At 39.9% G+C, this 66,358-nt stretch overlaps 1 long non-coding RNA gene across 1 annotated transcript; it reads right to left on the bottom strand.

The window, feature by feature from the left end:
• Positions 1–7,553: 7,553 nt before the first annotated feature.
• LOC135459641 (uncharacterized) lies at positions 7,554–47,936 on the bottom strand. Its single transcript, XR_010443070.1, has 3 exons — positions 47,214–47,936; positions 10,366–10,693; positions 7,554–9,352 (listed from the first exon to the last, which is right to left on the bottom strand). It is a non-coding gene; the product is annotated as an uncharacterized LOC135459641 (long non-coding RNA).
• Between the last annotated feature and the right edge of the window lie 18,422 nt (positions 47,937–66,358).

Here is a 66,358-nt window from a genome sequence, read left to right as displayed (position 1 = left end):
GGAGTGAGGAAATGTTAGAGAAGTCATTGAAAATCTTAAGGCTACTAATAGCCTTTCAATTTCAATCAATTTCCAGCTGATTTTTACATTGGAAAAATCAGTTGTGTGTAGTAAAAAAGTTTTAATTCCGTCTCAGTGCAATTGAATGGAAATTGCAATTTCCTTCCACGCAAGCCAGATCAAGCTGCATTTTCTGTGCTCTTCTCTGCTGTCGCTCTAATAACTTAGTCTCAGAAAGTGATCTCTCTAAGGCATCAGCAGCAAAGGGAGAAAAACCCATTCTATCTGTGAGAATGAATTTCAAATTTCCCATTGTATGATACCTGACAGTCTTAAAAAAAAAAGTTTATTCAATGCAAAACTCTACTTAATATCTTTGTAAAAACTACATCATATGTTTAGCCTAAAAGTAAGGATGTCAATTCTGTTGAATATAATTGATATTTTTTATACCTTATATAATTTTTATATATTAGATTATTTTTGTATTTAGATGGACGAATTAAAAATAGGCATTGAAAATGTATGTAGAGGATCCCGAATTCAGCCATCCTGAATTCAGTTGATTTTACTTGATTCCATCCTCAACTGCAAAGTCAGCTTACGATACAGTTAGCCACAGCAGCTCCTTGGTTTCATGCCAGACCACATGTAGGTTCAAAAGAAAACAGTGTTGCCTCCATCATCTTCTTCTCCTCTACCTACTGCTGCACTTCTTTCTCCCTGAAGGTTAAAAACCAGCTCCCATGCTGCTTCATGAGAACTAATTCTCACTCAACACAAGAAATCCCTGCCTGCATCTAAGACACTTGAGAATTGACAGTGATATTCCTGCTGTGCCCAACAGTGCACTTTTCTTTCCCTGCCTGGTCTGGTTGCAACCAGTCTGACTGAAACTGATCAATAAAGTTCAAGCTCCTAACCATCAAGACTCAAAAGGATTTTTCCAGTTACTACAATGAAAAACTCAGTTCATACTTAGGTAAAACATGGAGGAAACCACTTCTCAAAAAAAAAGCACAATGCACATAACAACCTGTGGCATTTTCCTGAAAATTTCAGCTGTTCCCATGCCTGTCATTCTACTAACATGAAAACATACTTCTGGGTCAGAAAAGGACTGCGGCATCATGAGACATAAACCAGCTCATCCCCTACAGTGATTCGCTGTCTTCACCTTCTGTCCATGCCATTTAAAGCTCTGATGTTATCTATGGAACAGGGACCCAGAGTTTCAGAAGCTCCTTAGAAGTGAATACAGAGCAAGTTCCCAATTTGTTCACTCCTCTTCCAAATCACTCCTGAGCTTTCATTCAGAAATAGACTTACAGCTCTGACTACAATGAGGAGGACCCCTCTCAGCTGTTCTGCCCTTCCTTGGGTTTCCCTCCTGGTATAGTTTTATTCTCTACTGAATTCTCTACTTAAAACTACTATAGTTTTATTCTCAAGTAACAGCAGACACAAATAATACATATATGTATAGCACATATGTAATATAATTCAGCCAGATGTTACATTACATTTGCAATGATAGAATTAATTTTTTACAAAAAGTGGGTTTACGGTGCAGAGTTTAAATATTCATATTTAGTATTTCACCAATTCCTTTATCTTTGTGCCATCTACAGCAGTTCATACTTCTAAAAAGCTATCTAAATTATGCCTTGAAATTATGTCCTCTTTTTCATACATCCTAATGATATTTAAATCATCAATCTATTTAAATATTTGAATAGCATTTATATCAAATAGTATGATTTATTTTACATTAATTAGAGGCGTGGTTTAGCTCTGTGAACCAGAAACATGTTCAGTAAATCCTATTTTGTAGCATCTGGTGATAATAGTAGAATTTCTTTCACGAAGACTACTGGAGGAGCAAAAATGTGAATACAAATAATCTTGCATTTAAGCATTTCAAATTTCAGAGCGCTAATTAGTTTCTATGGCAAAGAGTTCTTGAAGAACTGCATTTCATGCTGAAGATGGTGCCTAGAAACATGAAACATTTATGTTTGTTAATGCATACTATCATATAAAGTCCCTTTTTCATTAAGAGTATTTCATGTTTTATATGGGTGGCCAGAAATCTCTTTTGAATTAGTTCAGGCTGTTTTATCACTGAGGATAAAGAAACACTAGAAGAGATTTTCTGGGGAAGCTGTAGCATTTCAATCGCTTGTTGTCTTTAGGACCAAATTACACAAATCTGGATTTTTAACTCAAGGTGGAAGGATGAATGAAGTAAGTTTGTCAGGTACCCTTAAACTATTTTTTTTACTATATAATTTTAATGTCAATCTATCAAATTACAGTGAATACAGATTTCTGATTCCTACATTGTAACTTGCAACAAAATACACAACATTAAGTAAAGGTCATGTGTACATGCTTTTATTTCAGGAGAAGGCAATGCTGTGCGGCATTCTTGCATTTGTTTAACAACATTGACTCTGATTTAATCCTATGGAATGTATTTAATAGTATTAACAATTCGAAAAAAATTTTTTTGTAAAAAACCCAGCTAAAACAATGAATGGCGCTTTGTGAATTTATAAGTACTACTGCTACTTTAATCTTTTGTCATAGCTGACTTCAATGTCCTTCAATATTTTCATTGATGGTTCAAGTAAAGGCACCAGACATCCTACTAGTTGCTTATGACTAATGTGCACAGAACACTTAAACTTACAGAATTGCTCATACAGCCTAAATTTGAATATTTTCTATGCTTCTGATTATCATAATCTATCATACTTTCATCAAGATTTACACCTCTTGAAATATTATCTCTTCTTCTTGTAGCAGAAGTCCAGTATTACATTTTTAGCATTACTGGCATTACAAGTAGCATCACATAAAATACTTCATAATTATATGCAACAGCTTTCCATAGGCAGCAGAATAAAAGATAATGCACTAAGCTGCATTTTTGCATAGTTATTCTACCATATAGGACTCAAGGTTTGGGTTGGTGGATTTTAAATTTGTCATGATATTCAGAGGCACAAAAGCCAGGTCCAAATCCATATTCTCATTCACTTTCCCTGCAGCTTTTGTGACCAGCATGCAGTGGTGACTTAGTCTTTGTAATTGCTTTGCAGAACAAAGACAGGATCAATAGTGAGGAGACAGAATAAACTTATCCAAAATTTTCAGCCATTTCTTTTGTGTGGGTGATAGGAAGAGAGCATACTTTTCTCTAGAATAAATTCCTTAGGAAGTGTTAGAACTAAATCCCAATGAAGCCGTACTCTGTGTTTTACATTCTTTTCTGCAGTAGTGTATTTAGCCAGTGTAGAGATCCCCAGATAAAGCTGCAGTGCAACAGCGAAGAAGGATGTTTAATTTAGGGACATACACTATTGTGTTTATTGCATTGCATACTTCCCTGATCAGTGCATGCTTTTTTACAGTAGGAAAATACAAACCATGTCCATATTCCAAGCAGAATGATCACGCAGATAGGGAACACTTGGAAAGAAGATGTTGTCAGTTGTTACGATCTCCTCCTTACTTTTGTGACATAGGATATTGCAGAAGTCCCACAAACATTGGTTATAAAAATGCTAATTCAAGATGGCTCTCAGCTAATATGCCTTGCAAGAGGGCTAAATCCTCACTACTTTTAATCAAAATGTCTATCACATGCATAGGGACTGTATATCTGAAATTTAATAACGATGAGCTGCAGTACTTCCCATATTGTATTTGAGTGAGGCTCAAGACAGCCTGGTTTTTTTGTAAGTGGGAGGAAGAGAAAAATTAGGGAACAGAGATAAGGGTTAGAGAACACTGGGAAACTAACAGAAGAGAAAGATAGAAGAAGTTGATATGGAAGAAAGGTGAAGATGAAAGGATTAAGGGGTTGGCAACTGGGAGAGAGGGCAACAACTATATCCGATCCAGTAAAAGGAATCAGAGGAAAAGTTCAGAGTTCAGAAAGGGCACAAGAACCTACTTAAATGATGTCTTAGGTTAAAGTGTAAGATGTAACCAAAAGTTTGTATTCTATTACTGTCTTCATAAGATGTTAAAACAGGTGAGGCAGCGTTCTTTATCTCTACCACTAGACAGCCCTAATAACCCCCTTCAGAGGGTTATCTCTGCTAATGGGCCGTCAAGGTCTCACAGAATGACTCACAAAATTACACCATCCCATTGCAAGATGCTCTGCCAAGGCGGGGGGAACCAAACAGTCCAAACTGTATATAATCTGAGGCTTGGAACACCAGACCAGTACCACTGGATTCCCACAGGAAAAGAGCATCATATCCACCACCAGAGTTCCGGAGAAGGACTAGACTTTTCAACAGGATCACTGCTTTGACAGAACCACATCCATCACTCCAACAGGACTATAACCACCATTTAATAGGACTGCTCCCACCACCCTCACCATCAGGGTGTCAGGTTGTATTCTGACTCTGTCAGGTTAAGCTAGTGTTTCTGTCCTATTGTCTTTATTTAAATTTTCCTATGAAATTGTAGTCCTGACTTGGAATCTCCCACTGCTTTACCTTCAAACTAGTGCAAGTGGAGAAGTATGACTAATTCAGGCCTACTGAGTAAACAAGGTAAGAAATGCATATAGCTGTGTCTGTTTTTTGTCTTGATCTGTCCTTCTTGCAAGAACATGCCTCTTGTCTCCCTTACTTAAATGTGCCTGCACCTGTGGTCAAGACCTAAATTCACTTAATTGATCAGATATAATTCTGTTTTGGAGTCCGAATGAAGAATTTCTATTTCTAGAAGATAAAATATGACTTAGCCAGGAGACTGCTTTTTACTTAGGTGTTTCTTTTAAGTCAAATGAAAGAAAGTGAAGTGAATTTCTGGCTATATTTCCATACTTGAAGTTTAACTTGTAAATTGCAAACACATCTAAAATGTAACTGGATAAACATTTACAGCTTCAGAAAGCAATTTGCTTTCTGATAACATCAAACCTCCAATCCTCTTTTCATTAAGGCAACGGGGCAGCTTTTCCTTCTAATTTTGAAACTAGCAAAAATTATTTAAAGTATTTCCAAGTAAGATTTAGGGAATTATAACCTGCATTACTGTCCAGCCCTGCTGAGACATTCCTTATGAGTTAGGGAGTATTCATGAGAGTTGCAAAGGATTCTGTATGCCTCCTTATGCTATTAGTTGAACTGGATATATTGCTGAAGGAGAGAAGATGAAAAATCACAGCTATGTTATCATTAGATTAATCCTAATGTGTTTGTCCTTGGTCATGCCTGCAGTGAAATCTTGTCCAAAGTCTTTCCTCTTAGGTGTTAAGGTTAGGGTTTAGGTTTGGAGTGAGAGATCAGGGTTGAGTTTGGGGTTAGAGTTAAGGTGCCTAGAATTAGGATTATGGTCATTGCTGTGTAGGGTTATGATTAGGGTGGTAGGGTTAGGCGTTAGGGCCTAGGGCTTACAGGTTAAGGTTGAGGATTAAGGGTTATGTTTTGGATGAGGTTTAACTCAGCTGCATTGAGTCTATTCTGGTTTTAGGTGGTCTCAGATCAGTAAATCCTGCAGAGTCCCTTACTCCATCAAACAGTCAGAAAGGTCTGAAACTGTTTGCCCTGTGTACTGGTTCTGACTGTTAAATAGTATCTGATAAGGTAATGTGTTTTGCATTTGTGTTGAATATAGGGTTGATAGTATAAAGATGTTTTTGTTATTGCTTACTAAAGGCCTTTTCTCTTTTCCATACTGACACACTGACAAGGAAGTCAGAGATACGTGGTAAGATGGGAGGAGATGTGACCAGGATGGGTGCCCATAACTTATCAAAAGTAAATGTGATATCATGCTCAGTATACAAGGTGGATGAAGAAGGAGGAGAAGGTGATGTGAGGGGATGTTTGGAGTGATGGTGTTTGATGTTTATCTTCCCAAGTTACCCTTATGCATTATGAGGCCCTGCTCTCCAGGATATATGTCTGAACATCTACCTGTCCACAGGAAGCAGTGAATTAATTCCTTGTTTTGTTTATGTGTGTCACTTCCGGCTTTCCTTATTAAACTGCCTTCATCTCAGCTCCTGAATTCTCTGGTTTTTACCCTTCCAACTATCTTCCCCAGTTCTACTGGTGGGGCAGTGAGTGAGCGGCTGGGCTGCTGGCTGGGGTTTAAGCACAACACCCTGTATTGGTCCTGTCGTGTTTCCAACGGCCCTTCTCAGCTAAGAAGTGAGATGAAACGTTGACAGGTTGTCATCAGCTTTTGCAAACTCTTTTATATGGCACAAAATGTCCAGGTTGGTTTTTTTCTTCTAATATTTAGGCAAGGTTCTAGGGCTGAGAGGCCTGGAATCACAGGCAAGGTGAACTTAGGTTTCCATACAATCCCAAACCCCTGCACAGCAGTGTGATTAGTTGTAGTTAAGAAATGTTGTCACCACACCTGATAGCAATATTCTCTTCAGTTGTTACTGCAAAAATGGAGTTTAGGAATTATCTCATAAAGTCATAAAATAATGCTTGCTTTGCATCTGTTAATGTAGAGTTTGCACGTTGATTTCTTTTTCAGAGTGAGTAACCATGGTTATAAAAGCAAAGCTGACTTTTTCCTTCATTTGGAAGGCTATGCTTTAGTTTAATTTATTTATATCTTTATGTAACACATTAGTGCATGAAGTGAAAATATATTTCCTAAGAACATTTTTGTGCAATTATGAGAGCTTACTTTATGAGTTCCCCATGACTGGTTTACAACATGACCTGGCACTAAAAACAAGAACTCCCAATTCATCTACTCCATTCCAAGAATAAGTAAGTAGTATCCTTTTCAGCTCTCATTGCTCTTAAATGCAAGGATGTCCATTTTTCTCCCCTCTATATTTTATTTCTTTGCAAACTAGGATTTGGTGTTCCATTCACAGATGACTGGGGTTCTAGGTATTTAAATTCCCAAAGGAAAGCCTGCATCAAAATTTTCAGTCTGCAGAGAAGACTCTGGCACCAACCTGGGCAAGATAAATCCACAAGGAAATTACTTTTCCCATATGTCACCCAGGTCAATTGGAAGTCATGTGAAGGAGATCTAACATTGTATTGCTGATCTGCTGATGTTGGTGTTAAATTTTGTTTGACTTCAGCAGTGTTAGGTTATCCCTTCAGCTCACCTAACTTCTAGCTATATAGTCAAGATAGACAGCCACTGAATTTTAAAATTACATATTAAGAAAGATATTTCTTAGTGTTCTTTAGTATTTTTCATTAAATTTCTTGGAGTAAAAGTTTTAAAAATCACAAATAATGCAACTTCATCGCATAAAAATGGAAGTAATAATCTAATCCTGTTACTTGTAGTCCCCTCAAAGACAGTATTGAGGGCAGTTATTTTTTCTGTGACAGTAATTTCGATGACTCAGGAAAAGCATACAAATTCTTAACTAGACACAGTTATAGAAATCCTTTAGAAGATCCTCAATGCTGAGACTGTTTCTTCTGAGGAAGTACAAGCATTGTATCAACTTCAGACCTACTCTTTTGACTTCTATAAATATGATTTGCATTAAATAAAAGGCCGAAGACTTTTTAGTTTGGCTTAGACAACTTTATTTTTTAGTCCTCTTTAAAGAAAATTATGTCACAAAACCCAAAAATAGCTATTTTTGATAGAAACTAAGAACACCGTTATTTTTATAGTTCAGAGAAATACTATGGAAAGTAAATATCACAGACTGTGAACTTTAACATTAGAGCAAAACAAATATTTTGTTTTGAAATCATTCGTTTAGCCCTAAATGAAAGAAGGTAATATGTGAAAGGAAGAAAAAGTATATGTGTAAACAAACATTTGTAAAGTACTGTAAGTCACAAGATGTAAATATTCTCTAATTACAGAATTACAGAGGAAGAGACAAATCTGAGTCTGAAGTGCTTGAACAGGGAATCACCACTTAGCTTGGCAGAATTTTGGGATATTTTCCATATGTTCACATACCTATTTTTTCTGACTGGAAAGTGAGAAAATACGCGTTGGTCTTAGGCTAAAGAAAGATATGATGAACCTAGGTTTGTGTCCAGAAACAAGTACTTAGAAATTCTTTTTCTCAGCTGCTGCAAAATGCTGCAGTCTTGTTTTTGCTCTCAGTGGAGAATTTCCACAATGCAAAACACAGATGTGCCACATCTAGGTCTGTTCTCATTCCATGTCCTTTCCTCAAAATAAAAAAATGCCAAGCAGAGGGAAGAACAGACAGAAGTGTAGTGTACAATGACAATATTCTCTGGCAGTGACTGGAAATTGCTTTGTAGTGAGGCAAGTCCTACCAGCTCAAGCTGTTGGTGTTCAAAACCACATAATCACGGAGGGATTATATGCGGTGCTTTTTATTAAAGAGCTCTGGGTGCCAGGGGTATATTCAACCCAAATCTGACTCCGAGCATACATCCAAAATGATCATGTTTTTATACTCTATTGTTATATAACTTTCATGTTAATTATTAAACTTATGTTGTTCTATTGTATACATAGATTTAGCCCCTCTCTGAATTTCCAACATAGTTTCTCATTATTCTTCTCATGGTTATATAATAATTATATTTAATTACTAAACAATTATCACATCCAACAATTATATAATTTATCATACTGCTTACGCAGGTGCAGTTGATCTGGGAAAGTACAAAGCTTAACATTTTAGATTCTATCTTTAACTTTTTCCAGGGCTCCACTATCAAAGCTGGCACAGAGCACAAAAACATTCTGTTCTCTCAGAATATGAGCTTAGGAAGCCCTTTTTTCCACAGCAGTGTAATATTTATAATGAGTTCCAGGTGACATTTTCTTCCTCCAAATCAATGGCTTTCAGATTTTATAGTATATTATAGGAGTATCACTTAGCAGTTACAGGTACATTGACATTCAGCTTTCAAAAGCGCCTGTGATACCTTAGCCTTGAACCACAACACTGCAAATGGGATTTAGCAGCATCTTTCCCTGAATCTTGAGCTGGGCAAATTAATCCTGGACGCGTCCCACATCCATTAGTCCTAGCATTTCTGTCAGCATCTCAGATTGTCAAGATTTGAGCTGTGCATCCTGCAAAGCAGCATTGTTAGGGCAATGGTTTTAGAATGCAGGCTGATGTTTTTGCAAGAAAAACTCATTTATTTGGAAGGAACTTAGTACATTTTCAGTCTGGGAAAGAAAGCAAGTTGCTAATGAAGGAGCTCAGGCTTGATACCAAAAAATCCTTGTTCTTTGCTAGGTTAACTCTTATCACATGAAGTTCTGTGCTCTTCCTCTGTGAAATTCTTTCAAGAGGGTAAACCAGAAAGCAATTTGATGACATGGACCCTCTTCAGATGAAACGTTCACAGACCTCCTTCTCCACTGGCAGATCCTACAACATACAAATGCTCCTTGATTTTTATCCTCAATAGATAACGCCTTTTTTGACAGGCTACCAATTCTTTGGGTTTGTGAACACAATGTTTTTTTCCTTTGTCTTGATTCCCCATATCTATTCAATTAGCCATGGCATCATATTTGTTTTGCTCTGTCTCCTCTACTGCGTAGGGTGTTTTTAAACTAATTGAATTGTATGTCATTTGCTCAGTTTCATCTCTAGATTTGGCTTAGCTATTGCTTCCTAAAGGCTGGAAGACATACCCAAATTCTGACAAAACTAATTTGATCCTTTACCAATGAAGTGAAAGTAGTTGGTTATAAGTCATCATTTTCATAAGGTGAAACTTTATAACCATGGTGAATAATATTTTCTAACAGTAAAGTCCTGTACTTGACCATAGGTCATTCTTATATTCCACCAGGGCAATGAAAGTAGAACTGAAAACACTACATTAGCATTCTCTGCAGGCCGTTTTCTCAACCCACCCTGTGCATGTTCAGCAGTAATGACCAACCCATGCAAACTCTGACACATGGCTGGCACCGTTGTTTCCATGCACCATGTAATACCCTGGCATCCTGCCTCTCACAGCCTGTATCTCATCATCTCCTTGATATTTACATTTCAAGACCAGAATTTTATTTTTTGAGCCAATTTGAACTCATAGTTGTTGCATCAAAGTACTGTTAATTCTCAAGTTTCTTCTCAGCTTAGTGGGTGTTAGCAAGTTTTAGCTATCTCTCTGTTTTAGTTGCATCTCTGTGTTCCAACTTCTATCATTGCTCTCAAGAAGGATTTATTTAAATCAATTAAGACTGCAAGACTTACTCCTTTGTTATTTTAGTAATTTTTACTTTTCAGTTGAAAACCAGTATGTTCCCTTTCCATATTAAGTAAAGCAGACCTTCAGTTTCTGTCTCAGGTCTCAAGTGAATATTAACTGAAGCTACCATTTCAGTCAGCCCCTCATAACTACCACATTTTAATTCTGCTGCAGCTCTTACCTGTCCTTTTTTTCCAGCCATCACATTTTTATGAGTCCTGTGGGAAGGCTCTTCTGTGGGTTGTCAGTCCATAGCTGCTCTGCCCTTTTTCAGGCACAAGTGAAAGAACTCTGCAAGTCTCCCAAGCTGTAACTTGCCCGTGTGTTGATGATATCCTTTCTTAGAGTTTCTCTATCCGAGAAGTGAAACATTTTAAAATCAGAGGTTCTGATTGAAACAGTACCTACTTTTGCAGTTGGTCTTCTCAGCTGTTCAAATGAGGTTCAAACAGAAGGGAAGGTCTCTCAGCAAAAGCCAAAGTGAATACCTGGGCTTTTCCTTCATTCCTCTAGAAGGAAATGAAAGGTGGAAAAGAAAATTTAGCTCTGTTGATCTTTTGAACTTGTTTTAATTCTTGGTGATCTCCTTCAGTGCCAAAACAATGCAATCTTTTGGATGCTTTTTTCACCAAGTTTCTGGACAGTGTGACTAAGGAGATCTGTAGGAGTAGGTGTTTAATTCAGCAGTTTCCAGCAACAAAGACTCCTTATGCTGTGAAACATTTAACCAGGCCCAGATAATTGAATTTTTTCCTCTCGCTATCACTTCTCTATGCCATATTTCCATTACATGGTTTGAGAAATGAAACAAACACTTAGCAAAAGTGAAATAAAACCTCCACATTCCCTTCTATATCTCAGTCTGACCCTCTGTAAAGTTTGGGGGTTTTTTCCTATTTAAAGCAAATTGCAATGTAAAGAAATTGCATGTGTGAAATCCTACATGTCTAAAAATTCAGGAACCTATGAAGTATTCACCAGATATGGGGAAAAATTGCTAGATTAAGTTACTCAAAATTTAAAGAATTCTTTGATCTGTGCATAAGAGGTTGTTTTGAGGGGAAAATGCAAAGTAGACTGTGAAACTGCAGACACTTCTTTCTAAAAACCTGCAATATAACTGTCATACATATTTGAATATCCCAGACAGAATTTATTCAGTGACCACATTTAGCATGACATGAAAGGCAAGGTACAAAGTTAGTGTCAGAAAAGAGGCTTGATCTGCAAATTTTGACAAATACCTCCAAGGCTAGTGAAAACTGTGCTTCATAAATGCTCTTGTTAGGAAGCAAAAGAAGAAAGAAACTGTAGATAATTAAACACAGGTATTATAACCAGAGTCACAGAAGGGTAAATCACTAACTAGAACAAGGTGTCTCTGCAATAAATGGATCAGTTCTCAAAGAAAAATGCTGAGCAATGCAGGATAAAAGGAAATAAATCACACAGTCCATAACAGCAGCAATAACAAGATAGGCTATCTAAAATTAAAAAAAAAGGCAAAACCAAAAAAACCCCTGCTGATGAAAACTGCAAAGAATTTGGTAGTGATGCTGAAGTATATGTTGGTTAGGATTCATTGTAGATATATAAGGAGATAACCTGCAATTAACTAATTTATTACAGGAGCACAATATAAGTATGAAGTAAAGTTATTACAGAGCATCCTTGGTTGGCTATGGAGATGTTGAAGGGCCTCAAGAAGAAGATATATAAGCATTGGCTGAGGTCGCTTGGCCTGTTCAGCCTGGAGAAGAGGAGACTCTTCAATGAGGGGAGACCTCACTGCAGTCTACAACTGCCTTGTGAGGGAAGAGGAGGGGAAGACACTGATCTCTTCTCTGTGATGCCCAGTGACAGGACTCTAGTAAATGGCATGAAGTTAAGTCAGGAGAGGTTTAGGTTGGATATCAGGAAAAAGTTTTTGACCACCAGGGTAGTTTGGCACTGGAACAGATTCCCTAGGGAAGTGCTCCAAACCCTATTTTTCATGGGGAAAAAAAACTGAGTAAGTTTTTATTTTAGTAAAGTTAAAAGACTATAATTTTGCCAGGAGCATGAGTTCAACAGGCAGATGATTTTCAAATTTGTCAGGGGTTCAATTAGTCCTAACTGTTACAGTAATAAATTCTCAAGGGGCTAAAGATGAAATAAGATTTCTGAGTTGTATTTTGCCTTTCACTTATGTGGAAGTAATTCCAGCTTTTCTGTATTTATTTATGTAAACTTGACAATTTTAAACATGCACTCTCAGGATCAGAAGAAAACGTACACTGTGAATTGGACAGTCTACTGCAGTCAGATAGACTCAGCCTCTAGAGCCTTCTTTTTTCTTGTACATTACCATTTTTACTACTATAAAGTTTTTCTCTAAATGGCCTACACTGACTATAAGGTGACAACAGATTTTAAATACCCAGCCCAGGCAATCAGAATAAATCTCATTTATGCAAAGTAACCTCTAGTATTTCCTTTTAACAATTGCAGCAGGGATCTCACTCCTTTGCCTCCCGTGCTACTTAGGCTAGTCAAAAGCACCCATGAAATGGAAACTCAGCACAAAAAAACCTCTTGCTGGAGGTATGAAAAACTGGAGTGCATGAAAAACAAAAACTAAATCCAACCCCCTTTTGGTGTTCTGCTGCATGTAACTAGCTCCTTTTGAAATAAAGCGGATAGTTACCAGACTGAGGTTTTTTTCCGATCTACTGAGAAATCTGTGTTTGGTGAGAATGATGTGATCAATGAACACACTGAAAAAAATCATCACTATTACTTACCAAGATAACTGTCTAAAATGTGGTACTTTAAACTTCATCGTAAGCCTTTTCATTTATGTTACTCAACTGTCACTTTAAAAGCTGCATTTACTTCCATGTCAAGGAAGTATAAGGGGAGTAAGTGCAGTAGAGTATCTGTTTAAGAATTGCAATTTGAGAGAATACATTCCTGACACAATTTAAATGCTTTACTTTCAAATAAATCCATGTGTTTCAGTTGATGTTTTCCTTACATTTCTATTAAAAGTTACTACCATAGGAGTACAGCATGAATATTGAACATTAAAGATATTAATGTCTGCAGCGGAGAGCCAGATGAGTGCTAAGTGCTGGAGCTAATGAATATATATTTTAGGGCAAAGTTGTGTTCTATGCAAAACCGCCTTTTTTTTTCTTTTGTAGAGAAAAATCAATATTTTCAGTCTCTTTTAGAAAATGTTTGCAAATGTTGCTGTATTTTCTGATGGCAGTCTTTATTTGTCACTGTTCATTGCATTGTTGTCCCATTTAGTCAAAATTTGCTGACTTAGTGCCTTATATATAATATCATGCTCTATCTTCCTTAATTAATGTGTAATGAGGCTTTTCCCTAGCCATCATCTCAGTAGCAATAAGTAAGTAAGTACGTAAGTCACTCACTCACAAAAAAAAAAAAAAAAACAACCAAGAAAAAAATAACCTGACCCAAAACCAAACCAAAAGAAAACATAAAGCCCCCACATGGGTTGGCATCAAAACAGTTTGATAACTGGGTGGATATAATTGGGATGTATTAGGAATAAGGTATGAGTGTTTGGAGTGAAGCTATGTGAATGGAGAGCACTGAAAAACTTATGCTGAGTAATATTTACAGAGATAAAACCTATGAAATCAACAAAGAAGTCCAAAGTAAATAGGTTGAGATGAGTCCTATTTTTGTCATAAATTATAAAATAAATTAGCAGAAAAGACTGTAATTTATTTTATTTATTTTTTCATCACACTGTATACTGAAAAATAAGCTGAAACTTGGTGTTGCAGTCAATACTGTACCTACAAAACCACCCAAACTGGAACTAAAATGTTCCATGAAAGATCCTTTGCAGAGAAGCAAACAGAAGATTTGAAATATTTTTCAGGTATGGTTGGGGGTCCTCAGCAGTGCAGAGAGAGCTAAGACAGAGTTGAGCTACAGGCTGTGGAAAGTGCCTGCAGAATGCCATGCCAGCATAGAAAAGCTTTTTTTCTCCTGACCTTGGGGGAAGGAGATGCGATGTGGCAGATGTCCTGCGCAGAGAGGAGCCTGCTGGAAGCTGCCAGACACCTGAACAGTGCATGATCACCGAATATAAGGACATTAAGAAAGTGTGTTGCTGACATGGCAATGTGTGATAGGTCACTTAGTGAAAGATACTGTATAAGGAAATACTGTGCTTGAAGAAGTGGATAAAACCATTTTTTCGCTTGTCTGAAAAAATGTCTCAGTATCCCTGCTGGTCTGAGTCCCTGCCTTGGTTGTTACACAGCATAGTTATAATAACTGTGTTATTTCAAAAGAAAATGTGATGATTTATAGTTGTACCACAGTCCAATACTCTCTGACTGGGTCCTTTTAGATATTCCACAGAAGGAAGGCTGTATTTAATGTAAAATTTATTTATTTGAAGATAATGTTACATGGGATTTCTGTTTTACTAGATAAATGAAATGAAACAATGAAATAAAATGTACTGAAAACACAATAAAAATGTTGGTTAATAACTCCATACATTATTCCATGCTGCATTGTGGTACATTTGTGGGTACAATTGCCTTTTCCCATCTCCTGTGAGCCTTCTTCCATATTAGGCTTTTATTTGTCAGTAACCAGTAACTGTACAGCTGGTACTGCAATTTTATTTTCCTACTGCTCTCTCTCACATTTTCTGGGAGGAAAAAAGGCAATGAGAATAGAATGCACAACTCAGGCCTGCAACTTACCAACAGGAGAAAGAGAGAGAAAAGGAGGTAAAATGGAAAGACTATATTCTTTAGTAATATGTATTTCAGCGGAATTTAGTTTAAGTAAGGCTGTTCCCCGTGTTTTGTGTTCAAGGACTGTTGTGTTGGTTCAGATCATGGGCCAAAGACTTGCCTTGAGTAGTGTCCTGCAAAGACTGCTCTCTAAGTTTTGCTACAAGGTAATGCATCTGCTGGTATTCCTTCTCAGGAATCAGTAATTTTATGACATCTCAAGCCAAGTGATCACATTCATTAGTCCCCATGGACTTTTGTTCCACTAATTCACCTAATCATTTTTTTTTCAAATTAATTTGTACTTTTGGTGTTAATGACCTTCTGTGGAAATTAATTTCCCAGTCTGATGTTAAGCACACTGTGAAAAAGCATATCCCCTTCAAAAAAAGGCCAGGAAAATGTTGCCTGCTCATTTCAGTGGGAGCCTGCCAGGTTGTTTTGGTGCTAAAATGAGTAATGAATAGTCTATACTTGCCTTCTCTTTACCATACCTGATTCTGCAGGGATGTAAATAGTATTGCTCTTATCCTTCCTTCATTTTTCAGGTTTTACAGTTCCTTTTCCTCTAAAAATAATGGCATAACTTCAGCCATAATTGTTAATCTTCTCTGCATTTTTGCGCTTCAGTATTTTGAAAAAGGCTTAAAATGCACCTAGTGTTCAAGATGTGGCAGTACAATAGTGATATTTTCTGGTCTATTCTTCCCTAACATTTCCTAGATTTTTGGACTGAACCGCTCACCATTCCTGACAAAATTGTGCTATAACGAGTAGTTCTCAGCTGACAAACCAGAGTCCCAGGTACTTTTCCTTTTGTTCATCATTGTGCATTTTTCATTTCGGCATGTCCTCTATCCCACTGTCTCCTCGCGACCTAATTTCTAGAAACATCTGCAGGGATCTTAGTTTTGTCTTTGGAAACTTTTCAAGCAGCAGCCACCTTAATCCCTGTACTGGGTGCAAGTGCCCAGGTGCTGGTGGCGAGTGGCTTCAGAGCCACGTCCGAAAGGGGAGAGTGAGACTGCTGTGTGCTGTTTCAGTTGGCACCAGTGTGTTGCAGCTTGAATTGCTGCTAGTAAGGTCCAGGGTAAAGAAACAAAAAGGGCCTTTGCATAATATTCACAGATGTTTAATTCAGCTGTGGTGAGATCTTCAGGTCCCAGACATCCACACATTCGGAGTGCAGCTATTCAGAGGGTCCAGCTCTCTCCCTCCAGGGGCCCCCGGGGCTGACCTTGGTCCTCGGGCGGTACAAAGGTGAGGCCCAATCAGGGAAAAGGGAGGGAGTGGCTCAGGAGCACCTATGTTCAGGCATAGGAATAGGGAAAGGAGCAAATGGGGTGTAACTTAGGCGAAGCCCCTCCAGGGCCTCCACACCAGTGGATCCCTTTTTAGGCCATGTCTGAATCCTTCAGCCAGAGCAGTCATGCCTTTGTGCAAAAATATTTAAGGACGCGAAAGGAACAGTGAGGAAACAGAGGAGGAGGAAAGAAAGCAGGAGTGAGAAACAATGGTGGGATCACTGTGGTAACAGAAGAAGGAGGTGCTTCCCCAAAGAGACTGTAGCTTCCAGAGGACCCACAACAGCATGGAGAAAAACTATGAAAATAAGGAGCAGTAGTGAAGACAATCCTGACCTCAAACACTGTGCCAGTCAACAGCCTCATTGTAGGGAAAATGTGTAGCCTGTGATGCTATCAGGAGCCAGGAATCTGCAGTGAAAGTGAGCATGGGAGTGTGGGGGAGCTGTTTTTCTCCATATGTGTTTTTTGCTTTGTTTTTTTTGCCCTAAATGATCTTACTCACTTTTGAGAGAGGATTTTGAAATACCAGAGACAGGTGGCTTAGCAACCAGGAAACACCCTGTTGTGAAAAATTGCATTTTCAGCTTTATTATGACTCCTAATCTGTTGTTAATAAGAGAATTATTTATCCATCTTTTTATCCTAAGAAAGTGTGCTGGGGTGACTTTATGCTGGTATTCCCATCATCTGTCTTTTTGCTCAGAAATGGGTCCTGCGGCTTTAAGCTTGACCCACAAAGAGAGAGACAGGGGAGCGGTGGAATATTTTCGTAGTTTGTATTCAAGACATAGAGAGATAAAGAGTGCAGCGCTCTCCAAGTTCTCGGCTTTTGCAGAGGGAGAGACAGGGAGATTTTCTTGGCTTTTTTTCACTGGTTTTCCTCATTAGCTATGGTGAGGAAGGTTTTCCCAGGACTGTGTCTGTTTTTCTGGAAGTGTTCGGCTTCTCTCCAGTCCGGAACATCAGGACAATTGCCTGGGGGCGTCCTCCAAGATGCTCTGTGGCCTGGACACTGGGTCCGAGCCTGGGGGGATTGAGAGAGGCTGAAGAGACTGACACATACTCACAGAGGACTCTCGGAACTACAGGACTCTCTCTGAATTTGCCATCTCTTCAGAGCAATGGTCTTATGCCATCTGTTTCATTGTTTACTATGATTCTTTTTTTTCCCATGCTTGTGAATACTTTGCTTGTTAAACAAACAGGTTTTTTACACTTTTCTCCAAGGAGATTTTTCTCCCGACCGGTTGGGGGAGGAGCCGCTGGAATTCATTTTTTAGAGACCCCTTAAGGAAATTTCCGTCTAAATTTTGTTCCAAAGCAGGACAGAAAAGCCGCTGGAATTCATTTTTTAGAGACCCCTTAAGGAAATTTCCGTCTAAATTTTGTTCCAAAGCAGGACAGAAAGGTAAGTTTTTCTTAACTGTCTTTAGTGATGGATATGTTAAAATTGGCTTTATTATGGGAATAGCACATTATTCTGCTTTTGCTTTATTGCAACCATTTATATTTTTTTGTTATAATTTCAAACCACTTCCCTAGTAAATAAACCAGAGTCAACAATTCTCTACAATACTCTGAAAGGCCTTTTTAAGTTTGGTGAAATATAGCTTTGTTTCTGATCTTATGCTGAGGCTTCAGGAAACTAGAAATTATGGCTACTAATTTTGCAGTTCCATGTTTGAGTTTCTTTCTTACTTTTGACTCTTCCACTTTGGATGCTGAGAATTTTTTACTGTGTATTTCATTGAATAGATTGATTTCATTAATTTCATTAATTTGATGGCACTGATTAGATGTTCTTTTTAGGATAATATATTAGAGTCTTTCCTCAGAAAAATGGTTCCAAGGTGAGAACTTGTGAGGCAGCTCTCTAGATGATTCCCGTGCAGAAGAGATTTTAGATATCCTATCCCTTCATTCTGATGCCAGTGCGTTTTGTCCATTTAGCAGTCCCTTCTCTAATGCAGTATAATGTCAGTGTGAGAAACACTAAGTTAGACCGCGTACCATGAAACATCCAAGAATGCAAAAATGTCTGTCAGCAGCACACTTTGCAGGTCACAGCCCATCCTTGGTTATGTGGTTGATCAGTTCTTTTTTTTCACTATAAAGCTGGGGAAACATGTTCTGCACTCCTGATTTCCACAGTTTTTAGCTTTCAAGAAAAGAAATGTAGTCCTGCATTCTTTGAAGGACAGAGATGAAAAATCCTACTCTTTGTCCATGGAGAAATAATAGTGATGTTTTCAAAAACGTACAAGCACAGAGCTTGCTAGATGCCCCACTACACAAAGATAACAGGTAAGCCTAAAATAAAATGATCCCATGGTCTGGGCTCAAATTACTGGCTCAGAGTGTTGGAGTACACCTGATATTTTAAAGTGGACCTGAACTTGCTGACTGATTTATCAAATCTGCCTAAATCTAATCAGACAGGCCTAAAGAGAGTGGTAAGCACCATTCCCAGTGACTCTATATTTATCAAAAAGAAGTGTAGCAGTCTTACACCCAGCCCAGGCTTCTCTATGCATGCAGAGTTGGTAAGGCAGGTAAACCCAAAAAAAATTAAATGAGAAAGGGGCAACTAAAACAATCTGGCATGAATAAACCTGCTCTAGAACTTTATATTAAATTCACAAGGCAGGCTTACAGAGAAGTGTCAATACTAAATTGTCATTTACTACATTCAGATCAGGATCCTTTACCATCTAAATAGGAGATGGAGACCATCTGCTCTTCGTGTGCACAATACATACACAGTGTATGTACTTTTAAAAGATCTTAGAACCTAGTAATGACTTCATTTTACCTGAAGAGCACATTATTTACATACAAAAGCTACATTGAAAACAAGCAGTTGATGTAAAGGTACTCCAGCTAGAACCCACAATAAAAAATTACTAGTTCTGCTGTGGACTCTGTTAAAAACTCTAAGAATCAAAATTGTAAGAAGATAAGAACATCCATGATATTAAATAAAGGATTATCCTTATTTGTGAGGAATCAGAGAAAAGTATTTACAGTGTTAACTTTTAAGATAGTCATAAAATAATATTTGGTACACTAGTGCTTCAAAAAACATAAGCAAATCTCTTGTCCATATATAAGGTCACATCTGGTCTGTTTCTAGCTTGAAAGATATGTGACTTGGTGATTATCTGAACATGTATATACAAAATTACATATTAATTTATATGTGTATAGATACACATTGCTTCTTCATTCTACCCCCCCCCCCAAAAAAAAAAGGTACTGGATCCAAAATGAAAAAAGATACCTCATGACTATGACTCCTTGCAGTCATTTAAAGGGAGAAGAAATGGCTATCTTTTTATGGATCTGCAATTTTGGACAAATGCTTTCTTTTTTCAGTTTGAATTTAGGCATGCTAATTTAACCCATAAATTGCAAGGGAAAACATTCTTCTTTCAGTAAAAGCTTTGAGTGATTATCTTAAACCCAGCTAGCTTTGAGTTGCTTCATATAAAGGAATCTTACTTTTGAAGCTGTCACCATGCTTTCAGATTCCAAAAACAAGGCAGGTAAGACCATCATTTCTTGCAGAATTATGATATATGCAGGAATTTCCTAAAGTAAGTTTAAACATTCCCCCTGGTTAAAAAGCTGACATCATTCTCACTCCAATACTACCCATTTTTAGCATTAAATAATGCTTTAATTTTTTTGTAAAGCTCATTACAATCTCCCAGGCTATGCTCAAACTTGATTCCATTCTTTTTCTAAAAGGAGGACAATTTTACCATTTTCTATTTTATTACTTCCTTGCTGATTTTCACATCTTCACAAGTTAAATTTTAAAGCAGTGATTCCAAAGCTTACAGAAAACAAAGCTGAAGAAATTAAGCCTTACTCAGAGCTGAAAAAAAAAATCAGTTTACTTAAAGACGAGAATTTACTGACCAATTTAGTTAAAGACAGATAAAGATATTTAGTTAAAATTATTTAAAAGTACAAGAAGAAAAGGAAAGTAGCAATTCATCTTAAATTAGAATAGATCCTTTTTGAAAAAAAAAATATGCAAAGTAACAAAATTTAATACAAAAAGGCTTTTAATAATATTTTTAAATAAAATAATTTCAAAGTAAAGCATAGTAACTACTTTCTTACTAAATCAGCCATTATTTCAATATCTGAAGCCTAAGCAAATTAAAACATTGGATTGTATTGTTCCACTAAATATAAAGCAATGCTTTACACTGACGAATTTGCTTAAGTGTGATGGCATATCTCTCTGTCTATTTTAAAAGTAGATTAAAGCCATTTTCAGTGTTCCGGTGCTGAATCATAGACCACTTCAGGAAGGTAATGATGTATATAAAATAAATGCACTGTTATAATGGCTATTAATGTATTATCATACATTAATCCAAGTAGGCTATTATGTCCATCTTAGTTTTAATGTGTGACCCACTAAACTTCTTTTTCAGAACTATACCACCTATTTTGATGTAAGCTGTCAATGTAATGTTAGTAGAAAAACACCTTAAAATAAGTTGAAAACAAAACCCAAATACAATTACAATGCGTTTCAAGTCTCCTGTAAGAAGAGTTTTGGAATCTGTCTGCTTGGAAAGTTTTAAATTTAAATAGAGATAAATTCAGAGAATTATCATGGAGCAGATTCCTTGAGGGAAAGCATTGTTTTGGGCAGCATTTTCTAGATAACATTGCATAGTGTAGGGTAAACTATGGCAGCAGTCCATTGAAAGGTGTCTTTCATGCTTAATTTGACATTTGAGAAATTGTCCTCTGCTGATCAATTGTTAACTGAGATCTATAGGTCTAGCAGACAGAAACATTTTTCCACTGAGCATCCTTTCCTGGTGTAATCCTTCCTGAGAAGCATCTAAAGAAGCTGTAATTACAGTAAAAGTGTTCATTTAAATAACTGTCCAAAATGATGATTCTGAGCCTGGTCTCTTGATCATTCTTGGACAGGCTTTGCCTCCTTCAGTGGAGCCTCTGAGAGCCTCTGGGCTGGGAAAACTGAGCTTTGCTTAAAGACAACCTCATCCAACAATGGCTGAATTTATTTGAAGTAGATCAGTTTCAGTAACAGAAATCCCACAAGAGCCACCCAAGAGAGGTGACCAATACGTTAATCAGAAGTTATTTGTGATTCATATACCATAAATGTATCTTCAGCCATTCTTTCATAGAACAGAGGGAGAACTGTAATTTTATGTGGTGCTTTGTAGTTTGATTTTGATAGTGAAGTACCAACTTTCACACAACACTTCCTATTTAAAGACCTCACTCTGATAGTGACATCTGGACTGAATTTCCTCCTTCCCTTGAGGAGATGAAAAGGAAAATCCTGGTGTTTGCAACAATGCTCTGACAGTGTTACTCTGAAAAAAATCTTTGAAACTGTCATCACACAGAAATTTTTATACCAAAGTGAAAAGAGGATGTGGCCAAAAGCCTCAAAGGAGCTCAGTATTGTCTAGGGCGCACATAAGTTTTTACTTTGATACCTTCACTTTGCCTAAAATTTCCACTTCTGCAAATTTTCCTGGATTTGGTTGTATTGTTGGTGACTTGAACTGAACATTTCACATAGTGATAAGTGGGTTTCTTATGTATGAAACATTCTGGGTACATTTTAGCTTCACTTCTTGTCACCGAGAATGAGGCCTTTGCCGGGGATGAGCCATTTATCAGTGAGGGGAGACTCAGTGTAGCAGATAGGGCCTGGCGTTCGGAAGATCTCGTGATGTTACGGGAAGACAGGGCCCCTGCCCCCTTAGATAAGAAAATTAACATAGGAATGTAGCCCCCTAAACCGGATTCCAGTAACTTTCCACTTGCCCAGGTAACTTTCCATCCCCTACTAACCATAGATGGTAAAGACAGACCCCCACCTGACGTAGAAGCCCCCTAGACTATAAAACCCCACGGGAAGAGAGAATAAAGGCCTTTGATCCTCCACCATATTGGTGTCCGCGTGTTTCTTAGGCCCGAGCGACCCTGGGGAAATGGGTCGCCGTGCTGTTTCCTGAAACCAGGCCGCCTGCCTTGTATCAGAAGGCAACATTCTGGTGCCGAAAACCCGGGAAGCCGATCAGCGCCCGGGGAACGGGGATTCGCCTGGACAGGAAGCAGCGGCTGCCAGCGGCCGGTTCTGACTGCAGCGTGGGGAGACGTCCCCGGACCAGCAAGGAACATGGAATCCTATGCAAAGGTCGTATCAGATATGCATGCACAGTTTAGGATAGAATGTAAAATTAAGTGTGAGCTCAGGAATTCTAATCTTGCTATTGCAAGGCTCCTAGAGCTCGGGACGATCGAACGTCCGGTAAATATATTATATTCGGAAGTGCAGGAGAAGCGCACTGCCGCCTTAGCAGAGGATACTAAGTCCTCAGGCAGTGGTAAAAGCCTCAAAGCGTGGGGGAAAGGAGAAGAGGCCCTACGCAAGGCATTAGAAGAACAGGAGACGTGGAAAGTCGCGCATATACGTTTATTTCTTGCAGTAAAGCGGGGGGCGGGGGCCGCGACGCACACAGTGTCTGAGAGCGATCGGATTGAATGCGGGAATATGCCGGGGCCGGGAGCGTTCCACCCCTTCCCGAGCCTGAGCCCAGACCCCCCAGAGCCCCCAGGGGACCCCCCGGAGCCCCCATGGGACCCCCCGACCCTCTCGTGGAGCCCGCCGGGTCCCAGCCCCCCCGCGGAACCTCCCGAAAAATCCGCGGTTTCTCTATGCGTCCCTTCCCCGCCGGCCACCAGTCCAGCGCGGCAGGCAGAGCGGCACGCGCAGTTCTTCTACCGGGGACAGGCAGAGGGGGCGCGGAGTGCGGCCAGATTGTCAGACCCCGCCGGGACCGGCGGGGACTCGCCGCCGCCGTATGGGTTTGAAGATGGCGCCGAACCACATGGCAAGGGCGGAAGGGAAGAGGCGGGGGGCGGAGATGCAGTCAGTCTGCTTGACAACACATGCACGGGCGAGGGGAGAGAAGGGGCGGCCCCTGCAGTGGAGCGGGAGACCAATCAGAGCGTTCTATTCAAATTAGGTCCTTATAGGGCAAGGACCTCTCCCAGCAGCAGGCGGGGGGAGCGCAGGGAGAAGGAACGGCACCACCCCCGAAGGGAGGAGCTGGGTCGGACCGAGCCTGGCTGGGATTCGGAAACCGAGAGAGCAGAATTAATACGGTTTCGAGCGAAACCGAATAAAGCTTTAAACAATATCGGGAAACGGTCGCAACACGGGCTCACCGATTGGGGAAAAGTAAAAGCAACGTGTAGAAGCCAAACACTGGCAGCCTCCATGAACGCTTTCCCGGTGGGGGTTGCCGGAGCGCAGGGAAACCAACGGGGGGCATATACCCCAGTTAACCCAGGGGAAGTCAAAGCGATTTCAGAAAGAGGGGTCGATTCAGCTGTAGTACCCACGTTTGTGGACGACCTTTCTAACAATAATGATCTGCTCACTTTTGATATTACGCGAATAAGCCGCATGCTTTTTGATGGGGCAGGGCGGATTCTATTTAAACAGGGGTGGCGGGACGACCACGTTAGCCCAGGCTTCTGGGGAAAGGCAGCAACTCAGCGAGCTGTCCCCAGCCGGCACAGCTTTCCCTGGCAGCATCCTTGCTCCGAGCACGCCCGAGAGGGATTGTAGGAGCTGCGGGAAGACACCCCGATGCAGCGGCCCAGCCACAGCAACCCCCAGGGGGGCAGGACACCCTCGTGCCCTGTGCCCTCACAGGGAGCGGTCAATTTTGCATCCCCGCTTACGGTGCAATGGCAGAGCGGTCGGACCAAACAAAGTGATTAAAAGCGTGCCGAAAGGGAAAAACGCAACCTACCCTAAAACCCTACCCACTAGAGTTAGCAAAGTCCCAACCGGCCATGCGGAGGTCTTTCAGACAGACCACGCAGCCAGATCGGACTCAGACCCAATACTTCGTATGTTAGAAGCTACCTTTATATCCCTGAATGAATCCAACCCTAACCTAACCGAATCCTGCTGGCTTTGCTACGATGTCAAACCTCCCTTTTATGAAGGAATTGCTTTAAACACTCCCTTCAGTTACTCCACAGCCGATGCCCCTCACCAGTGCAGATGGGAAACCCCTCGCAAAGGGATCACCCTGAGCCAGGTCACAGGCCAGGGCAGATGCTTTGGCAATGCAACACTAGCTAGGCGGAGAGGCAACGTCTGCACCAAAGTTGTCAAGCCTAACAGGAAAAACAATAAGTGGGTAGTCCCATGCGCACCTGGGATGTGGGTTTGCCAGCGATCTGGAGTGAGTCCCTGTGTGTCTCTTGCCAAATTTGATTACTCTAACGACTTTTGTGTCCAAGTTCTGATTGTTCCTAGGGTCCTGTACCACTCAGACGAAGAGGTGTACCACCTTTTTGAGGAACCCAGCCGGCTCCACAAAAGAGAAATAATAACAGGTGTAACTATCGCAATGCTGCTCGGTTTAGGAGCGGCGGGAACGGCAACAGGTGTCTCAGCCCTAGCGACACAGCACCAAGGACTGTCCCAGCTGCAAATGACCATCGACGAGGACCTGCAAAGGATCGAGAAATCCATCTCCTTCCTGGAGAAGTCAGTCTCCTCTCTCTCGGAAGTGGTCTTGCAGAACAGGCGAGGTCTGGACCTCCTGTTCATGCAGCAAGGAGGCCTGTGTGCCGCCTTGAGAGAGGAGTGCTGCTTCTATGCAGACCACACAGGAGTCGTGAGAGACTCCATGGCAGAACTCCGAAACAGACTGGCTCAGAGGCAGAAGGACAGAGAAGCCCAACAGGGCTGGTTCGAGTCCTGGTTCAATCAATCACCATGGCTAACCACTCTGATTTCTACCCTAATAGGTCCACTGGCATTGCTACTTCTAGCGGTTACCTTCGGACCTTGCCTGCTGAACAAGCTGGTCTCATTCGTTCAGGCCCGCCTGGAACGAGCCAACATCCTGTTCATTGGGCGGCGAATCCAACCAGGGAACACTGCCAGCCACAAGTTCTAACCTTGACTGGCGAAAGCTTACTCAGATTTACCAAACCCCATTTTCCTTATCGAACTACAACCTTATACCTCATTTCAGTGTATGATTACCTCATTCATTTGTGAAAAAGGGGGGGGAGATGTAGCAGGTAGGGCCTGGCGTTCGGAAGATCTCGTGATGTTACGGGAAGACAGGGCCCCTGCCCCCTTAGATAAGAAAATTAACATAGGAATGTAGCCCCCTAAACCGGATTCCAGTAACTTTCCACTTGCCCAGGTAACTTTCCATCCCCTACTAACCATAGATGGTAAAGACAGACCCCCACCTGACGTAGAAGCCCCCTAGACTGTAAAACCCCACGGGAAGAGAGAATAAAGGCCTTTGATCCTCCACCATATTGGTGTCCGCGTGTTTCTTAGGCCCGAGCGACCCTGGGGAAATGGGTCGCCGTGCTGTTTCCTGAAACCAGGCCGCCTGCCTTGTATCAGAAGGCAACAACTCAGACACTCAATATGAGTGATAAGCAAAATTCCGTTTATTGAAGAGAGCATCAGACACTTATACAGCGAGTAATAAGCTTATGAATATTCTGTAAGCTAAGCAATCTATTGGTTAAGCTATACTATCAACTCTTCCTCATTCCTTTGGGGTTACATCTCTCTTTTCTCATGTCTCTTTCACTGTTTGTTATCCTACCACAGCTAGGCCCAAGGACACTGCTATCTGTGCAGGTGCAGGACTTGGAATTAGCCATGGTTTTGTACTTTTCCATTTTCTAGCAGCTAAATTCCCAACAACTTCTGACCCTGAACAGGTTTTGTCTCACTGAAGTCTATGAAATGCACTAGACTTAAAAGTGGCAAGTATTAGGCAGATTTTGATGCTCAGTTGTCAATAAATTGTAAATAAGAGAATTTCTACTGCTCAGTCTGGAGATAGAAACCACGGACATGAATGACCTTTGGTTGTAGAACAGTTGTAGAACAGCTTCCGAAGTTGTTCTTATGGAAGAGCTTAATACATTTAAATTGAACTTAAAGTTCTACATTAAAATATTTGGTTATCAAGCTTGATAATACTGCAGTTCCACAAGGTAGGCAAACCGCTCTTGGAATGTTTTTTCAAGGTCCAAAGTTAATTTTAAAAAAAGATTAACAGGCAGACTTTACCTTATTTTATATTGAAGATTCACATTGTATTCCATCTGGTTCATGGTTTCCACTAAGGAAAAATCTCTAGTGAGCCAAACACACAATGAATGACAAACGAATAACTAAGGTAAATAGTTTGTCAATTATATTAACTTTTGTTTGGCTTTTTTTTCCTTTTATAAAAAGGTTGAACTCTAGTTCATATTTTCAAACTTTCTAACTTCAAATGCTTTTAAACTAATGTTTGGTTTAACCCCAGTCAGCAATCAAATACCACACAGCCACTCATCTGCTTGCCCTCAGTGAGGAGGGGAGTCAGAAGATGAAAAGCATGATAATAAAACAAATAAAATTAATAACAACAACAGCAACAATTGAAACAACAATAATAACAATTGTAATGATAAGAAATGAAGAGAGGGAGGAATAAAACCCCAGAGAAAGAAGTGATTCACAATACAGTTGCTCCACATGCACTCAATTATGCCCAGCCCAACCCTGGGCAGTGCTCGCCCTCTCTCAGCCAACTGCCCCTAGTTTATGTGCTGGGCATGATGTTAGGAATGACCCATTCAGGTCACCCGATCTGGCCATGCTCCCTCCCAGCTTGTTGTGTAGCTCCTCATTGGCAGAGCACTGATAAGTCCTTAACTTAGAGTAAGCATTGCTTAGCAAGAGCCAAAACATCAGTTCATTATCAACATCACCTCACACTGAATCCAAAGAACAACACCTCACCAGCTACTGGGAAGAAAATTTACTCTATCGCAGCTGAGACCAGAACAAGCAACATCCAAGAATTTCTTCCTTGTTAAAATTTTTCCAAGTATTATTTAAATTATAATAAGTTACATTTTATTCCTTGTAGAGCTACACAGACGTGTAATATATTTTTACTCTAATACATCTGTTCAGGTATTCTTAATTTATTTTTTTTCATAGACTTTCAAGTAGAAAGTCTTTTAATTTCTCTGATTGTTTATTTTCCAAAAATTACTACTTGTATAGAATCTATCAGATAATGATACACTAAAAATGTTAATTTAAGAGTTCTCCAAGCCTTTAATTCTCAGGCTTTCTCTAGTAACTGTGCTACTTTGTAAATGCAAAGACATAAATCTGGTATACAAAGAGTATCAGCAGTGCCATGTGGCTGTACTTGTCAGTTGAAACGATAGCTACAGACTATAGCTAGAAAAAAATTGTCCTAGCAATTTCTCTTAGTCTAGTGCTTGCTTAGTTTATAGAGTAGTGAATATATTTATCTAATAAAATTCCTGCTGATTAATGCAGAACTTACCAAGATAATTTTTAATGAAAATTATCACAGGACGAGGACATACTTTTTTTTAACCTAAGTTTTAATATCTTAAAGGAGTATCTTAACTGTCACATTTCTCATTGTATTACTTGAGAGCAGGGGAGGATGTCAATATTTTATGTTTAAAATCCAATTAATTCAGCAATTACTCTTTAATATCTGAAGAATTCTCTGGAAGTGGAAAGCTATTCCTACTTGCAATTTTCCAAGCCAACATCCTCTTTAACAGATTTCCCTCTAATGAGATTTTAATTTTTTTAAATTTTTTTTTTCTTTTCATGTTTCATTATGGTATTAGAAGCAGATTTTTATTTCACAAAGGCAAGATTTTCTATATGCATTAAAACTATACATGCATGGAGAGTGAGATGTGCTTAGCCACTTATAGTCTTTCATTATTTCTTTTCTAGTTTTAAGCCCATTGACCAATCAGCAAGTGTATATTGTCTTGGTAACACAATACTACTAACTGAAGAGACCACCACTTAGAAAACAGCTAGGGCCCAAACTTAATTGTTGGAAGATTTAAGCAGCAGAATGAAAAGCTTATGCTAGGATTAAATTGCTGAAGACCAAAAATGTAAATGAGAACCAATCAAGTTTCCTCTCACCATTACCTCTTCATAAATATAAAGAAATTATCTAGTTATTTAGCACTATTGGTTTAGGAAGGCTAAATGCAAACTTATACATTTGGGTCTTGGGCAGAATCTTGGAATGCTTGTTTCCTTGCTGTGTCACAGACTTTTGCAGAAGTCAGTTCCTCCAAAGACAATTTATTTGGCTGTCACTGATCACAATATCAAACATCAGTTTCATAGAAACAGCGATGAATTGCAAAACACCATGATGGTGCATAGTGGTGTTAAATCTGCCACAGATTGGCTGGTGCATGAATGGCAGGGTTGGGGGGGGCAGTGGAACACTGGTGAAGCATGTATAAATGTTAGGAAAAAAGGATTTTTTGGTTTTACACCTCAGATTGATCAGAACATATGAAGAACTATACATGTCCACACTCCTGAATTAAACTTTAAGATCAGGAAAGAAGGCAAAGTAATTGTATTCAACATCACAACACAGCATGATTTTCCATTTTGAGGAACATGCAACTGGGGAACATATTTAGAAACATACCCTCCCCCCCCCTCCAAAAAAAAGCTCTGTGTAAAATTGCATCTATGAAACTAGTGAATTAACCTCACGTCTAAAAAGGCAACACACAAGCTTTAGCATGCATTTTCAAGCAGGGACTGTTAGGAGTCCTAAACACAGCACTGTTTATTTTTGTTCAGTTAAAAGGCTAGTAACAAAAGTCACCTGCAGCTGAAGCAATTGTACTGTACCAGCTGTGGTGTCTCTGGGAACTGTGACAAAATCCATCCACCCTGCCTCTGTTTCCCTGTGTGATAGCCCAGATCTTCTGGGAAGATTGTCAGATTCTCAAAACAAAATGCTGCAAGGAGCTAACTGATTCTCCTGAGAGGAAAAGTGAATAATCATTTGTTATAGTAACTTACCTCTTTTATCAAATTATAATATTTATAATTAAAATAAACATTTATTCCTTCTTGGCTCTACTTTCAACAACCTCCTTATTGGTCTGTCCTTAGCTGCAACAGACTAACTCAAAATGTCCATCTTCCTCTTATCAAAAAATAAATCTTTAACCAAATCTGGCTAGGACTGTTGTCTGATATGAAATCTCAAGAACTGAATATTTGGTTCAATTAATTGGAAAACAATGGTGTCGTTTCCTTTCTATGATTATAGGTGTTTCTGTAATTCCAGGGACAATTCTCTGTGGGGGAGGAAATTTTGCACCATTGTGTGCTGTTAAAAAGTGACTAATAATAGTAGTGTTCCAATTAGTGTTCTGCTCCTATATATTTAAGGATATGCTGGAAGCTCACTTGCTACAGTAGTTAACTAGTTACCAGATGACCATTACTGAGGCCAGTTGCCACAGAGCAACCTCTGTCCACACTGTTAAACTCCTTAAAAAGCTGCCACAGCTGCCCCCTAGACTTGTTGTCCTACCCCACACTAACTTTTAATGCATACACTTAAAGATGAGAGAAAGCCCTAATTGACACAGACCCCCAAAAACAAAAAAAAAAAGAAATATAAACTAGAAGAAATAATGGCAGTGTTTCTCTAATTACTTAGTAGTAGATAGGATTGAATTCAATTGCCGAGGAGTTTACCTTCTCCGTATTGTACAATACAATATAACTGTATTGTCTTCTGTATTTTAAACCCTGCTACATCTCCCCAAGAAGATCTGCCTGCTTTGGAGAGAATACATTTTCAAATTTTATGGGTCTAAATTGTAATGCATGAGCATTTCTTCATGTACATCAGACCCTTTAATGCGCACATGGCAGCACCTAAATTAGATTTGTTCTCTGAAAGGTAATGCCTGAAGGTTTTTCCTTTGAGAGGTAATGCCTTAAATACCTTTATGATATCTTTCATATTCTCAATGACTAATTAAATCCTTTATGTTTTGCAGTGTCAGAGATTACAGACCCTCTAAGAAATGATTTAACATCATCTTCTAGGATAAAGAAGCTGTCACTAATGCTTGTTGTCTCAGTAAGCAGTCCAAAATAACTTTGTAAACAAATAATGAAATAGTGGTCATTTTTGTTCTTCAGAACTTCTGTCTCTTCTGCTTCACAGAAGCAGCTGGAGCTGTAGGACAACAGGAAATAAAAAAACTGCCAGTATCAGCACAGCAGCTGCTGGCATTCTACAAGTTTTCTAGGAGTACCTGTTAGAAGAAAATTTTCTGAAGGCAGCAAAAGAGAAGAACAGAATTTATTGCTACTCTTAGGACTGAAAGAAGAACTTGGGTATACTTTAAATGAGGATTTCTACATTGAATTGACTGGTGGTTGTTCGCTACAAATGCACTCTGTAGGTACCAGAAGCAATGATAAACTGTAACCAGGATAAAGTAGACCAAGTAGCTAGTATGGGCAACTGAGTAGCTGCTGAAAAATGTACCCGTCTTTTTGTACCTCTCACCAGACTGAAGCTCAGACTTCACGTTTGTACTGCATACTTGCAGAATTCAGGGTTTTAACTCAAGTAATTGCCTACTTATAAGAAGACAAAGTTCTTAGCTGTGACAGTTTCCTACCATCTATAAGATTATAGACGGGAATAATCTTTGCCCCTGGAACATGGGAATGACCTTGGTCCATGTGTATTCTGAAAGACAGTGCTGCAACTGGGTTATGGTTACCAGATGCATCAACATTTCTTGGGAAATAACAGTGAGCAGCTTTAAGTAAAGGGTTTGATTTTTGTGTTAGTACCAAGTCAAAGCTAACATTATACATATGATGATCTCCCCTCTAGTATTAGCTACAACCCATATCTCATACAATAGTGGAAAAGGACTTTTACATTTTACATTTATATTGTTGCAAAATTGAGTGGATATTTTATATATTACACAAAAATATATTAAAACTACTTTTGGCACCTATGCCCTACGATAAAGATAATTTGAATTCCAGAAGGGAAACAAACTCCTCTGTGGGAACAGATATATAGTAATTAATGAACTATGTCAGGGTTCATGTCAAGTAACAGAAATTGCTAACAGATGAATAGAGAAATTTTATCTTAAAATTAAAATGTGTAATCCTAACTGCCATCTAATAGGACTTTGTTCATAACCAGAAGTCTACATATTCCAGCAATCAGAAGACCAGATGAATAATCCTTAAACTTGTTCTTTGGCTTCCAGGCAGGTGTCACACTGCAATCTATCAGAGAAAAACACTAATAAGCTCTGAATAAGTCAATAAATACAGAACCAGATTGGCAAGAGTATACTTATTCTCACTTCACCATCCTTCATATATACTTCATTCAAAATTATTTGTGTAAATGGTGTAAAAAAGCTGTAAAGTATTTACATAAGTGCTATAAAAAGGTTGTAAAAAAGGCTCTAAAAAGAATTCTTGAAATCATACTGAAAGAATTGAAATGGGCTATATTTTGTGTTGCCCTCTTATTCATGAGCCATATTAACCATCTGTCACATATGCAATACTGAGCAGGCCAATACCATCCTAAAGTCACAAGAACTGATTTTCAATATCTAAGAAAAGAAACAGAATAGCAAAAACAATCATAACTTGTCACTGAGTACAAAATATCCCATCCACGTTAACAAGCAGCTCTGAGTTGGATGTAGGAACTGATGATGTAATGATTATAGTATCAATAACAACTGTAACTTAAACTGGGTATCACTTGACAAAGAATCTAAAAATAATAAAGAAATTACATGGGAGAAAGAAAGCTAAAAATCTACACTAGTCCATGGGATAAATTTTCCTACATAATTTGCAGCTTTAAGGCTAAATAGAGCACATTTCTTTAATATAAAAACTAAAATTAGTCCCTTCTGCCTTTTCTCTACTTTTTAGAGTAAATAGCAGATAAATATATGTATATACATCTCCTTTTCATCATCAACACCAGACATGGGATACACAGGACATATGCCTAATTTTATGAATTTTTAAGAACTGAAGATTGAATGAAAACATTCCAAAATATTTGCATCTCAGAGAATTCTTGTTGTCAGAATACCATTCAAATGTATTTATTTAGATTTTCACCTTATCTTTCACATTGTTCTGCTATAAAGTGACATGTCTATTTCTTCTGTCATATTGGAATTTATGCATTTCAAGCTTAGTCTTAATTGGTTTTATTTTGGTTGTGGTTATACTGTGAACTCAGTTCCTCTTCCTGGTTGCTAACACCACTATGTAGATATCCAGATATTGAATTTAATAAGACCAAATGTGGGAGAAGGGGACAGGGAAGATGGGGCGGGAGCGCACTGGGATGATTCTAACATCAATCATCTGTAGCCCACTCCTTCCCTTCTGGAAAATTCCCCGTTCCCCACTGCCCCATTGGACCTCACCCCAAGACGACCCTCTCCCCACATTCCTGTAGATGCACCCCCGATCACCCTACCTTGTCTCCTCCTCTGCGCCCTTTCCCCAACAAGCACAATTTCCCCAGTGGTTGAATTGTAGCCCTGACCCCACCTACCCTCTTCCCTTTATATACCCCGGTCCCACCCCCGGTTCGGCCGCCAGCTCACCCCAACACCGGCTCCCTTCAACTGCGGTTGCATCCCTGCTTTCCTTCCCTCCTTAAACCCTCAGACCATCTGCTAATAAACCCAGTTGGATCTGCATCAATGACTTCAGCCTTCTCCCTGGTTGTGCTGTTTGATATATATCCAGGACTGTGCGCGCAGTGGAAGAGGTGGAGCCGCTCCTACAGGACCCACGAAGGAGTGATTTGCCCACACCCACACAGGACGTTCCTCCGCGAGGGGGACCACAACCAAAGCCTGCTTCCGTTCAGTTGCATCATTGGTACTCTAGATGGAAACTCTAGTTCTTGTAACAGTCAGCAATACACAAGTGGACTGTCCATTACAATATTTCTCCACAACTGCCAAGTGTTTGCAAGCTTCTAGGAATCTGGTATAAAGTTTGTATCTTAAGGGATAAAAAAAAACAATGAAAGGAAACAGATGAAATCTTAGCAAAATGGTTTCTAACCCAAATATACTTAATTGATAGAGCACAAAATAATACCTATTCTTTTGAGATCAAATGCATTAATTAACATATTTACAGCTCTGTCTGGCCCTGGCATAGCAGAGCAATTTCCAATGACCTGTATCTGTGCAGTCCCCGATTTGGCAACTGAAGCCAATGGTCCAGGCATCCTTATTGGGGGGTAACATTTCTTAAAATAGACCATTTTTGTTAGATACACAGCTGCCTTAATGAAGGATGATTGTTGTATTACAGGAAGGCAGAAAGGTTCAGCAAAATAATAGCATGAGATGGTGAAGTTGATGTCAGTTTAATTTAGACATTATTTGTGATATGTAAATAATGTTGAGTAGTAATTTAAATCAATTACTAACAAAATGAGGGTTTTTTTCTGCACTGTAGTGGATAGACATACTCAGTCTAGTCTATAATTTAACATATTAGGTACCACACACTGCTCTCTTAGATGGCTCATCTGTTTCTGAGATAGGGATGTTCCATTTCCAGCTCTACAGTGTAACATTATAATAACACCACTGAGAATTAAGTTTTCTTTTTGACTGTTGCAACTTCAACTGTTGAAGGTCCTAAATTACACTAAAATATAATAATTTAATTGGTATTTTGTCTTTGAGTAAGATTCCTGTATAGCATTTTCCAGAAAAAGCACAAATCTTTGTTGAAAATTTAGTTTGGGAACTCTGCCAGGGTTGGATATTAAAGCAGCTGTGCTGGCAAAGTAAGACTTCAATGATCACCTAGACCTAAGCTTTCTACCACCTCTCTGGAAAAAGTTGTTGTCTGAAAGGTTCTTTTATCTCATACACTTTGATTTAGAACACTTATACGTTATTGAAATCAGGGACCAGTTTAATTTCGAGGAGTGTTTAACAAAATCCATCAATATTCCTGTTTCATTATATAGCAATTAATTTCATTTATCTTTCCAGATAACTTGAAAATCAAGGAAAATTTTGTTTGGTTTGCACACTTCTTTTTCTTTTTGGATCAGGGTGGGGGAGGATAAAAAAAATTTCGTTAAAAACCTGTGTTAGCTACTGGAAGCTAAGGGGATTAGTTCTTACATGCATATGAATGTCATAGTTAGTGATATATTCCTTAAATATTGGTATTCCTACCTTTCTACAGGAAAGATATCTTTTTAGAGAGGAAAAAAAAAAAAAAGAAGTCTTTATTAGAACTGCATCTATGTTTTTTCAATTTCTATATGTCCTGGTTCCAAACAAAATTGAAAAGTCTAGTTTCATCAGGAGAAAAATATCAGACAATCTGAAAATTACCCAACCTTTTAAAATTGCCTTTCTATTCTTTTGTTATAAAAGAAAAAATATTAAATAACTGGCAAATATGTCAGTTAACCTTTGACAAGTAAGTCTGCTTTTTCACAGAGAAAGCAAAATTGCTACACAGGACTTCTGCTAATAGACAGTTTTCTCCAGTATTTTTACTTCTGTACCAAAAAAATGCTTCTATCAATATAATGTTGATCGAGTGAGTGACCAGTACAAGCAGATGTAGCAAACTTCATCACAAAAAAGTTTGAGCTGTCTGGTTATGCCAAGATAAATCTGCTAAACAAGCAAGCAAACCCACCACACCAACACAGGAGTCACAGAACATGTGAGACCCTACAGAGCCATTGCTCCTTTGCTGGAAAAGCAATGAGTGTGGTGTGCCCTCCCTCACCAATAAAGAGCTATTTCTCATCAACCACAAGTCCAGCTTTAATACCATGAGAGACTAATTTGCTCTAGCTCTCATATTTTTTATAGCACCCCAATTTAATCACATCATCAGCTCATTAAACATCCAAAGACTTCTGAAAATTTGTGTGCAAGAGGCTTTGAAGCCTCAGTCTTGTTCTCAAAACTAATTAATTTATTTGAAATATAAGTTCCTTTGCCATGAAATAAGGTAGAACGACTGACATGAACTAGTGAGAGGAAAATTAGAACAATTGTCTGAAAGTTTGGTGTCATATTTCATCATGTTTTTTAAAAAATAAGTGGGATACCTGTATAAATGATAGGATTTGTGAGTTTAGAGAGGGAATGAATCCTCAAAATTCATGATACTCCTTGTTTCTACTTATTGGACTGCAAGCCTCTCTGAGTTCCTCAGAGACAGAGATGAATGCAGGGGTTGAATTAAAGACTTTAGAGAAATTGAAGGCTTCACAGAGATATGAAGTAGAAATGTAGGTTTAAATTTTAAGTAAGTGGAAGTGGTAGAAGTGAAAGTTATACAGTAAGTTCGTTCCAGACATAACAAAAATCCAACAGAACTTTGCTTGAGCCTCTGGAACAGATAGAACTACATGCGTAAATAGATAGACCTATTCACATAAATAGATAAACATATATATGTAAATTTTAAGTATTAAAACAGATCGTATATTTACATAAATAGATAATAATATAAACATGTTTTTTAGGTAAAAATTGACATTACTTTCATACTACTTAAACGCATTAGAATCAAGTTTAGATTGGTTTAGAAACAATGGGTTTAGAGTCATGTTTTTAGCTGATTGGATGTTTCATGAATAAAATGCCCTGTAATGGAGTGCAAGAAATAACAAGCATAACAACAAGAAGAAGAGGAAGAAAGAACAAGAAGAAGAAGAAAAGAAAGAAGAAGAAAAGGCTATGGTCCCTGCTGTTGCTGCTCAGAACATTGGACTCTACGCCAGGGAACAATTGTAGCTGCTGCTGCTGCTGTTCATGCATGGAACCTGGGACTCTATAACAGAGAGCAGCCTTGCAGCAGCAACTTCTGTTTGGAACTCTATGCCAGAAATATTTTGCATGGACTTTAATAACTTGAATTCCTTGCCTTCGAGACTGATGTATTTATGCAATAAACAACTTTACTACAACCAACAACTGCTCATGTCTCTTTGAAGACCCGAGGCCCAAAACAAGCTTGACCCTACTCATGTAGGTTCCCCGAGTTCCTGTCAAAACATTTTGTTTTTCTCTCCCAAATAGAATATGCAGGTATTTTACATTTTAAAAACTACAATTAGATTCACCTCTGATTCTCTCAGTTTGAAATGTTAATATGTATATTTCTCAGGTATGACACCTCTTTACCCTATTTAAAAAGCTTATGTTTTTGCACACATATAAAAGACTGAAACAATTAAAACTAAAATTAAAATATCTACCTGCAATCTGTGTCCTTAAATACTCCCACAATTGTTACCCAATCACACTCTGCATAGTGCTTGGTACTACTCCTCCAGCTCGCTTACTGCTGTACATTGCAATAAATGCAAAGATAATGGTCTATCACAGCAGAAAATCATGAGTACATAAGAATTACTTTGAGGCACTGGTGGGATAAATCATCCATGAGGTTTAGTTGTGTAAGTGATTTTTGTTGTGCCTTATATCTTGCTCAGACTGTCTAAATAGATACACAAAGATACAGACTTTACAAAGTTAAGTAGAAACATGAATGTATAATGATTGGCACATAATTATTTTAAAATCTGCATGTTTTCAATCCTCATTATGCTAATGAGATTTTTTAGGCTGAGAAACCAAGTAAAAATGAGAAATTAACTGGTCCAAATTTGATGTTGCTTGCTCTGATGACATTGCCTTGGCCTCCCATCGAGTTGCTCTTTCATTCTTCCTTCTTAACAGAATGGGGTTTGAAAATAAGATGGAAAAAGTTCATGGGTTATTATAAAAAAATGGAGATCCCTTACCAATTGCCATCTTGGGCAAAACAGTCTCAACTTAGGGAGTATTAATTTACGAATATTGATATTTAAAATTTAATGGCTAGAAACAAAGACAAAAGCTAAAACTCCTTTCATCACTCTCTCACTTTTCCCCAGACCTAACTCCTTCTCTCTGTTTTTTTTCTATTGAAGAACACAGATGGGTGGGTAGTCAGGACTGAGGTGAGTCCATAACAATTCTTCCCTGCTACTCCTTCCACCTCATACTTTTTCCCCGTTCCTGAGTGGGTCGCACCATAAGCTGCAGTTTCTTTCATGAAATACTCACCTTCTGCTCCAGTGTAGTCATCCATGGGCTGTAGATGACAAATTGCTTTAATATGATCCTCCCAAACTGCACGATAATCTGTGCCCCAGAATCTGGAGCACCTTCACCTTGGTGAAGACAAGGCTATTTCTCATAGATGCCTTTCTCACTCCTTTCACTCTTACGCAGTGTTTTACCATCTCTTTAATGTGTTTTCCAAGAGGGACCAGCATCTTGGCTGAGGGGCTTAGCTGTGCTTGGTAGTCCTGGAGAAGGCTCAACCAGATCTATCTGGTTCTGGACAGCCCCAGCTCCTGCCAGTACATGGGCACCTACATCAGGAACAGGAACATAATTCCACTATTCCTGTCTTTACAATAGGGAAGCAAAATGATGAAAATCTGTAGCAGGAGAAAGAATTTTGAAAGAACATCTTACTGCTGCTGCCAACAACTCACAAGACAGGATAAATTCACAAAACTTCTTTCTCTAGGAAAGCTTGTAAAGATAGTAGCTCTCACTCTTTAAGTCAAAAATTATTACTCTTAACAAGCACAAATGTGAAGGATCATATATAATTTTTTTCCCTAAATTTCTTAACACCCTGATAATATAGCATTGCCATATGTGAATATCAATCACTCCTCCTTTGGCTACACTGGAGGTTCCCCAACATCATCTGGCTTCCAAACACCATTATTAGATGATTAGGGGTTCTAGAACAAATACAGCATGCATGTAAATGAGTTCCTAGGTAAGTTTCCAAAACTTAGGGTATGCTTCCAAATTTTCTCTGCTGTCAAGCTGCACTATTAAAGACCTAAGAGGTCTCTCCTAAAAATCCTTCCAGAAAGGAAGGATTTTTTTCCTTCCAGAAAGGAAAAATATATAAAGAAGTTAACAAGAGAAAATGTGATGGAATAGGGTGCTCCTGTAGATCCTCATTCAAAGCATAAAATTTCTATGCCATTCTATTAGGAATTAGTATTTACTGGTCAGAACCTGCACATATGAATGTGAGGACATACTCATGAGATACAAACAAATGATAGCCAGAGAGATGTAATTTCCAAAGTAGGAGACAAAAAAACCAAATCTTGCAGATTGTCAAAAGTCCTTCATTGTATAGCACATCATGATTTTTTATGTGCAACATTATAATCTGAAGTATGCAAAATTTCATTGAAAGGGAGGCTACTTCACCATATAACAAAAAGATACGTAAGTATCAGTATAAATTATACAAGAAAAAGAGTCCTTTTACCTCTTGTAACTAAGAAATAATTAATTCAAAACTGTTTGAGTGATTATTTATCTCTTATTTTTTGGACATGCCACCATCTCAAGAGTACACTATCAACTGTTATCAGTGTATTTTGAGCAGTTTATAAGTACAAAGTACAGATTTCTTTAGTTCTAATTTTCTTCTTAAAACAGTGTTGTCAACCCAGGACACTGTCTTTCATATTTCAGTGAATGAAAGTATTTAATCCATTGATACAAGTATAGTCTGCTATTTTTCCACTGTTAAAAAGCAGACAACTTAATACACATATTCAGTTTGATATTCTCAAATAAAAGGTACTCCTTAGAGTCACTGGTTGCTGTAAAATGCCTGAGTCTGAATGAAATGAGGAAGAAAAACACAAAGAAAAAGACATAATAGTGAAGTATCCTCTGAAGCATATTTCTGCAGTTGAGAAAGGAAGACAAGCAAGCAGAGGGAATCTGACAACACTACAGTGCCTCATCCAGCTCTGCCTCTTTCTTTTGGACGTATGAAAAGTTCAACTACAAATCATCTTTCAAAGCTTGTTTTGAATAGCGCACAACTGTTACCACTGCAATATAGAAATCTATGCATGGAAAAAAAAGTCAGGGAAAGATAAGAAAAAGGAGCTCCAACTACAGAATTCATTCAGCATCACTTACTTTATGGTTGAGTAGCTTAATATCATACAGAAGTTTCCTTCAAATTATATTACATCAATATCTAATACATGAGAATGATGGAAAATATTTATTTTAATAAGAAAAAATTACTTTATGCCTTCAGGCAGAAACATGGATCTTTTATCAACAACTATAATCACTCAAAGCATCTACAATAGTGTGAATGGTGACTTGGTAGTAAGCACTTCAAATAACTGAGCTATCTTAAGATGTGTTGTCAAAGTACACAGCTTTTCTTACCATCAAGATGTCAGATTCTTCTTTGAATATTCATTGTTTTAAACAAAAATATGCATTTAAACAACAAAAAATCTATTCCACTGACCAGTTTACTCAGCTCACGCAAAAAATATAAAGAAATAAAAACAAATATTATACAAGAGTATTACTTTAGTCTTTCACCTTTAAATCTCATAGTGTATCTGTAATTATCAAATAATAGAGGCAAGAAACTATCTGATAGATCTGATAACAGAAATTAAGTTTGTTATTCCATGCCAGGGCTTAAACCCTGATAGCAGCTACGTAGCATGGAGCTGTTCACTTCACCTTGCCCTTGGAGGGATGCGCAGGATAATTAGAAAAAAAGTGAAACTTGTGGAATAATGAGTTGATTAGTTAAAACAAATTTTACTAATCATGTTAATGCTAATAATAACAATAAAAATACTTATAATATTGGAATGAAAATAAGAGAGAGAAAGGAATAGACCCCGAGAGAAGGAAACAATGCACTATACAATTTCTTACTACCCGCTGACTAATGCTCTGCAAGTCTCCAAGCAGCACTTGGCATCTGCCAGCCATCTGCCCCCAATTTATGTACTGGGTTTGATTTTTCTATGGTATTGGAATATCCCTTTGGTCATTCACCTCTCTTGGCTGTGCTCTCTCCTGGCATCTTGTGCAACCCCTCACTGGCAGAGCATAAAACACTAGCAACTCCTTCACTCAGAGTAAGAATTACTTAGCAAGAGCTAAAACATCAGTGTGTTATCAACACAATTCGCACACTGAGTACAAAGCACGGCACTGTACTAGCTACAAATGGGAGGAAAACCAACTCTAGCCCCACCAAAATTAGGACATTCCCACTTTTTGTGTGTAATTACACATCTGGAAATGATAAGTTATTTATGGTCAATACTACTTACTGTAGAATGTCTTCCACATTTCAGAATGTCTTCTACTTAATGTAGAATGCCTTCTACATTTCAGTAAAAAACTATGGATTGTGTATAGCTCTGCAAGGAATGTCTAAGAAAGACAAGCAAGCAAGCAGAGGGATCTTGCTTGTCTTCAGAAAGATCACAACTCACAAAAAGGAAATTAAAATTAAGACAAATTATACATTATAACAATGATTTGCTCAGCAGTAAAAACTGCAGGAATACTTTCCTTTTGACAGTCCATCCTCTTCCTTGACTTTCCTTAGTTAACAGAGAAAAATTTTTGGGGAGTAGAGCAGCTAGTGTGTCCACAGGCTAGAGATGCTGCACATTGCTAATGTTACAGATATCCCCATATAAATATTAGAATAAATAAGATTGCTTCTAGTAATAAAGCAAAAGTGATGAGAGTTTCCAGCAGCACCAAGCTCTCTCAACAGCAGCAGTATGTCAAGAGAAAATGCACAGGACTTGCACTTGGACTGATCAGGATGCATTTTGACATCTTGATCAGAAGAGCAGGCAGGTAAATAACTTCAAAAATTTTCATGCATAAGCTGAAAATTCACCATTCTTTCTCTTCTTTTCCTTAAGGCTCAAAATTTCCAAGAACACAGCACCTTTGTTTCAAGTCCTTGTTTGCTAAATATTACTTCTGAGACTTATCAAAACTGAATGGAACTTTCTTTGCTGTATTATTAGCATGTTCTTTCTTTTCAGGCTAATTTAAGAACTGTCATCACCCATGAGCTACATTCTGCTATTTCATCCTTATATAAAGAGTGATGGTATAATGTCTTTTCCTGTTACAACAGACTAAATTCAATCTGAAGAGTATGTATTGCTTTTGTTGTTGGTATTTATTCACAGAGATCTAAAATACATTTCTCATCCATGCTTAAAGAGTATGCAAAAAATGAAAACAGTAATACATGATACACATGCCACAAAAATTGTTTGAAATAAGAGTGACTAATGCTATCTATTTTTATTACTGCTTTCTTATTTACTAAAACCAGAAGATCTGTGAAACTAATTCAGTGGTCCATTGAGAAATCAGTGAAATCGATGAGCTGTGGACAAAGCAAAATAATTAGGTATTTACTGCTGTAAATATTTTAAAATATTTCCTTTAAACATTTCAACACAGAGTAAACCAGGTGATGCTCCTAAAAGAGTTTCTAGAAAACACCCATAATGTCAATTTTTCAAAGGTAATTGAGGGCAAACAATAACAGAGAAGATTCAGACTTGCAACCCATCTGCTTTTGCTACTCTAGTTACTAAAAAATACCAAAAATGCATATTAAAAGAACCAATTAAGATTGGACTTGTGATTGGAAGTTAACTCAATTTAATAAAGTATAATTAGCATAACCTTTGTGGAAGAAAAGTCCTAATATGGGAAATGTCTTAATAATAGAACAATTTTAGCACTGCTTTCTTTAAGGAAGATGGGGATCATTATTTTTGATTCAGAGCTGGAGAAAATTAAATATAACAAATGCCATGACTTGCCAAACATTTATTTGGGACTCTTACAGGCATTTAGGCTCTCATTTCAGAGGCCAACATACGAACTCACAGATTCTTGTTTAGATCTTTCTAATTCCATATGCAACATCCAAGTCTTATCAGGACTTAAATTTAAGAAATGGATCTGGTAAAAAATAATAAGATTACTATGTAAGCCAAAATCAAGGCCTCCAAAGCTCTGTTACCTTAATAAATTCATGAGCAGCAAAATATGAAAATCTATATACCAGTTTTACTGCTAACCATATAGTTTCATATTTGTCTGTGATAGCTTATAATTAAAAAAATGCAAAAAGAAACCCAAAAGAAACACTTGTCTCTATCTGGAAAAGACAGACAAAAACTGCACACAAATATAAAAAAAGGATGTATCCAGGTTAAGGAAACTCTCAGCAGGACTCCCTGAGTAAATACAGTACTGTACTGATTGCTCAGGAAATAACTTATAATATGTTGGGTTTTTTTTCATTATTCCCAGTAAGTTCAGGGTTAAAAAGTCTGAAAGCCTCTCTGATGGAATACCCACATTTGGTCTTGACTACCAAGAAAACCACTGAAAATCCTTTTAATATTATCACAGAAGGTAACAGTGTTTCCTGGTTTGGGGCAAATTTGGGAGAAAACCTCCAAAAGGGGGCTCCTCCAGAAAGAAAAGCTACATGGCCCCTCCCCCCAGCCAGTTTGGGAAGGATTCCTAGGAGACAAGTGGAAAGAACCTGTTAATTTAACAGGCACAGCACCCCCCAGCACACAAAATGAGCAATACCAGATGACAACACTCTTTCACCAGTCTGAAAAAAGATGACAAATTCAGAAAGTCTCTCCTGGAAGTGGTTGCTCTGTTATCAGTCACTCCGGCACTGGGGTAGCTGCTGCAAGCCACAAAGTGCAAACACTTGGTGTTTCCCAGGTCCCAGTCCAGAGCAAGCTTGAGTGGTTCCAAAAAAAGGGAAAAATTTGGCCTTAGCTGAACTAACTAATGAGAAGCAAAAAGTAAAAGCAAAGCAGGAGCAAAGCAGAAGCAAGAGCAAGAGCAAAGCAAAAAGCAAAGCAAAAAGCAAGAGCCACACTATGTACTGCCCCGTCTCTGTGTCCCACCAGTTGAGGGGGAGCAGACTGATAACGAACCAAAACATTCACTCTTCAGAGCCAGTCTTGAAGGAACAGAACATAATATCCAGCATAAACAGAACACACAAATGAGGATACAAGCATCAACATCAGCGTAGGACACAGTGGAACTAAGTGAGTAGTATCCTGCTTAAAATTGTGTGAAAGGAAATTCATGACAATATTTTCCCATTGATCAGTTCTTAGCATGATACAAGAATTTTTTGAGTCTCTTCTGAAATGTGTGTGATGTGAGTATCTGGTGTAAATATATGTCTTTGCAGAGTTACATTTAGGGAAGCATGACATACCACATTGCTTTCCAAGTTCTTATACGTCTGGAAGGTATTTCAACGTTCATTTATCTTCTTATGGAACAATATGATTTATATCAAAGAGATGATTGTATGTCAAAGTACCCTCTGCCATCACTGGCCTAAATTACACATTAGAAGCATAAATATCACAAAATAAAATAATTTAGATCAGTACAACAGCATAAATTCTTGTGGGGAAAATGATGTATTAGAAAAAACCTTCCAGTTCATTGGTTGCTTAGAGGACCACAGTTACACAGAGAAGAAGTTTTTGAGTCACTTGTAAAAGGCATTTTCACTTTTTTGTTTCAGCAAATGTAGTTCTCAAGCAAAGTTACTCTAAACATTATCCCATGGAATTTGATCACTCTCCCTCTATACTGACCAAAGCTAAAAGTCTTGTGCTAGTATTTGATAACTAAGGGTATATGTTTAGGAAATCTTACTTCTTATGTGATGGAAAAAGGCAGAATGTGTACTGTGATCATTCTTTCTGCATAGTAATTTAGAAGACACCAGTTTCAGAGACTTTGAAGACAATTTTTTCCTAGTATCTTTGAAGGCAATTCTTTCCTAGTGCCATGTAGGACTAGGAAAAATCACATCATCACTGCAAATAGTTCAGAGACTGTATATGTTAAAGAAAAAAAAACCTCTGCTTGCAAGAAAGAGGTCTCTAATGAATGGGTGTGCAAGGCTATTGTCCATGAAGTAGATCAGAGGACTGAATAACTCATATCAATATTGGACCAAAATCTGAACTCTGATCCTAATAATCTCCACAAACTCTGTTTGGCTGAATGATTTGAAAGATTCTGTAGCCTGAATTTTATTAATTAAATTACTAAACTGAATCCATTTATGCCAATATTCCAGATTTCTGGAGGAGAGACAACTCCAAAGGTCCATGTAGTTACTGATTTCAGAACAGGAATCAGTGTAGTCTCTTCAGGACTGCTGTGTAAAATGGTCTTTAATGAGAAGAATACCCAGAAAAGAGATAGCATTTTAGCATTCTAGTCTGATTTTATGCCTTTGTGATATGTATCTTATATCAGCAAAAATGTACTACTGTTTTGTCTCATTGACCAATAGAAAACAGACTATTTATAGCCATTACTGACTAAAAAATCAAACAAGAAAGTAATTTTGTCATTACTTTGTAACACCTGGAAAGTATGGTAAAATGTCAACTCCTGGTTGACATTCATAAAGCCTATCATAAAGACAGAATATTCTCTACCTAGATGATGATGACATTCCTGTATCATTCTTCAGTTCCAAAATCTTGTGATCCCTGTGTACTTTCTCCCTGGGCAGCTTAAGTGTCCTTGGGGAGATTATTTTGACCTGTACAAGAGGAATCAGAAAAATGCAGTCAATCAGCAAAGCCTTTCCTCTGTTCCTGTGTTTCCTGTGAATCACTCACAGTTCATGAAATAATGTTAATTAGTGGAGAAATTATGGTATCTTTTCTTTCATTTGCTTAATATATTTTAATAACTAGCATCTAATGGCAACCATGTATGCTGGATGTAATGCTATGGATGACTGAAAGGAGGAAAGAAATTTTTTGTCTTCCAGAGGAAGCTGTGGCAAGACTTCTACCACCCTTCCTCAGATGGCTGGTGCAGATGGGAGGGATAAACCAGGCATGTCAAAGGCCCAACACAGAGGTAATCTCCTGGTCCCAAAAGGTCTTCAGTGCAACCAAAAATCAGCATCTTAGAATGGAGAGCAGATGTGGGAAGAGATAAAAGAAAATAAGTATTAATAACTAAAAGGCCTTGTTTTACACTATAAAAGCCACAAAAATTATCACAAAGGTAAAAGCATCTTACACATTCCCTGGAAACATGTAAGATGGCTACTTCCTGAAGCTGGATGCATCTTCATGGTTACTTTTCTGGAAATTGAGGGAAAGGATTTCAATGTGTGCCCTGTTGGGCGGCTGGTCATGGCTTGACCTGGATGCCTCAACATTCCAGAGAGAGGTCCTGCAAGACACAGCTTTCTAGGTGTCTCAGGCAGTCTTTCAGCCACCAGATAACCTCAGCAAGGGGCAGGCAGTTCAGCTCTTAGCATTGATTTTCAGCTCTTAGCAGTGATTTTCAGCTCTTAGTGATTTCAGCTCTGCCTTGAGAGGTGTCCCCTTGCCAACACAGGAACAAGGAGAGAGGAGCATTGTGTGGTTGTTCTGCAGAGGTAGCCTTTATTCCAGCACCTTGCTAAAGATGCCTGTGATGACAGCTCCCTCCTGAACAGGGCAGAAACTCAGGTTTTTATGGGGAAAAGCCTACAAAGAAGGCTGTGGGGAACCAATCAGTCTCAACAACAAATCAACATGGGACTCCAAAGCATGTAGGGAACTCACCATGACCAAGAAGGATTTCTCAATCCAGGAGAGTTTGAGGAGATCTTATAATATCCAATTCAAGGGATACCTCTCCAATGGAGAGGGTTGGCATGCCTATCTGTCTCCACAGTGCTCCATCAGCAAATGGATTGTAAGATGCATTGAATCCTACGTTATTTCTTTGCTAGCTATAATAATTGGTACGTCTATGGTGTATGTTATCTACTAGTTGTTTTCCTTTTTTTTATTTATTCCTGTGTAGTAAATAACCTGTTTAAAGTCTTATATGAGAGTAGGTTTAAGGGTGCTGGCCACCCCAAAAAGATTACTGTCTGCTGCCAGAAGTCTGGACAAAAGGCAAGGACTTATCTAAACACTCCTATCTATTTGTAACATAAGCCATGGCTCAAGATTTTTTCTTAGCCATCCTTTTCCTTTAACAAAACAAAATAACCCAAACCAACCAACCAACCAAATGCCTCCCCCAACAAAACTCAAACAACAAAACTGCCATCACCACCAAAAATACCAACCAACCAAAAAAAAAGCAGCGTAGAATTGCAGGACCACTATAAAAGAAGCAGCAAACTGGCAGGACAGCTTTACATCAGTATAGTGAATTTAGATGTTGGCTGCATCCAACCCCTCTGTCAAAGCAGTTTTATCATAGTTTTATCATATTCATGTTGATGCAGGAGATCTCTGATGCCTGTGGAAATAAGACATTTCCTCTGTAACAGCTAGAATATTATGATATGGTATGTAGGTAGAATTCGTTGTTAAGCACAATACATGCTTAGAAGATTCAAAACCCCGTTGTGACCTATATGTATGTCCAGAATATTTCTTCAATGCCATGCTTTTTACAGCATATTAATGTAATTTTAATATGCAAAGGTTAATAGTCTCTACAAATTTTCAGCCATCTAGTCTCTCTCTTCATCATGTAATTTCTTAATACATAGGAGAAGTCAAAATTTATGACCAGCTCTGGTGAAGCTGAAGATTAACAGTGAGATACATTATACCATAATTTCTTTTTGATGAATCAAATTGATTCATTAAAAAGAAGTTGAGTCAAATTGAGTCTTTAATTTGCTTCCAGTTTGATCCTACTTTGTTCATTATTAAATTTCATAAACATTCCGTCGAACCAGATGCCAATTATTAAATGTCAAAACATCTATCAAACAGTTTCTATTCACAATTAATAGAAGGATTATTTTTGTTATTCACAAGAAGTTCTTTCTGGACATATACAAAATTAATCAGAAATAAAACTAAATTTTTAAATATGTTAAAACTATATATTACACCTAGCTTACATTTCAGTTGTCCTAATAGTGGCTATTTCTGTAATTTCAGAATTCATTTCCTATGTTACACAGAAGAATACAGTAAAATAAAGGGATTTCACATTACCTGTACAGACTTCCAAAGGATACATGTCAGGAGTCTTTGTACAGAATTATAGAAAAGATAAGTCGTATCTGAGAGAGGAGTAGTCAGCATGCAGAAGTTATCTGGAGGCAGCTCCCACTTATGGTAAAGCTTCTCACAGGAAAATGATGTTTAACCACGTCACAGCAAACAGATGCTTCTTGCCTTTCTTTCTCATGTTGATTTGTAACAGCAAAACATTAAGTTAAAGTGAAGCACATAGTATCTTCAGGCAGAAGTAATTCTCTTCACTTGTATTTTCATTGAAAAACCCTTTTGTTGCCTTTTCAGGACAAAACTGTGTCTTTAAGTCATAGAGCCAAAGAATGGAAAGACCTTTAGGATCACCAAATCCAACTGTTAAGCCAGCACTGCCAAATCCATTACTCAACCAAGTTCTTCAATGGCACATCTTCAGATCCAGGGACAGTGACTCCACCACTTCCCTGGTAAACCTATTCTAACACTTGGCAACTTTTCTGGCTATGAAATTTTTCTCAATATCCAGCCTAAATCTCTCCTGCCACAATTTGAGGCGTTACCTCTTATCTTCAGGCTGTTACCTGGAAGAAGAGACCATCTGGATACACTCCCCTCTCAGGCAGTTGAAGTGAGTGACAAGGAACCTTGTGAGCCTCCTTTTTCCAGGCTCTGCACCACCAACTCCCTCAGCTGCTTCAGATCAGACTAATGCTAGAGACCCTTCCCCAGCTCTGCTGCCCTTCTCTAGATTCACTTCAATGAATCAATGTCTTTCTGGTCACGAGGGGCCCAAAACTGGATACAGGATTTGATGTGTGATGTCACCAATGCTGAATACGGGGGTACAATCTATACCCTGATTCTGTTGGTCACACTAAACTGCTGTTTTCCAGCTGCACAATGGCTTCTTTGTTGCCCATGCTGCATTCACTGGTGTAGATACATCCCAGCTGAGCTATTAATCCATTTACCCATGGTGACTGGGGAGGGAATTTCAGGATCTTTCTTTATAACTCTTGAAATAAAGGTTTACTTATTTAAAAATACTTACTACAAGGTGCTGTTCTGAACAGATAGATCAGAATCTATCTTCTTGCATTCTACTTACTGGCCATCATGGTGGAGTAAATAAAGAGCCTTTCCATTAAGAGAGAATTTTAAGAAATATTTGAAAATATACACAAAAGTGTGTGAAATGTTAGTTAAAGGCGTACTGGTCACTCTCATAAACTACAGAAGCATGGAGGAAAATAGAAAGTAGAGCAAGGAATACCTAGCTGTGCTTAACCATGCTGCCACTGATGTCTCTGAGGACCATTTTGGACAAAGAAAGGGCAGTGACAGAGAACATAACTAGTCCAAAAGATTGAAGTACAGTAGTGTACTCCTAAGAGACCTGTTGTGATCACCTTCTCTGACTTGCAGTGATGCCTTTTTCAACCTAGAAATGGAACAACAAACACTTCTGAGATAATATTGATATTAGAGGTAATATAAACCTGGTCTTTATTGGAGGTCTCCAGGGGCAGTTATGGAAAAATGTCCACAAAAGCCCACCTACATGGGGGTACATACAGTTTTATAAGTTTGGTAAATTAGCTTAATTGACTAAAAAAGTGCCAGTTAGGAGTACAAGTGATGATGCAATTCTCCCCATAGATAAAGCCCCTTCCAAGTCCTCCCCCCTCAGATGGAAACTGAACTTCTTGACTAAAAGTTGTCTTCAAGAGTTGGTTTTGAGCTTGGATTCCTAAGGAGAACCAAGATAGAATAGCGGCTTTGTAATATGTTTGATCTTTCTGCCTATCAGGACAGGAAAAGTACTAGAAAAACTAGCGACAGATGCAGTAATAGGCTACAGATCTCCAAATATATGTGTGAAGAATACAGAGAAAATGTAAAAGAAAAAAAGGCAAAAATCAATAGGTATCACTAACTCAGCAAAAGCTCTAGGTTTTCATTAATTATTTGTTGCTGACCAATGGCAATATGCCAGGAGAAATCAGGATTTAAACTTTAGAGACAGAGTTGATTCAAAGTCTTTATTATCCATGTTCATGAGCTTTTTAAAAGGAGGAAATCTTTTTCTTTCACTTGCTTTGCATTTGGATAATAGTACCTCACTGACCCTTGCCTGATGGGCTGAGAAGTTTCTGTTTGCTACTAATTTATACTTATTATTAAAAGACCTACAATTGGTTAAAATAAGTACTACAAATTTATTTGTTTCATATATGGAATAATAATTAATATGATCCTTGCTGAATATTCTTCAGTTGATAGAGACCTTGAAGAATTTGTGGACACCTGAGCTGGATATATTATTTAAAAATAAATTGTGCATGTGCTTTCAAAATCTCACATTTATTAAATTATTCTTGTATGTTCAAGCTTTGTTTGGAACACTTCATACCAACTTAGAATCCTACACTTCAAGGCAACAGAAACTACTTCTGTGCTTCCTTATGTATCACTTTGAATATTGATATATAAATTAATATTGTTTGCTTATTTTCAGATTACCAAGTAGTCCAGATCCACCAGTATATCTTTCATTATTAAAATTTTCTCAGTAGCTCTGTGATAATCTTTACTATAATAATTGTCATAATAAATATATTTTCTTCTGAGGTACTGATAAAAATCAAGATAACCAATATCACAGAAACATAATGAACTCTTTGGCGAAGGCTATTTTCTCACCTAGAAGTCCATACTTGAATATTCTTGTTGTTTTTCCCTCCCTCTAAGATGATTTCAGTGTTCCATGATTAATCACTGATCCAGCTAAGCAGTTCCCAAAAAGTTTATTAGCATTTGCTCCTTAACATCCATGCAGTTTTTATTACACCTGAAAGCATTGCAATAGCTACCCTCCACTTCATACAAAACAAACTTATAATTGTTAGACATACCTTTTTCTGAGAAGGTCTCATTATGGTGTCAATGAAAGTTTTTTGTTTCTTGTATAGTTCTCAGTAAAAAAGATAAAATTCTCTAATTCCCAAATGCCAATTCAATCTTTGAAACTTTATTTCCCTTGTCGATTTACAGAAACTTTACCTTCTAATTTATATTAATGACCAACAATCTCCTTTTAGTTTCAAGAGTAAGAGATTTCTTTTATATGTCAGTGTCTTGGTTTGAATTAGACAGGTGTCTGCTAAGGTATGCAGGAGCCTCCCTCAAAATAGAAAATGTAAACCCTCTCTCTCTGAATTATTATAATTTTGAAACTAAGGGACTCTCAGGCAAAGATATGGGAATAGGAATAACAGTTCTTTACTAGGAAAATTAAAATACAAATGCAATAGTATAACAAACAAACAAACAAACAAAAAACTCTACTGTTGAAGGGCCTTACTGACCACCTCTTGTCTCTCCAGATCACAGATCATTTTGTGGATGGGGATCACAGCAACTCTATTCACCCAATGCTGCCGGTGGTGCACTGTCGAGATGGCAATTGGTACTTGTTGCTCTTCCACCCTCAGGAATCCTACTGCAGGTGGGTTTTCTGATAGTCCAGGCAAGGTGTTCAATTACTTAATGTTCTCTGCTTCTACAGCAGCTATTCCAAAAACCTCCCTGAGTCCCTTTGGGTTTTTGTAACAGCTGTTTTGGAGGAAGTCTATGCCTAGAATTTACGGGGCCTCTGGGCTGGTTACAATAGGATGCTTTTGCCACTTCTTCCAGGTCAGGCTCACCTTGGCTTCCAACAGGGTCAATTGCTGTGATCCCCCTGTCACTCCAGCAATGGAAACAGGCTCTGCCACAGAATGTTCCAGTGGCATTAGGGTACACAGCTCACCAGTATCAACTAACACTTCATATTTTTGTGGCTCTTATGTGCCAGGCCATGAGATCCACACCGTCCAAAAGACCCAGTTTTCCCATGCCTCTTCTTGGCTAGAGGAAGGCCCCCTCTAGCCCTGGTTATAATTTTCTTCCTGGGCATACATACTAGAAGTTCTTTTAAGGGGTTCTGACAGATATGGCTTCATACCAGGCAGCTCTGTCATGGGAGGCTGAGGCTGCCTTCACTTTACTGGAACTCCCTTGGTTAGTGTTTTCCTCCTTGAGTTGATACACCTGTGCTTCCAGGAGAGAAGTGGTTGCCCATCCCACCTTCCCATGTCTTCCCCACAGTCGCACAGGAAGAACCACAGGTCAGCTTGTGAGGTGTACCCTCTCTTTTTAGCTGGGGACATTGGGGTCTGACTTTGGGGCTTGTGACTCGCACTGGTGCTGCATTGATCTTCTTCACCTCCTCCCTCATCTCCTCTTTAAACTCCTCTTTGAATTCCTTAACCATGGCAGACACATGAGTCTGCATCAGGCCATTGATCATACTCTCATAATTTCTAAGATTGTTGGCGACAGAACCCACTGTCTCTTGGTTGATATCAGCATTAATTGTTACAATGGAGGTGGTGTACTGAGATGGTCCTACATTTGCCAGATTCCACAGCATTTGCCCTGTGCACCTGACCTTGTCAGAGTCATTATCATGCTGTCCGCTCTTCCCAAAGAGTACCTCCCATACTGCCACTTCTCTCAGCTATTGGATCCCTTCCTCAAGGGTCTTCTTGCACATTCTATGATGATGCTCCTGTATTGTCTCTCTGTGGACAAACCTCTTTCTTACACTCATTAAAAGCTTCTTCCAGAGGGAGAGACCCTGGTTCCCTTATGAATACCTGATTCATATGTGACTCTTGGGTCAAGGATCCCAAATTCCTTGCCTAATCACCATCCACTTGCACACCTGTACCCATAAGGTCCCAGAATCGAAGTATAAGCCTCATACGCCTGTCATACAATGTCTTTGTGCAGATTACTGAGACTTTCATATGTCAGGGACTCAGTGATGATCTCAACTGCTGGCTCCCCTGTGGGTTGTTGAAGGCCCTCTTTTCTTATCTTTATTATCTGCTTTGATTTCATCTTAGACTTCCTCATTTCCACTGGGGTGACTGCAGCTGGCTGTGACGGTCCTTGCAGTTCAGCTGGAACTTGGACAGTTGAAATGTCTGTGGGTTCTATTGCTGCACCATTAGATTCTCCCTCTTCTTGGTAGTGGGAGGTTTTCTCACCAGCTGGGGAAATGTATTCCTCCAGCATCTGGTGTATCTTCTCTTCCATTACCTCCATCCAAATGTGGGTGGTTTATTTTTGAGGTGGGATCTGGGGCGGGCTTAGGTGGTGGGGCAGCATTCCTAGTCTCTGGGGCTATGTCAGGTTCTGAAGCAGCATCCCTAATCTCTGGGGTAGGTATCAGGGTGGTTATCCAAGTCAATCTTCCTTTACCTCTAAATGTTAAATAGAACAGGCATATCAGCAACACTAACCAGTATGATATCATTGTCATTTAGAGAAGATTTGAACCCTTCAAAAGGTGGTGAGGTAGACTCAAAGAGCTGGTTTGGAGAAAATTTCCCCTGGTGTCATTTCCTCACAGTAGGTACCATTATTGTGTGTGACAGGTCTGAATCCATATGCCCGCCTTCCAGAGGAAGTTAAAAATCTATGAGTTCCTCACCTTATTAACCCATAAAACTGGACAAAAGCCATAGCAGACTTAGTTATGGGGCCCATGTTTAGATAAGGGCCTGCACATGGGCAAAATATAGCCACAACCACATGCCACCCAATCCAGGATAAGCATGGTGACATCCAATGAGGTTTCTGTATCTAGCACACAAAAAATTAGGTTAATCAAGAACTATTAACCTAATGAATTAGGTTAATCAATAACTCTTTTCACTCTTTTTCTCTTGATGCCCTCGTACCTCACATTAGGTGCCAAAATCTGTTTTGGTTTGAAAAAGACCTAAGAAAAAGTCTTCTAAGGAATGCAGGAGCCTCCCTTAAAATAGGAAATGTAAACCCCCCCTGTTACAGGGCTTGCAAGGGTCTTCAGGGTGAGTGAGAGACGAGAATGTTAACTCCATGTTCAGAAGGCTTGATTTATTAGGTTATGATATATATATTACATTATTACTGTACTAAAAGAATAGGAGAGAAAAGTTCTCAGAAGGCTAGCTAAGCTAAGAATAGAAAAGGAATGAATAAACAAAGGGCTGTGTCTCAGCAGAGACTGAGACCCAGCTCTGCCGTGAGTGGTCAGTAAATCCAAACATCCACAGTAGACCAATCTCGGATCCACCTGTCACCTTCCACAGCAGCAGATAACCATTGTTTACATTTGTTGCCGAGGCCACAGCTTCTCAGAAGGGAGAAAAATCCTAAAGAAAGGATTTTTCACAAAAGATGCCTGTGACATTTCACCTTTTAAATTCTATTAAATTAAAAAGAAAGGTGTCTGTAATTTTCTCTGCGGTGCACATGCAGATGAAAGAACAAACACTTGACGGGTTATCTGTTGCCAATCCAAATCTCAATCTAGTGCTGGTGTGGAATGAACAGAGAATTTCTTCACCTGTAGAACATACAGTACTAACAAATCACCAAAACAATCTTACAATCTAAGAAAATGCAAAAAACAATGCAAAGAAAATTCAAGTCCAAACAGCTGAGTTTCAGGAAAAAGTCCACGGACTGAAGATGTTCCTTTTTGCCATCTCTGAAAATCCTTTTTGGTCCTGAAACAGGCTTGCTGCAGAAAAGTCCATCAATAGTTATCAAAGTCCATTGACAGTCATCAAACAATTTCAAACAATTTGAGACAACTTCTGGAATGTCCTTTTATGGCCTTTCAATGTTTCAGAGCTGCTGCCAGGTATTCAACTCTTTTTATTTAATTTTTTTTTTTTTTTTAATTAGAAAAAGCAGCAGCAGCAGGGCAGAGCCAGAGAAAGGCCCTGGGGGGCCCTGGCCCACGGAGAGGCACCAGGAACCCCAGATCTGGCCCACCAAAGGCAGGCCAGGGCCCATAGGGGAAAGCAAAACCCCCAAACCCATCAGGAGGCCGGGCGGTGGCCCTGGCCCAGGGACCCATGCCCAACAGCCCAGGCCCAAACCACGAGGCAGGCTCTGCCTTGCCACAGGCCTGCACCCTGCTGCCAGTACAATTGCAGAATCGGTGGCCACACACTTCTTTTCCCCAAAATCACTGAGGCATGCCAGCAGCATGGTGAATAGAAGAAGCCCCAAGAATGCTCATCTCGGGTCTAGGAATGTTTGTTTCCCACAGCAAGCAAGCCATGAACACTTCCCGCTGTGCCCTCTGCCTCTGCAATGCAAATGCAACAGGTGTGTCTCCCATCTGCCTCACGGCACCAACCCCTCTGGGCTGGGGACCAAAGGCAGAACTTTCGGGACCCACCTGCCCCTTGTCGCTGGGGTTCAAGAGGGGCGGCAGAGATGGCAACCTCCAAGTGGCAGCAAGTGACCAAACACCCCCCAACCCACCAAGAACGCTGATCTTGAATGCCGGCAGATGGGCTGCACCCACAGCCAGCTGGCGAGCACCCCCTCCTCCACAGAAGGAGAGACCGGCGCCCTCTTCCCCTGTCCCAGCTTCCCCCGCAGGGGCAGCCCCGGGATAACCCGAAAAACTCGGGGGGGAAGCCACGCTGGATGCAGGAGCCGCCGCAGGATGCTCTGAGGGTCCTGCGGGTTCGGCGCCGTCTTCAGCATCATCCCGAACAGGCACTGTCTCGGCTTGAGGTGGCGGGGATGTGCGCTGCTGTGTCCCCTGGCTCTGGGAGTGGCAGCAGACACGGTGTGGGGTCAGCAGCGTCTTCTGCCGCTGGCTCTGGGGTCAGCTGTGGAGGCGCAGTTTCAGAAGCCGGCGGAGTGCACATGGGCAGCGGCGGGGCTGGCACTGCCAGCGGCGGAACAGCCGGGAGGGGCGGCAGCGGAGGATCGCTGTTGCTTAGCAACATCAGCTCCGCTGCAGGGAGCGGTGTTCCTGAGCTCTCAGGTGCAGGCGTGGAAGCCGGCGGAGGCGCAGGAGGGATCGCCCGGGGAGGCGGCCGCGGAGCGGCTCCGGGAGGCGACTGCGCCGGCCCAGCAAGGGGGAACTCGGAGACCGGTACCGCCCCCATCTCTGAGCAGGGCAGGGTCCAAGAGGCCGGCTGTGGAGGGGCCTGCCGGGCTTCCAGGGGCGGTGCCCGCGGCGCTGGCTGGGGTGGTGCCGCCCACTCCCATCCCCCAGGAGAGAGAGAAAGGGGAGAAGGAATGCCTCCATCTGGACATGCTCTGAAGACACAGTAAAAAAAACTTCTTTGGCTCGCAGCGAAACTTCGCCCCCCACCGGGATGCAGGGGGGCTGGAAAGCAGCAGATCGTCTTCCTCCAAAGGGTCTTCTGCTGGAGACGGGGGAAATGGAGCTTGTCCCTTACAGTTAGCAATCCAGGAAAAAACAGCTACTCTCCTTTTCAAAACTGGAAGGAGTATTCTAAATGCTGAATAGATCCCGGGGTAACCAAACCCACGGTCCAAAACGAATTGGAAAATGGAGTCCATGCACTCCCATACAAAAACATCCAGAGCATACAGCAGATTAGTAAGAAACCCAAAGAGCTTTGCCCATCGAAAAAACTCATAGAAATCTGTCTCCAACAGGAGAATTCCTCCTCTTTACCCCATTTTTGCCAGAGGGCAATAAGTTTCTCCTCTGAAGCAGAGAAATGAACCTCATCCTCTATGGGGGAAGTCCCCCACATCAGCAGCCACAAACTACGAAGGGCCGAATTTTCAGGAAGGGAAAAGCGTACAGTACCTTTTGAAAGAGTCCAGCATGCTCTGGCCAGCTCCATGGTGCTGCTAGGCCATCCAAACATGTTCCTGGAGGCTTTTCAAACAATTCTCTTTGTGGTCAGCCTTGCTGTGAACTCTCTCCAAATCAGGATCTTCAGTTCTTCAGCTCCTGGCTAGAATCCACTTCTGTGGTCACTTGTGAAGCAACCATCAATGCCACACATTCAGGGTTTACCCAGTGCAGCACTTGCTCCTCTGACTTTGATGGTTGATGGGCCAATTGATGGTTTTCCTCCTCAGTTGGGGTTCACCAATTGTTACAGGGCTTGCAAGGGTTTTCGGGGTGAAGAGAGAGAAAAGAATGTTAACTCCATGTTCAGAAGGCTTGATTTGTTAGGTTATGATATATATATTACATTATTACTGTACTAAAAGAATAGGAGAGAAAAGTTCTCAGAAGGCTAGCTAAGCTAAGAATAGAAAAGGAATGAATAAACAAAGGGCTGTGTCTCAGCAGAGACTGAGACCCAGCTCTGCCGTGAGTGGTCAGTAAATCCAAACATCCACAGGAGACCAATCTCGGATCCACCTGTCACCTTCCACAGCAGCAGATAACCATTGTTTACATTTTGTTGCTGAGGCCACAGCTTCTCAGAAGGGGGAAAAATCCTAAAGAAAGGATTTTTCACAAAAGACGTCTGTGACAGTAAAGCCCCTTCCTCCCTCCCTCCAAATTATCATAATTTTTAAATTAAGGGCCTCTCAGGCAAAGATATGGGAATAGGAACAACAGTTCTTTACTAGTGTGTATAACAGGCAAAACAAAACTACAATATTTATGGCATTAACAACAAACAGAACCAGGGACCCGGTAACAGTTCCCTTGCCGGCAGTCCCTCTGCCCTTTGGTACAGTTGCTATCAGAGCCGGCAGCAATGAGCAAAAATCCTGGGCTGGTGAGCAAGATATATCAGCACTTTCGCAGTAGCTGGAACTGTGGGGACATGCCGGCAAGGCAGCACGGTACAGGCTACAGCATGCAGAAAATGCAGAGCAGTAACGAAGAAACAGCGGAGGCGGGACAGCGGTGGCCCGGCTCTGAGAAGAGTAGGGAGAGGTGAAGTTCCGGATTCCACAGGCAGATAGTGATCGGTCATTCAGGGCTGAGATACAGTGGTGCTGGTGAATTCTCCTCGCAGTAAGCAACAGCCTGGCAGTCCGCCTCTGATGCTGCAAAGCGAGAGAGGACTGCCCCCAACCCCGTCTCCTTTTTTACCTACTCCCATTCTCGCGGTGGTATCTCTGCCCTCCCCGTCACCGCCCCCTGCGCCCCCCTCCCCCCCACCCCCCCCCGCCAGAGAAACTCCCAAACCCCACAGGAGTTCCCCCTCCTCGCCATCTGTGCTTATTTGCAACTCAGTGGGAACAAAATTCCATATTTAACAAGGAAAGAAGAGAAGCCAACCTCCAATAGACTGTTGCAACAATAAAAAGAACTTTTAAAAACATGTTAACGGCTAAATGTAGTGTAGAAAAAGATATTAGAAATAACATTGGCCAGTCACATCATGGAGAGGGTCACTTCACTGAACAGGGACTTACACAAAGCAGAGATGGTTAAAGCTTTCTTTGCTTTGGAACCAAGGAAATAACACAAAGCTCTGTCAAGGAGGGTTAAGCTGTGCTGGGCCAGGAGTTGTCTCAGTGTTACCAGCCTTGTGATGACATTGTAATCTTCTGAGACTGAGTCTGATTCCCCCTGTGTTCTCAATGCCTTTATGAAACAGGAAAATATATTTCTGAATTACACTATTAAGGCATTAGAATTCATTATGGTATTAGAAAAGCTGAACTAGTGTTTTTATTATTTTTCTTATACTAAAGAGAAAGTGAGTATCTTCATCAATATACATTTTCATAGATATTATATCTACAAAATCTGACATGAAAGCATGAAATTAAAACAGACTATCACTGAACTGAGACAAACACTGACCCATGGCTGCCCCCATGGTGTTAGAAGCCTAGATAGTATTTCCACAAGCAAAGCATGAGATGTTTGAGTCACACTAAAGAATGAATAAAATTATCCCTAATCAAAACACAAATCTCTCCTCTAACTTTGTTTTGCAATGTGGAAACAGTGTTGTCTACTGTAAAATGTAGATCCTATAAACTTGTCTGTGGTAAAAGTATAAAATTATGCATCAATAGATGACTTAAATCTGCCAGGAATTAAGGTGGTCATTAGAGAAGGTTGGGAAAAAAAAGACAATCCAAGACCATATCCTAACTTTTCTTTAACCTCAGTCTGCAATCATGTGGTTTCACAGGAAAACACAGGACCAGGCAAAAGCAAAAATACTTCCAATCGTACCCAGAGATTGTTCCAACTTTTCAAAAAAAGTTGATAATCACAATAAATTTGAATACACTTTCAGTATTCTGAAGATAAAACCATGAAAATACAAGTGTTGAGAGGGAAGAACTAAGTGAGGGGGAAAAAAGAAGAACGTAAAGGGTGAAATGGCTCATCTCACTATTTTGAGCACGACAAGAACAGCTACAGATTTGTATTTTCTTGTCAACTTAAGGCCTATTATTCAGACTTCAACAATAATTTTAATGCAGAACACCAAACCTTTTGAATCCCTGCCAAGCATGCAGCATCAGGATGTGATGCTTTCCACAGCTTTTCAAGAGCCATTTGGACCCACTATATACACAGCACCTGACAGAGACTCAGCTTCCTGCTGGGAATGGGAACAGGACTATTGTGTGGTACTATATACACCTGTAAAAAGTTGTGGCACCAGTGCACTGTACGCCACTAAAATGTTTTGATTTGCCAAGGGAAAAGAGGCTGACCTGCCATGTTTCAGATTTTGCTCCTCTTGAAAATTTTGCTCCTCTTGAAAAAGCCTATGAAAATAGTAAATCTCATTTGTAAGAAGCTTTATAGAGGGAAAAATCTGAGGTTAATACTGTAGAAAGAAAAGTGAATTTTGTTCAAGCACATAATTTTTTTTATAACAGGCAACAGGATTGAAGAGGAAGTATTAGAATAAGTAATCTTCATCATCACTTTCCCCCTGCAGAGAGAACAAGATATAATGGTTACTGGTATATTGCTCTGCATCAGATGCTGACAGTTACAATTTTACTTCCATTTTAATTTTCTGCTATGAATATGCTGCTCTCAGCAAATGAATTTACTGTTTGAAGAAATAAGTTCCCATTAGGATAATATTTTAGGACAGCAGCAACTGCATATTTTTGTATTGTTAAATTATGTAGTCTCTACAGTCTAGTTAATTTAATAGTTCAGAAGTATATGCCGGGGGAGGGGAAGAAGGGGATCTCAGTGCCCCTGTTTGTCCATCTCAATTACTCTTATGCTCTGAAGCAAGAGAAGAATATCCTTTCTGAAGAGAATTTACTTACTTCAACAAGACCTGGCTCCCTGTTATAATAACAAATAAACACTTAGAATGCCATATAGTGGAATCACAGAAAACTTTGCTTTTAAATGGAAATTAAAACTCAGGATTACCTGAGATCTGCATTGAAAACCTCACCTCAAGTTGCCTGAACAAGCGGAGGTTGTTGGATAAATGCAGTTGCTTCTCCTTTGAGTATTTAAAATGGAGCTCAGCTGCCTGCATGTTGTACTCCTGTTGGACACACACATGGGTAGTCCCTTCAGATATCTCATTAAGTGAACTTTATTTTTCAGATTGCTGAGGACATAAGTCTTTCACTAGAGCTTCACCCAAACACTCTGAAGAATCTCCACAGGAAAACATGGCTCATGTTAAAATAAGCGATATGCCATTTTCCTAATGATGCTATTTAACCATCTACAAGTGATGTTAAGTACTATTCTAAAAGGATGTTATTGTTCAGAAAAATAATAATGGACCTAATGAGCACATTTTTCTAATGGTTTTTCTTCCTCATCCCAAAAAGTGAATTCTCCCTATTTCTAATTCTATAGAACACATTACAAGTTCCACTTTCTAAACCAAATCATGAAATAGAAATGCAAGGTAAATATTTTGTCTAACACAATGTGAAAAAGTTACGAGATAAAACTAATAGCTAGCACTTGGCTAGTTTCAATATGAAAGTGAAGGACAATGGAATACATATTGGGTGGACCAGGCAATTCATGCAAACCACTGTGGAGTTCAGGATGAATTAAATGTCTTCAAAGTCTAAACTATTGAAACAACAGAGTCTTGTAAACAACATACTACCTACTATTCACTATGTATAAGATTTCACACTTTTTCACAGAACACAGAATGACAACGTCCAGCCATATTGAGTCCAGGTCAGTTCTGCTGAGCACAGTACTGGAAGACACTGACTACATATAAACAAAGTAGACAAACCAAAAAATGGAAAGATTAACTACATTGCTGTTGTCAGTCTGGTTTAGCTTGATAATTTTTCAAAATGAAGTAAACCTAGTCACTGTGACCGTACCAACTTTAATACTGCCCTCTATGTACACAAAGGATATAATCTTGAATTGAGGCTTTAAGTATCAAATGCCATCACAAAACAATGTGCAAAACACAAGTTTCCTCAAGCACTGAAGTTGAAGAGTAAGTTCCAAAAGACTCATTAACATGTAATTATAAAGATGCAAGGTATTACATACCAATGGAATATTCACCAAAACTATAACACAGTTTTTTTCCATAATCATTCATGCACCAATTTAATTTCTTCTCTCACTGTGACTTCTCTTGAAATTTACTTCATGGTACAATAATCTTCATTAGCATGTAGCAAATAATAATAATAATATATTCTAGCAGAATAGGGAACAACACTAGTGCAAAGCTAATTGAATACAAACACCTAACTCTAATGTGTAAAAAAATTTCCTCCTTTTTGCTCAGTTTTATTATCATGGGAATATACTTCTTGTATTCATGGACACTAAGTACTTTGACTAAGTAACAATGGGCTATAACTTACCTATGTGTTTTCCATTCTCCATTATTTATGTGGCTTTTGTATTTAGGTGACAAATATGTCTTAACTCCAGCATTTGGGACAGATGTTTTACTAGATCAAATTTTATCCAGTCCACATTTCTCATCATATTCACATGTTCAGATATCCATGTACTCTCACTGAAATCATGAAACCCATAGAAAAGACTATGAAAACTATTGAATCCAATTGCAAAAGCAGTTAATTCATTTGCAGTAGTAGTAAGACTGCCCTGCATTATGGATCTTACTGCATTTTTCAGTAGAAGAGTTTTTGGGATATATCTGTTTTCTTGAGTACTTGAGCTGATAAGGAAACTCTCAGAGCCTTTTGGAGTTAGAAATTTTTATTGGTATAGTAGAAAAACCACCCTTTTTTTTCATTGCCTGTTTTGCTAAAAAGCTCTATTGGACATTTTCTGAATACTGAAGTTACCATTCTGGGAATAGTTAAACAGACACTTTGTTTAGTTTTTAAATCATTTTTTTCAAAATTTTGATGCCAGTTATGTGAGCAGACCTAAGCAAGTGAGATTTATTAGGTTTCAGAATGACACAAGCCTGATGAATTTTTTTTCTGTTTAAAAGTTGGAGTTGGCCACTAAGGCGTTGAAAAAAACTAAATGTCTTAGCTCAGTCTGTCTAAGAAGCTACTTAAGAAGTTTTAGTATGTTGTTACTTGGTCTCCCATGCAAAATTTAAAATTATGGAGGGTGGTTCACAATGAGATGTTAAAGCTTCAGGCTGAGAAAAAAGCAGCCGAGCAGGCAACAGCTGCACATGGCCGTAATAAAGATTATGATCAGGAAATGGGTACACCGCTCGCTCCTGCAGTGAGGACGGTTTTCTCGCCATGCTCCTCTGCTTCAGCAGGCCAGGGTATAGAGCGCGCCTCTGAGGCTTCCACACCCCCTGAACAACAGGAGCCGTGGCCAAGACCACCTGATAAGCTTCCGCAAAGTAATGGGGCGGAAAACGACCTAGCGGAGGCTATTGCGAGGGAGCGATGGGACGCTTCGGCTGCGCTGGCAAGAAAAGCCATGAAAAAGGGGGATAAGGAGGTTATCAGTGCTGCTGCCCAGCTGGCTTGTCCTGTTGTATTCAATCCGCAGGAGGCAGGGGGCATGTAGGCTACTATTACAGCCCTTGATTGGAAATTGCTGTCTCAGCTGAGGTCTACTGTTAGTCAATTTGGAGTGAAAAGTGAGCCAGCCAAACAGATGTTAGACTATATTTTTGATACCAGTCTTCTCTTGGTAAATGATTGTTGTGGAATAGCTAAATTGATCTTTACTCAACATCAGCAGTTGTTATTCAGTGCTCATTGGCAAGAGCTTGTAAATGAATGTTTGTCGGAGAAAGAGGCCTTTGTCGGGGATGAGCCATTTGTCGATGAGGGGAGACTCGGACACTCAATATGAGTGATAAGCAAGTTCCGTTTATTGAAGAGAGCATCAGACACTTATACAGGGAGCAATAAGCTCATGAATATTCTGTAATTTACACCGTTCATTGGCCACACCACAACATCAGCTCTTCCCCATGCCTCAGGGGTTACATCTCTCTTTTCTCATGTCTCTTTCACTATTTGTTATCATACTACAGCTATGCCCAAGGACACACTATCTTGCAGGTGCAGGACTTGGAATTAGCCACAGCTTTGTAATTTTCCATTCTCTAGCAGCTAAATTCCCAACAAATGTGTAGCGGTACAGAGGCAGCAGGGAGACCCTCTCCATGGTATAACTGTTAACGAGCTTATGGGCTTGGGACCTTTTCTTCCTACCGAAGCACAAGCTTTGCTGGGGTAAGATAAGTGCCGGGAGGCTATGAGGTTGGTCAGGCTTGCTATAGAGAGGGTAAAAGAGCCAGGAGGGATACCCATGTATATGGAAATTAGGCAAGGGCCAGAAGAATCATTTGGGTCATTTATTGATAAGGCTGCTGCCGCAATTGAAAGGGCTGGAGTACCAGAATATCTTAGGGGGGCATTACTCAAGGAGTGTGCTCTCCAAAATTGTAATTCTACTACTAGGAGCGTGCTTGATACTCTGGGTGCCAACTGGACTATAAAGGAGGCATTAGAGAGGATGGCTTTAATGCCAACAGGAGCACAAGCCTTTGTAGTAGATGCAATCAATTAGGGCTAGGCTTACAAGAACAGGCAAAGACCTCTCAAAATCAGGTGTTAGCTGCTCTTGCACCACTTCAAGTGTCAGCAGCACTGCCTCCAACGTCTAGTTGGTGCCAAAAATGCTGCTCGGACACTCACAATACGGGTGCCTGCAAGCAGAGACTGGGAAGCACAAACCACATTCACCGCACACCGACACAAGTCATCGCTGCAGCATCAGCACCCTCTCCTGTCTCCAGCCCGCCACCACAGGGAGCCTCGGCTTGGAACTGGCAGCCACCGTAGAAGTTACCCTGACAACCCTGCACCCACGAAAAATCCCGACAGGGGTTCACGGACCTATTGTTATACAGGGTCAAGCTGGGTGCTCTGTTGTTTGGAAGATCATCTGCTTTGGGATTTTTTTTGCCTGGCGTCATTGATGTGGACTATGTGGTTGTGGTGTATACCCCTTTCCCACCACTCCAAATTAACAAAGGACTCAGAATTGCTCAGCTGGTGCCACTTGAGCCAAATGACTAAGGGATTACAGGCTATAAAAGGACAAGAGAGGGGAGAAAATGGTTTTGAATCCACCGGAGGACTTACCTTACTGACTTTGAACCTTTCTGGGAGACCCAAGAAAAGGGTGGAAGTGGAATTTCAAGGACAGAAAGGATCATTTTAAGGCTTGCTTGACACTGGAGCACATTCCAGCATTATTAGCCCTAGCCGTTTGCCTCCTTTCTGGGTTTGCATGAATGAGAAACAGCTAACAGCTTTCTTTTTCAGTAGTCCAATTACCACCTACCATGCAATGCCTGATAAGGCAGGACATTATGGCTCAGTTGGGGGGTGGTTTTAACCCTTTGGGGTAAAAGCCATTGCTTGGACCGTGGCTGGGGAACCTTGTGACATACGCTATAGGGATACTAGGTGTGCTTTTAATGCTTTTTCTTATTTTACCTTATTTTTTAAGGTAAATTTAATTAAAAAGACCTTGTATTTTTAATTGTACTCAAGATATGGTCAGTAGAATCATAGAAAAAACCTGGCAGACTAACCTCCTTGCGCAAAAGAAAAAAAAAACAGGGAATATGTTGGAGAGTTTGGTTCAGACATGGTTTATAGAAAAAGGCCATGATCATATACAGCTGGTTAAGAATTAAAAGGCAGCTGTAAGCAGGAAGTTCTCAGGCTTTTTCCTTAAAAACAATAAACACTGTGTCCTTGGCTAAGTGATGAGAAAAACATGGTGGAAAACATGTAGTCCTTGAGGGTGCTCAATAACAAGTAAACAGCAGGATGAGGAAAACAAATTAGCCTCTGTTACGAACAAAAATTCGGTTAATATTTTTTTGTGAGAAAGAGCTACAGGGAGGCAGCCAGATCTCTGTCCCTGCCAGGGTTCTGCATGCTTTGTTATTGTAATCACGGGTCATTGTAGCTTATTGCCCCTTTTGTATTAGTAAAGGCCCTGGCTGGGGTGGGGTGATGGCCCTTCCTCGAGGCTAAGGTGTTCTCTTTTCCTACCATAGGGAAGACACCTGAGAGGGTGGGGGGGTTATGCAAAGTGACTCCAAGACCAGCATGCTTTTTGGGACCCCAACTCCAGAGGCACAGAGAAAACCCCAAAAACAACGAGCCAAATATGAGTTGAGAGACTAAAGTGATGTCTAGACATGAGGAGCCGAGTGCTGAGCCTGCAGAGATGCTGAACACCTTCGGAGCCCCTCTCGCCCTGAGCAGAGAGTTGTCCTGACGCCGGGACCAGGCGGGACAGAGCCAGGGAAAGTAAGATCTGAGGGGGACACCACGCCCTAAAGGCTCCCATGAGGACTGGATCCCCCGGCTCTGCCCCTGGTGGACAGAGCTGCGCATATCCTCCTCCTCTGAGTCGCCCTGGGAGATGCGACGGGGACTGCAGCCCTGCCGAGCTGCTCAATCCTGAGCTGATCACTTTTAATAAAGGCATTAAAAAGGAGAAGAAGTCTCCTGGCCCTGTTTATTTCAGCTGGGGGCACTCGTCCGGAATAGCCACGCCGCAAGAAGACTCAAGACTGGCCATCTTGGAACTTCAGGACAGCTGGCTACCAGGACCAGAGGGATCGCCTCAGGAGCAGCGACACAGAGAAGCACCGGAGCACCGGATTGGTGAGAAATCCAGTGGCGGAAGCGGGAGACGTGCGCATGTGTGTGTGAATGAGACGAAGGCCTGTAGCCGGACCTTCGAAGTGAGAGTGCACCTCTCAGTACCGCGTTTCAGAGCTTTCACGAGAAAGCCGGCCGGAAACAGGGGGAAGTGTGTGTTATTAGCGTGACTGAGCTGTGTCTCAAGGGGGAATAAAGGGCCCCCCCCCTCCGGGCGTGCGGAGAGAATATTTGTATGAGTGGCACGCACCCCAAAGTAAGTCCTGACATAGGGAAGTCAGGCAGATTTGTCAGTCCCGAGAAGGATTCAGGTAGCATTTGTAAGTCTCGAGAAGGATTCATGTAAGATTTGTCAGTCCCGAGAAGGATTCGGGTAGCTCACAAGCCCTGCAGGCAAAAGTAAGTCCTGACACAGGAGTCAGGCACAAACCCCAGCGAAGGAGGCTGTGGTTTGCTTTTAAGTCCTGATATGGTGAAGCCTAAAAATTGGCGGGTTAGGCAAACTAAAAATCAGGCAGTTGTTTTTCCTGACTGAGGGAGTCAGGCACGACCCGGATTCTTAAGGCTGAGGCTTCGTGTGTTCAAGTCCCGATAGATATAAGACCTGACGTGGGGAAAAGTTGGGCAATCAAGAGATCGGGCAGTTGTTTCAGTATAAAGTCCTGAGCATCAGGAGGCAGAAATTTGAAGTTCAGTGGAGGAGGCTAAAGCTCCTCAAAGAAGGTTTTTTTTGAAATTACTGGTCAGTAAAGGCACCTTTGGGACTTTTTACTGTTAAGACCTGTAAAATGGGAGGGTGTAATAGTAAAAAGACCGGCAAGAGACTGAGGGATATACCTCCCAATAGTCCCTTAGGAGAACTGTTAGTAAAATGGGATTCTATAGTGGCCACGGAGGGATTAGATAAAGTGAAAATGATCCATTGCTGTATGGAAGTGTGGCCAGAATTAGAGGTGCAAGGAAGATGGCCTTGGTGTGGGACAAAGGATAAGTGGATGTGCCAACAATTAAATAATTATCTGACAGCTCGAGGGGATACTGATCCTGAGCAATTACTGTATGTAGCTTGCTGGTTAAAGAGCGCTGTTGGGGATGAAGGAGTGCGAATTTGTAAGGTACCGAGGAAGAAAGAGGGGAATGAAGGAGGGGATGATAGGAGTAGTAAAAGATGGGATCCCCTGGATTATTTGCCTCCTTCTGCCCCT

This window comes from Zonotrichia leucophrys, chromosome Z (assembly GCF_028769735.1).
Source record: "Zonotrichia leucophrys gambelii isolate GWCS_2022_RI chromosome Z, RI_Zleu_2.0, whole genome shotgun sequence".
Taxonomy (NCBI): domain Eukaryota; kingdom Metazoa; phylum Chordata; class Aves; order Passeriformes; family Passerellidae; genus Zonotrichia; species Zonotrichia leucophrys.
This window is presented reverse-complemented; position numbering and strand designations above follow the sequence as displayed.